This window comes from Fistularia commersonii, chromosome 3 (genome assembly GCF_037954325.1).
Source record: "Fistularia commersonii isolate RoL2024-O1a breed Wild chromosome 3, RoL_Fcom_v1.0, whole genome shotgun sequence".
Taxonomy (NCBI): domain Eukaryota; kingdom Metazoa; phylum Chordata; class Actinopteri; order Syngnathiformes; family Fistulariidae; genus Fistularia; species Fistularia commersonii.
The window spans coordinates 11,538,567-11,610,031 of NC_141286.1; the positions used below are offsets into that span (position 1 = coordinate 11,538,567).

A 71,465-nucleotide genomic window follows, 5' to 3' on the forward strand; every position below is an offset into this window, starting at 1 on the left:
TCCCAGTTGGGCCCCTAGCTACCAAGACAGGGCAACTTACTAATTGGCATGGGATGCAAGCGCAGGTTTGATCAGCATGTAGCTGGGTGCCTCTGGTGAGGGTGTATAGTGTTTAAAGGTCAAAACACCCCACGACCCAGAGGAATGCAACTGATGATGCGTCCTAAATTCAACTTAACACCCATAATTTGAATCAAACCTCCTAAATTCAATTTACCACCCATCATTCTAGTTTTCTCTTGTCAATTGTTGCTGCCCCAGCAACCAACAAACAGCAATTTTGCTGAGTGGAAGGGGGAAAAAGCCCCAGCAACCAACAAACACCAAACTCCAAAATTTAACTTACCACACATATTTTGCCAAGTTTTCTGTATGTATGTGCAAAAGGAATTTAACATCTCATCTTGTGTTATAGCAATCTACTATTTTTATTAGCACCCGAGCCGTCATGGTTTTGTGGCTTGGGGTTAGCACGTCGTCCTTGGAACACAACACTCCTGGTCGGAGTCCTGGCTCTTCCCAGCCTGTCCAAATGCTCTTGAGCAGGACACAGAAACCCTAGTTGCTCCCCTGGAGCTGCTCAGTGGCTGTACCTTCTGCTCAGGTTTATCCATGATGGTTCAATGCAGAGTAATGATTCCTGCAAGGGATTATTAAAGTATTATAAAATTACTGCTACTATTATTGTTTTTATTATTATTTCTATTATTATCATCATAGTTAATAACTATTGTTATGATGATGATAATTATTATCGTTGTTGTTATTGTGGCTGATTTTCCCACTGTGCGCCTAATGATGTCCTCCAGGAGCATCTATTGGTATCTTCAGCAGGTGCCTTCAAACTGCTCCTGTGCTTCAGACCAAAGGTCCCAGATCTTATAGACAGACACATCACTAGTTGATTCTTGATTTGCTTCACGACTGCTGTTTCCTCAGTGATCTCTGGGTGTGGAACATCAGAATCTGATCGGTGGTTCTCTCAGCAAGAACCCTTGTCCACCAAAAACTTGGACCACCAAGGAAAAGCTCAAACATCTGCCAGGTCTGCCAGGAGTTCTAAGTCCCCACATGTTTTCATCTCCGCTCTTGTCTAGTTTCTGGCCTTGCAAAGATCAGAAAAGAAGCTTCAGGTAAAAGAGATTCCAGAGTTTTTTTCCAGACTTGTAGGAATTCTATGTTTTATTTTTCACCAAAACCTGGAGACTGAGGCCTGATAGTATTGTCTCAAGAGGCCCCAAAGTAGTGGTGTTTGTCAGAACTTTAAAGAGTTCATGTCACACCTTGGGAACTGCAAAGGGACCTGAGGTCCAACAGAACCAGGTGACTCAGACCAGCTGTAGAAGCTTCCCCTTGTGAGGACCTCCGTCTGATGGACAGCTGGGAGGAGAAGGTGCTGACACCCAGACACATGATAGAGAATGTGGTGTATGCTGTCACTTGCACTGAGGATTGTGATGATGTCTATATTGGAGAGACCAAACCACATCCGGACAAATGGATGGCCCAACACAGGAGAGCCACCACTTCAGGACTCCATGGTCCACCTCCACCTGAAGGACAAAGGCCATTTGTTTGAAGACAGCAATGTCCGTATTCTGTCCAGAGAAGATAGATGGTTCGAGAGAGGGGTCAGAATTCATCTTTGTCAAAACAGAAAAACAATCTCTGAACAGAGAAGGAGGCCTCAGACACAACCTTTCACAAACATACAATGCTGTACTGGGCTCAATACCAAGATGAATTTGCACACATGGATCAAGCCCATCTACACCCACCAAACAACCAGGAAAGTCCCACCACTAGAACCCGCCAGAACCTAACCTAGACCCATCAAAAAACCTGGCAGTGGTGGGTGAAATGTCTTCAAATGAAGAAATTTAAGCCCAGTTGCAAAGACAAGAAGGTTTCAACAAATCCTTCTAATCTGCTCCTGACGCTAACCCAAACATTCGCTGGTAACATGCTAATACTAATGATCTGCGCTCCGTCATCCCCAGTAGAACCCGGGACATCCAGTCATCCTGATCTACTGATTTCTGGTCCCACCACTCCAGAGCCATCACTGTCACACTCACCTGTTGGGGAGTTCTTACACCGCTGATCCATCCATCCATCCATCCATCCATCCATCCATCCATCCATCCATCCATCCATCCATCCATCCATCCATCCATCCATCCATCCAGCCATCCATCCAGCCATCTATCCATCCAATCCTCCACCCATCAATCCATCCATCACTGATAAAACGGTAACTGTAGTTACCAGTGCCTTCCTCATTTGACCTTTACTAATCTCTGGTAATTTACAGTCACCTCTTCTACCCTTGGTTCTCTTTCATTTTCCTCATTCATCAGCTCCTCTAAGTACCCTTTCCAGCTTACCATCACTCTTCCAGCATCTTGCAATACATACCTATCTATCCTTAATCATCCAAACCTGCTGTCCTTTCCATCTCTATCAACCTGTATGTCATTCTCTCCCTCCTTACTGTCCTTTGTTTGGCCTTTACTACCTTCACATAGTACTGTATCTACCTGTACTGTCTCCTCAGTGTACCACTTCTTTGGTAACCCCTATCTCTGTATATACTCCCGCACTTCCTTATTCCACCAACAAGTCTCCTTATCTACTTTCCTTCCCCATGACACACCAAGTCCTCTCCTACATATCTCCCTGATCACATTAGTTGTAGTTGTCCAGTCATCCTGAAGCTGTCCCTGACCACCCAGAGCCTTTCTCAACCCCTCCCCGAAAACCATACAACACTCCTCCCTTTTCAGCTTTCACCACTTCGTCCTCTGCTCTGCCTTTGTCCTCATTATCTTTCTTGTCACCAGTCACTCTGCAAACCACCATCCTATGCTGTCTGGCTACACTCTCACCGACCACTACTTTGCAGTCACTGATCTTCAGATTAGGTTCCTACCCTGGATACCAAATCTGCCCATCACTTCTTTCTTCTATTACCTTTACCAACATGTTCACTGAGGTCTGCACCAATTACCACTCTCATCTAAGGGTATATTCTGCATCACTTAATCTAACTCATTCCAGAACTTCTCCTCTCACACACGTCCCACCTGAGAGACATAGCCACTAATAACACTGAGCATCACACCTTCAACTTCCAGTTTCAGACTCCTCAGTCTATCTGATTCTCTTTGCGCCTCCAGGTCCTTCCTAACTCCTCTGTCAAGTCCCATTCCATTTCTCTTCCTGTCAGTAACATGATAGTGCAACTTAAAACCTTCTTCTAGGCTTCTAGCCTTGCTACATCCTGGACACAATTAATCTCCACCTTCCTTCTCTGCATTGTGTCAACAAACTTTCTAGCTCCCAGTCCTAGACGCTGGCTTTACCTCTTCTCTCACTACTTCTGAACCTGCCTTCTTCCCCTCTCTCTTCCACCCTCAATAGTTTCCACAGGTACCCAGTAGGTTATCGGCACCAATAGTGGTTGTTATTAACTGGGACATTCACCGACCCCTTTTTAGATTTGTAGGTTTGATTGGCATATTTGGTTTTGGCCCAGGCTTTTTGCCAGGCGCCCTTCCTGACGCAACCTTGCACATCTGTCAGGGCCTGGGGCTGGCTCAGACTCTGGCTTGGCCCTGAGGCTGCATGTATGTACACACTGTTTATTATTTATAGATAGGTTCTTCTCATCGCTTAGAATCTGTATCTATTCTTCTCCACCTCATCCGTGAAATGTTTGTGCAAGTCAGCTGACCTCTGGAACTGCAGCAGGTGACCTCAGGAGGTTTCTCCATAGCCTGGAGTTTAGATTCCTCTGAGCCCAGCAGTGGACCCTGAAAGTCACATTGGCTTTATCGTCTACAGCCTGATTGCACAGATTTCATATCTCATTGTTCCCTTTATTATAGAACTAACAAACTAACACCACCTTCCAGACGGAAGTCTGAAGACACACACACACACACACACACACACACACACACACACACACACACACACACCTCAACACACTGATTGAACACATTCGTGTCTGTTGTTACATGAATACACACACATAATTGAAACTATTTGGATGAAAACATCTGGGCTTTGATGAGTTTGTGAGAACGTGTGGGTCGAATATGGAAACGTCTGGCTGAAGATGAAGATGGACATTCAGAGACAGAGTTGAGGTCCTGACAGGCTGAGGTGTTCTCCACTTTGTTTTCATGAGCTCCCATCTTAGTTCCTTGCAGGACAGGTGAGTGATGGGGCTCTCAAGGTGATGTACTGGGATCCTTGAGGGCTCTGGACTCCTGAGTCCAGACCACCGGGGTGGGGGGATGCCCTCTATCCTGTCCGCCCCTCCACATCTTCTGGAATGGATACCGTCCATGGATCCACTCCACGTTTTTCCCTCGCCCCCGGGTTCTCGCAGGTTCTGAGGAGAATCGGAGGAAATAACACGGCAAACAAACACGCTGGCGTCCGGGTAAGTGGAACACGGTTCTCCTTTCCCCCCTCCACCTCCTCCCCCTTCAACTCCTCCTCCTCACCTTTCCGGAGCATCACACTCCAGATGGTGACGGTCCTCCTGAGCCGTTAATTCACACTCCTTCGAGTGGCGGCTGGAGCGGAGTCTCCTCTGGCCAGGGAGGAGTAACGGATCTGGGGAGGATCACGTCTAAAGAAATCAGTGGAGGTTCTGTTTCCACGTCCGTTTTATTTATCTTTCCGCGCGTGGTCGTGGCCGAGGAGCGGCCGGTGACGAGACGACACACTGGGATGGTAAGAAACGTTGTACGAGCACAGCACGTGTGCGTCTATTCATGCGTGCGTTGAAGCAGCGCTGGTCTCCCCGCAGATCCCAGATCTCTCGGAGCCGTGAATCAGTGACACGGAGCCCCCCCACTGCCTACTCCATGGCTTTCGTGTGGAGGAGATGGAGGGTTCTCCTGGTCCTGAACCTGTTGGCGGTCGCGGGCTTCCTGACGTTATGGACCAGGTGCAACACACGCAGCGTCCAAGCCGCCGCTGCACCGGAGGCCCCCGCCGACGGGAGGCGTCACCGGGGCAACGGGACCGCAACGGGGCCCGGAGTAAGCCAGGAGGTGCTGCTCAAGAGGCTCAGCGCGCTGGAGGACGTGGTCTACCGGCAGCTCAACGGTAGGATCTCTATTGGACCGGTATCGGTAGATGTCAGTCTACATCACGGAGTACTTCTAATAGTACAAACAGGGATTGAGGACTCATCCATTCATGGACACAGACCCTCTCAGTGTCTCAATGGAAGGATGGATGAACAAACATTCTGATCCTGCCTGAGACACAAAGACAGGAAGCCCAGAAATCATTCCTCCAATTAAACTTGAAGGAATCAGGAGGTCAGGTTGCTGAGGGGCACTCTTTCTATTTGATCCTGAAGGTTGTAGAGAATCCTTAGAGGAACAGAGCTCTTCCTTTCCTTTGATAGAGGATCTTCAAGACTGGAGCAGAGTGTTTGCCAGCACCAAAAGCTGCAGATGTTTGACGGATTTCTGTTCGGTTCCTGAAAACAGGGGGTGACAGGAAGTTCTTTAGGAGGTCCCGGCCCTGTATGTGTTGACAGAGCCTAGACATCTGGATGAGAGGAGAGTAAGGGATGGGGTGGAGCTTCTGGGTTACTCCCAGAGAACGTGGATCCCCTTTGGAATGGAGTCTGAAGCAGGTGTTGAGGTGCTGTTTTTCCTCCACAGTCCAACATCTCACCTGGAATCCATCCTACGAGCCGTCCATTCCTGAAATGTCTCATCTCCATCTTCTGCTTTGCTTGTTGGAGGTGGACGTCTTCTTCTTCTGAGCCATTTTTATAGAAAAGAGCTGAAAATGTCAAAGACTTATGAGAAACCACCTAAAAATCAACTAACAGACTCAAACCCAGACCAGAAACCAAACCAGAATCTGGACCTGAACCCACACCAGAAGACCGACGTTTCTGATAACGAAGCAGAAGACATGTCTCCAGTCGCCGGTGCGACTGGAGACCAGTCCTGCCCACCAAGGGTGTTTCTGAAGCTTTATTTTGAAAAGTCACACTGACCCTGTTTTTTTTGTGCCTGACTTCCTGCCAACAGTCCCAGTGACAGGAAGGTCATTTGAGGTCGGACATGAAAACAGGAAGTTGTCTTCATGTTGTTGGATTAAAGGGGCTCGTTGGGGTGGGGAGATGTTCTTCCAATTATGGTACAGCTTCTGGTTGACATGTCTTTCCTGAACTGATCCAAATCCCCAACAGGAGATGTGGGTTGTGGTCAGGGTCTCTGATGCACCTTCACGTCGGCAGCTTTCAAACTTCTATTGAACTGCTGATGGAAGGCAGCCAACCAGGCGAGATGACCCTGGTGTGATGATCAGTGCTGCTCTTCCTTCAGGTCTGTCCAAGTCTCTGGGGCTGATCGAGGGCTTCGGCGGTCGGGGGACGGGTGGCCTTCCTGCCACCCTGTCTCCAGCAGAGGAGAGTGACGCCAAGTACCTGAGGGAGAAGTACGGCTACAACTCCTACCTTAGTGACAGGATCTCCCTGGATCGGACCATCCCGGACCACAGACCCAGCAAGTGAGTGCTCCTGGCACCAAGGAACATCTCCTACACTCTCCTTGAGGTCCAGGCTAGTCAGACGTCAAGGATGCACATTTTAGTCACAACACATTCAAGCTTCTCCTTCTGAAAGAACTTTTTGAGGGAGAACCAAACAAGTCACACTTGAACAAACCTTTACAACTAGGCCTTGCACTACTACAGCCTTGTACTACTAAAGCCTGTACTACTACAGCCTTGTACTACTACAATCTTGTACAACTGGATGTTGTGGTAGTCAAGGAGGTTGACCCTGACCTCTGGCCTTCTGTGTCTTTGTGTGTCGGTGCAGATGTAAAAAAGTCAGCTACCCCCGCGACCTCCCCCAGATGTCCCTCATCTTTATCTTTGTCAACGAGGCGCTGTCTGTGATCCTGCGCTCCGTCCATTCAGCTGTTAATCATACCCCAGCCCACCTCCTGAAGGAGATCATCCTGGTGGACGACAACAGCGATGACGGTCAGTTGAAACAAGGACCTCTTACCTTCTCTTATGAAGAAACAGTGACTGTGTCTGCATCAGAAGGATTATATGTCATACATATGTATGTGTGTGTATGTGTGTTTCTATATGTGTATGTATGTGTGTGTATATGTGTATAGGTGTGTGTGTGTATACTCATGTATGTGAGTGTATCCATGTATGTATGTATGTGTGTGTGTGTGTGTGTGTACACATATGTATATATGTGTATATAAGAATATAAATGTATGTATTGTCCTTCTGTTAAAGTATTTTGATTGAATGAGATTGAAGTATTTCATTATTTTCAATTATAAAACTTGAGTTGCTTTATGTTCACTTGTTCTGATCGATTGTCTTATTATTTACATAAATAGTAAAAATGTTCATATATATATATATATATAGAGAGAGAGAGAGAGAGAGAGAGAGAGAGAGAGAGAGAGAGAGAGAGAGAGAGAGAGAGAGAGAGAGAGAGAGAGAGAGATGAGTTTGTTGTAGTGGATGAAGAAAATGAGCCGTAAACACTAATTCAGTGATGGGCTGAAGAAAGAGAGATGAAGAAAGAGAACATTGAAGAAAGAGAGTGATGAAGAAAGAGAGCATTGAAGAAGATGAGGAAAGCTCAAGGAGTGAAGAGCCTGTGAAAAAAGTGGGGCTCCAGAGAATGAAAGGACAGGCTATTTGTGGAAGTGGCACTGAGAGGGAGGAGAGGAAGTCAGGAGGAGGAGAGAATGGGAGGAGAAGAAGAGGAGAACAGTCAAAAAAGGAGGAGAAGAGGAGAGGAGGAAGAAGAGAGAGGGGGAGGAGAGGAGAAGGATGCCAGTTGGAAGAGAAGGAGGGATGGTGGAGAGGAGGGGGAGGAGGAGGAGAGAAGGGGAGAAGAAGAGGAGGAGAAAGAGGAGAGAAAAGGGAGAAGAGGAGGAGAAAAGGGGGGAAGAGTAGGGTAGAGGAGGAGGAGGAGAGAAGTGAAGGGGAAGAGGAGAGGAGAGGAAGAGGAGCGAGTGCAGTGTGATGAATATTCAGGAGAGGAGACGCCATCCAGAGAAGCTCTTGAAGAGCTTCACAAAGGTGAAGCTGACTTCAGCTTCACCTTTGTGAAGCTGAAGCAAGAGACACTGTTTTCATCCCATATTTTTTCAGATGCCATGGTCAACTCTAGTTCCTCTGAGATCAGGATTCAAGGATTCAAGACTTTTATTGTCATTACACACAGTACAATGGAATTTAGAGATAGCAGCTCTCAGGTGGAATCAAAAACAGACAAAAACAACCTTAAAAAGTAGTACACAGAACAACAATACAATGATAGCAGCATCTCTAGGTTAGAGATATAAGACAGAAAAAACATAAGTAGTCGTAACAAAAAAAGTAACAAAAATATTTTAAAAAATCTAGAATATAAATAACATCTAGAACAGTGGTTCTTGACCTGGGTTCGATCGAACCCCAGGGTTCGGTGAGTCAGTCTCAGGGGTTCGACGGACGTCAACACACACACCCGACTCATATAATTCGTGATGACACACCCCGCTTGGCCGTCACTGGCTGCAGGTGATCATGCTAAATAGCTTGGCTATTGCTGTAGGGATTTTGGTGCACTCAATAGTCAACTTGTAACTGTCGTGATGGTGCATTGTGTGATTTCTTTCTAAATATTTCAACCCCTTCATACTAATTATGTCAAGCATAGAAAGTGGACGGACAAATATGATTCACATGTATAACAGAACATGATTGGACTCAGCGTTCTAAATGTTTTTGTGTGAAAATCATGTTTTGCTGGTTTTGTTCTTTGAACACATTCATTTTGTGTACCAGTAAAGCAAATACCTATGTCTTGAATTTGAAAAATCATATTTTATTTTTCCAATACAGAAGGGTTAGGTGAATGCGTTTATAAACCTGGTGGGTTCAATATCTCCAACAAGGTTAAGAACCACTGATCTAGAAGAATAAATACATAAGTATGTCAAAAGGAAAAAGTAAAATAAAAAAGTGACAAGTGGAAAAGAAGGGTTTATTGCACTGTACTGTAAAGAGGTACAAATGTTCAGGGTTGTGACGAATTTAGTGCGATGACCGCTCTGGGGTAAAAGTGCTTTTCAATCCGTTTTGTTTTTGCCTTGATTATCCTAAACTGCCTCCTAGCAACAGTTGGAACAGGTGGTGGCCAGGGTGGGATGGATCTCTGAGGATGCTGTGGGCTCTCCTGAGGCAGCATGTGTTATAGATTACCTCAAGTGATGGGACAGAATGACCAATAATTTTTTGGGTGTTGTTTAAGAATAAGAATAAGAATAAGAATAAGAATAAGAATAAGAATAAGAATAAGAATAAGAATAAGAATAAGAATAAGAATAAGAATAAGAATAAGAACAACTTTATTTATCCCGAAGGAAATTGTTGTGCCAGAGTTTCAAGTAAAACATAACAATAATAAATAATAGTAGGAAGGAGGGAGAGTAAGAAATTCAAATAAAACCATAAAGTGTCAAAGTCAAGGCTATAAAGTGTTTTAAGGTCTTAAAAAGTACAAAGATTTGAATATTCCCTTCGGCTGAAGGAAGAGGAATTAAAAAAATCTGATAGCCTCAGGTAGGAAAGACCTCCTGTGGCGTTCAGTGGAGCTCCTTGGTGGTATCAATCTACGACTGAAAGAGCTCTGACAGGATGTCAGTGTGGCATGCAGGGGGTGATGGACGTTGGCCATGATGCTGAGGAGCTTCCTCAGCATCCTCCTCTCTGACACCTGCACAACAGACTCCAGCTTCACTCCCAGGACAGATCTAGCTCTCTTGATGAGCTTATTGAGTCTGTTGTTATGGTCCTCTGCAGTGCCTTCCTTTCTGCTACTGAGCAGCTGCCAAACCAGAGATTCTCTGGGTCAGGATAGACTCCAGAGGGAGAACATCGATTGTGTTCCACATCTTCAAGTAGGTCTTTGTACAGTAGCTCCGGAACTCCAGGTCTCTGAGTCTCCGGGTCTCCAGGTTGCCGGATCAGGACCTCCAGACAATCAGTAGGTTCCTCAGACATGAATGTTCCGTCTGTCTGGGATATTTCTGGAACATTCCCTTGCAGTTCGGCATTGGCCGGTGTCTCCCCGAGCCGGCCTCGGACGGGGGGGGGAGGCATGGGCCAGTGTCTCCCTTAGCCGGTCCCAGGCCCGGATAAATTCAGAGGGTTGTGTCAGGAAGAGCATACAGCCTGAAACTTTTGCCAAAACCAAAGATGCGAATCAATCATAATAACCAGATCAAACCGGATAGGTCGAGGCCCCGGGTTAACAATAACCGCCATTGGTACTAATGACCTACAGGAATCCAATGGAAACTGGGCTACTGTAGGTAGATGAAGGAGAGGAGGAAGGCGTGTTTGGAAGCAGAGAGAGAAGAGGAAAGGCAGAGTCTGGGACTGAGAGTAGGGACTTTGAATATTGGGACTATGAAAGGAAAAGGTAGAATTAGTCGACATGATGCAGAGAAGGAAGGTGGATATACTGTGTGTCCAGGAGATCAAGTGGAAAGGTGTAAGGCTATAAACTTAGGAGCAGGCTTTAAGTTGTTCTATCATGGTGCTGACAGCAAGAGAAATGGAACACGAGCTATCTTGAAGGAGGAGTTTTTTAGGAAGGTTCTGGAGGTGAAAAGATTTTCAGATAGACTTATGAGTCTGAAATTGGAAATTGAAGGTGTGATGCTCAATATTGTTAGTTGCTATGCTCCACAGGTGGGCTGTGAATTTGAGGAGAAGTTCTGGAATGAGCAAGATGAATTGATGCAGAATATCCCCTGAGATAACGTAACATTCGACACATTCTTTTAACCAAAATTACTTACAGTGGAGTTGCTTGGGATTGAACCTAGTACCTCATACATGCGAAGCGTGTGCTCTACCACTGAGCTACAAACAGGTCCAAAGAGACGGAGTGTGTCGAAATCACGTGAAGAGAAGGGTTCAAGCATGTTTGGATGGGTAGAGAAAAATGTCAGGGGTACTATGCAATAGAAGACTATTAGCCTGAATGAAAGGAAAGGTGTACAAGACAGTGGTGAGACCATGGCCTAGAAACAGTTCCAATGACAAAAAGACAGGAGGCGGAGCTAGATGTAAAAGAGATGAAAATGCTTAGGTTCTCTTTGGGAGTGACCAGGATGGATAGGATCAGGAATGAGTCTGTCAGAGGGATGGCTCATGTTAGATGTTTTGTAGAGAAGGTCAGAGAAGCCAGACTGAGATGGTTTGGTCATGTTCAGAGGAGGGAGAGTGAATATACTGGTAGACAGATGCTGAAATTGGAGCTGCCAGGCAGGAGGTCTTGAGGAAGACCAAGGAGAAGATTTATGGACGTTGGGAGAGAGAGAGAGGATATGAAGGTAGTTGGTGTGAGAGAGGAGGATACAGAAAATAGGGTTAGATGGAGAAGCTTGATTCGCTGTGGCAACCCCTGAAGGGAAAAGCCAAAAGGGGAAAAAGAAGAGTATGATCCAGGATCTTCATGACACAAGAGGTGTGCATGTTTGGGTTCTGAGTCTAGAATCGTCCATCCAACACAGGAACTTAGATCTAGATGACAGCTGGATAAGTCCAGTTCTGGTCAGTTCACCTTCATTTCTTCTTGGTGACCCCGTTGGCCTTCTGAGGGGAAAGATGGGCTCTAGCCGCTGGATAGAATGTGTTGAGAACATGATGAGAAGCTACCTAAACACCTCCTACACTCTATATGTGAAGATCACTAACTACTGTGAAGAACTGCATTCAAGACCTTCACATCCTCTCTTCACCAGGATCTTCAGACTCTCCCCTCACCAGGACCTTCACACCTTCTCCTCAGCAGGGCCGATCAGATCAGAGTTCTATCACAGGGTTCATTTTGAAGCTGTTTGGTTCTGATGGTTCCTGTCTGATGTCCTGATGCCTGTCTTTGTCCCGACAGGGCAGGAGGGGCGGCACTTGGTGTCAGAGGGTTCTGAGGGTTCGGAGTCAGAGGCTCTGAGGGTTCTGGGACAGTTTCTAATGTGTTGTCTGTGATGGATGCAGAACAGCTGAAGGGGCCTCTGGAGGAGTACGTGAAGAAGCGCTACCCTGGCCTGGTGAAGATGGTGAGAAACCAGAGGAGAGAAGGCCTGATCCGAGCCAGAATCGAGGGCTGGAAGGTAGCCACTGCTGAAGTGACAGGCTTCTTTGATGCCCACGTGGAGTTCACGCCCTCCTGGTGAGTCAGGTTCTTGGCCCCAAGCCTTTGGCTGAGGAACGTGCTGGCAAAACGTCCATATTTAGCATACTTCAGATCCACGAGCTTCTATGCTGGTTCAGAAGGTGCAGGTCCGGGAGGAGCTGAAGAACCAGTGTCCTAAATGGCAGGAGAGCTGTAAAATAAACTGTCGTTCTGCTCCAGGTCTCTTCTCCAAAGAAGACTTCTCTCGGACCAGATGTTCAGTCTTGTAGAGGAAACTTCTTGGAAAACATCTCTGAGAACTAGTGATATGTTTTTTTCTTCAGGGCAGAACCGGTTCTGTCCAGAATCAAGGAGGACCATAAGAGGATCATCTTACCCTCCATTGACAACATCAAGCATGACAGCTTTGAGGTGGAACGTTACGAGAACTCAGGCCACGGATACAACTGGGAGCTGTGGTGTATGTACATCAACCCCCCTAAGCAGTGGTGGGACCAGGGGGACATGTCTGCCCCCATCAGGTGGGTGGGGCCTAATCACAAAACCATGGAGGGGATGGAGGGGTCAATGGATGGATGCATGGATGGATGCATGGATGAGTGAAAACCCATCTGAGAACATCTCCTTATAACCTGCTCAACTCAGGACTCCGGCCATGATCGGCTGCTCCTTCGTGGTCAACAGAGATTACTTTGGTCAGATCGGCCTCCTGGACCCTGGCATGGACGTCTACGGAGGCGAGAACATCGAGCTTGGCATCAGGGTTCGTACCCCATACACACACACACACACACACACACACACACACACACACACACACATACACACACATTGTCATCCACCACATTCTAGCATACCAAGAGGAAGAGGAACTCAGAGGAGATGATGATGTTGGCTTCCATTATTCTTCTGCAAAACTTTGTGTATTTAAAGTAGAACCGATCAGAACTCCACTTCCCTCTGGGTTCATTGCTTCAGGCTCCTAGGCTCCTGACCTCCTTGAACCAGGCCTTTGTCTGCTACACAAGAGAAAATCACAAAGACATCTTTAACAATTTTCACATCTTTGATATCCCCCCCAAAAAAAGGAAATCTGGCTGAATGTCTAAAAATGAGATGTAGGACTGAAAATCAAGGAAAAAGTCAGGGACATGCAGGTCCTTTGTGAACCCCAGAGTGAGGTCCTCTGACTCCCAAACCAGGAACCCTCGGCTGAGAATCTGCTGGAAAGTCACTCGGAACCAGCTAAGGAGCAGTCAGACGTTCTTTAAGGAGTGTTGAGAAGATCAGAAGATGAGAAATGGATACCGTCCAGCAGAACCTGGAGAAAAAAATCTCAGCAAAGCAGAGACTTTGAGTCCCAAACTTGAAAAAAATCAGGAAAATTAAGGTGAATGTTCTGGTGAAGGTGTGGCCCATGTTCCTCAGGTGTGGCTGTGCGGCGGCAGCATGGAGGTCCTCCCCTGCTCCAGGGTGGCCCACATTGCCCGGGTGAAGAAGCCGTATCACAGCAACATCGCCTTCCACACCCGCAGGAATGCCCTCCGCGTGGCCGAGGTCTGGATGGACGACTTCAAGTCCAATGTCTACCTGGCCTGGAACATCCCCATGGAAGTGAGCCCCCAGCTGGGTCCCACATCAGGCTCCTGAGAGGAGGAGTAGCAGCCGGGGAGTAGGGAGTAGGGAGTAGGGAGTAGCGAGTTGGGAGTAGGGAGTAGGAGTAGGAGTAGGAGTAGGAGTAGGAGTAGTGAGTAGTGAATAGGAGTAGGAGTCGGGAGTAGGGAGTAGGGAGTCGGGAGTCGGGAGTCGGGAGTCGGGAGTCGGGAGTCGGGAGTCGGGAGTAGTTGTACTCTGGCTGTTCTTGCAGGACCTCGGTATCGACTTTGGGTATGTTGTACTCTTGCAGTAGTAGTAGGAGTAGTTGTACTCCAGTTGTTGTTGCAGGACCACGGTATCGACTTTGGAGACGTGTCCCAACGAGTATCACTGAGGAGGAATCTGGGCTGCCAGAGCTTTGGCTGGTACCTGGACAATGTTTACCCTGAGATGAGGAGGTACAACAACACGCTGCTCTACGGAGAGGTGAGCCAACACCTTTTAGGACACACACACACACACACACACACACACACACACACACACACACACACACACACACAGATGGCAACAAGGAATTTAAAATCCTATCCAATGAAAAGCTTTTGGTTTTCTCTTCTATCCCTTCCTGGATGCTGTCAGTGAGTGTGAAGACTCTTTTTTTTCTGGTTTCAGATGCGTAACTCCAAGGCTGGTCACCTCTGTCTGGACCAGGGCGTGAAGGAGAACCACACAGCCACCCTGCACCCCTGCCATGGCTGGGGCCCCCAGGTGGGACCTCCTGCTCTGTTGTTGTTTGTTTTCTAGAAAATAAATGGACCTTCCAGAATAATGTATTCAAAAGCTCTTTAAGAGGAACATTTTTAGATTCAATACAAATATAGAACACATATGAAAATCAGAATTAAAAAAAAACAAAAATACGGACTGAGGGAGAACCCTGAAGACAGCCCTTGAAGAGAGCTCCAAAGAGAACCTTGAAGATCCCCAAGAAGAGACGTTGTTGTTCTTGTGAGCTGGAAGTCCTTCCTGTGAAGGGTGTTGAAGGTCCTTTGTCTTATATAAGGCTCTGAGAACTCGTGGGGAACCTGCTGATCTTGTGGTGTTCCCTCAGCTGGCTCGGTTCACCCGGGGGGGGCAGCTGTTCCTGGGCCCTCTGGGCAGCACCGGGGATGACACCCGCTGTGTGGTTGATGACCAGGTGGGCAACTTCCCTCAACTCCTCAACTGTGACAAGGTGTCTGATGTCCAGCAGAAGACTTGGCACTTCTCTCAGGTGGGTCCGACTGGCCGCCGCCCTGATCCATGGGTCTCATGGATCGGTGGTCATGTGAAGAGCTGTGAGTCCTCTTCTGGCCTGCAGGGGGAGGCCCTGATAAACCGAGCCACGAGACGATGTCTGGAGGTGGTTCCAGCAAATGTCTACTTCGGCCACATGCTGGTCTTGCAGCCCTGCTCCGGCCAGACCTGGACCATCAAGAATGCCATGAAGCCGTAGGCCGGTGTGTGTGTGTGTGTGTGTGCATGTGTGGGTGGCTGGTTCAGGGTGCACAGTCAGGACCAAAAGGTCGTTGGAGTGATGTGGAGTGTGGTGGGGAGGACCTGGCTCAGAGGGACGGCTGGATGACCTTAGAAACTATGCATCATTAGTCTGACAGAACTGTCTGGTGTTGCCACTCAGATTTGACAGCAGGAAACAACATGGAGTTCACCTGGAGAGCCCAGTGTCCACCCTTAGGAACTGGGTCTTTGCCTTCACTCGGGTTCTGATGGGACTCCTCAGAACCTCCTGGACTTGTGTTCTTCTTGTTTCCAGCTCCTGTAAATGTGTCTGAATTCATCCTTGGTAGAATGCTGCCGCGGCCTGTGTATTGTAATAACAGGAACATCCGGTTGTCCTGAACCGTCTTTGTCCTAAGAGATCCCAACCCACATCCAGGACGAAGGTCACCAGGTTCTCTCACGGTGAGGCCACTACCTGGACCTCAGCTCCAATGAGAGAACTGAAGAGGAGCGATGAGGATAGTCATTGCCTATGATGTCACTGTTTTCTCTGTCAGCTGGAGCTTTTTGCTTCAGTGATGGTCTTCCAATAAAATGTCTCCTGCTTTTATTTATTCTATTGTTTCAGATGTCTGTGCTTGATTTTTGGATAATCTGCCAGGTGATAATCTTTGTCTGCACAGCAAACTGCAGCAAAGACGTCTGGTCCTCTCTGCACAGGTTTGGAGGACAAGTCAGTCAGAACCTTAGGTAAAATTTGATCAAGCGCCCTCTCTGGCCCTTTTTACTTCATAGACCGCCGACCCACCAGTGAGCAGGCATGAAGCTCAGGGGCCAATCACAGTGGCTCCCGGGCTGAGAGGCAAGGTTGAACAGTGACGGCTAAGAGACATCAATAGATTCTCTCCACGTCTCAGTGCCCACCGAGGAACAACGTCTGCTACACCCCGAGTCAGCGGGGTGGGGGAGTCGGGAGAGTCGGCTGCCGCTAGACCTGCGGCTTGGAGTCCATGGCTAATGCTAAAGCTAATGCTAAAATATATGCTTCGCGCCCATTTAAAAAAGTTCATGTCCTCCAAACGGTTGAAAACGTCCCAGCGGAATAACCACAGACTCGCGGACGCCACGTCTACTTTCTCACACTCACACATTGCCGTGCTCAGACATTGATCAGACGTTTCATCTCTTAGAACTAATCTGATTCCCAGGGACCAGATTAGTGACGTTGACAGCCACATGACAATTATGTGAGCACCAGTGTCCCCGCCGAGGTTTCAGCCGATACATTTAGTTTTCTTGTTGTGTTTAAAGAAAATTACATGTTGTATTTCTGAGACGGTTGGAGGTTATTTGGTTGAAGTCTGGTGATAATGAGTCGCAGCGCCCTGTTTTGGTGCTCCTGAAGAGGATCATGGGACTTCATGTTCTATTTGAACGGCAGATGAGTGATTCCGGAAATGTAGGATATATGATGGTTTGTATTTCAGACGCAGAGCTTCTCCACTCACGTCATCGCAGCTATTAGTCTTCTTGATATGAAGTGTGGAGAAGTGTGATGGGTGATCCCTGAACTTAGCAAAAGCGAAAAGTGTCTTCCTGCTGATCAGCTGAAAATAGATGTAGTTTTAAATATGAGAAAATATCTGTGAAGCCCTGACATCATCAACACTCTAAGCTGTTAGTACAATAATGGTTGTGATAATAGTTTGGCTCTCAAAAAAGTCTCACCCAATGAAATGAATATCTTTACATAATTTTTGCAGCTTTTCTAATTTTTGAGAGAGTCAATGTTTTTCAAGGTAGCTAATAAAAACAACATTGAAAAGACATCGAAATTCTATATTAGTAACCCCCATTAGCCTCCTCTAAGTTTGAAGTCATGATTTAAACTCACTATTGTTTGCTGCTCTCTAGTGGTCTCTGTGTAGAATAGCATCACAGAGCCATTGATCGTTCGAGGAGATAAAAATGTTTTTATTTTATGAATCTTTCTGGTACATCACGCCATAGAGATCTGAAGTCCGTTTAGTGTGATGTCCTAAGGTGGAGAACTGTCTCCAGACCCTGGCAGACCCTTGACTGAGAGGAAATCAAATAAAAAGAAGTTGGTAAAACAAATGTTCGGTGACACATGTTCAGCCAATGAATTAATGAATAAACAAATACACATTTTGAATCATTTAAGAATTATTAGATGGTCACCTGAATCATACTGAAGAAAATAAACCATCATCTTTATTCTTTGATTTTAGCTCAATATCTCTCTGTCTGTAGATCCCTTCATCCGTCCATCTATCTGCTGCTCAAAAGGATGAAAGGAACACCAAGACAACACATCGCATCTCAGTGGTGAAGATCTCATGCTGGGTGTTTGCTGATGTCCACCCTGGAGATGTCTGAAAGTTCCTCCCTGGAAACGCTCTTCCCCGCTCTCCCCCTCTTCTCTGATGACTGTGTCATTGGCCGACTCATCAAAGATAGTGATGCCAGGAAGAACAGGGAGTTGATGCAGGACTTTGTGGACTGGTGCCTGCAGAGCTGCCTCCTGTTCGACACTGTAGAAACCAATGTGGTGGTGGATCTCTGCAGACGTAGACATATCCAAACACCGGTGGACATCCAGGGGATGGACATTAATAGAGTGGTCTCCTCTAAGTACCCTGGTGTTCACCTGAACATCATACTGGACTGGTCACACATACTGATGCTCTCTACAGGAAAGGTCAGAGTAGACTGTACCTGTTGAGGAGACTCAGGTCCTGTGGAGTGCAGGGCTCTCCTGAGGATCTTTTTCCACACTGTAGTGGCATCAGTCATGTTCTTTGGAGTGGTCTTCTGGAGCAGCACCCTGTCAGCGGCTGACAGGAAGAGACTGGATGATCTGCTGCAGAAGGCCAGCTCTCTCCTGGGGGCCGCTAACTCAGTGCAGGAGGTAGGAGAGAGGACGATGGTAAAAGCTAGGCCCTCTGATGGACCAGCTCTCCACCCCATGCAGAACATCACTGCCGCACTGAGCAGCTCCTTCAGCAGTACACTCCTACCCCGGATGGGCACTGATTGTCACCTCATGCTCACTGCAGGAACGCCGACGGGATCCACTGACCAAAAGTCAGGAGATGAGAAAAGAGAACGTGTCAGGGCCTCCTGTTCTGGGGCGTCTCATTGTTGCTCCTCTGGTGCGCCTTGTGTTGATGTCATGAGCACATGGCTGAAACGGATGAACAACCATCTACTCCGAGCTGAGCAGAGCAGCCCATAAAATAATCTCCTGGGATGTCCAATCTCTGTGCGAAAACGTTTCATGAAGAACGTTAAGGGTCTTCACGGAGGGTTTTATTCTCCTCACGTCCGATCCAGCGCTGAAGGGGTTGAAGCTCAACTTACCTGGCCGGGGCATGTGAGTCAGGTGTCTTTTTGCACGCCGTTTCCCATCAATTATTCACAGGGAGATTCTCCGGAGAGCCCACGGAGATCCCTTTAGAAACCGTCTCTGTTTCACCCACAGCTGCGGAGGCTGCGGGGGCTGCCGGGCGGGCAGGTAGTTGCCATAGTAACAACCCCACGTTCGCCGGACCGGACAACCGTGGTTAGTCAAGCCAACCGGAAATTTATTAACTCTAATTATTGACTGTCAGGTTTTCAAAGTAAAAGCTGACGAATTAAAGCCATCCCATGGGATGACGTTTGTAAATGGGACTCATCCTCACCGAACACCTGAGGACATTTACTGTTTGAGGAAGAACATGAGAGCATGTCCAGGAAAGAGTAACACATGGATCCATTGGAAAACTGTTAGTCAAGCCTCTGAACCACATATGTCAAAGTCAAGGCCCACGGGCCGGATTTGCCCCCGAATTATCTCTGGCCCCTGGGATGAAATTGATCATTATTAGAGCCGGGCTGCAGGCCGCAGCCACCTGCTGGTGTTTTGAACGCACTGATACTGCATTCCCCACAGTGCAACGGAAGCTCGTGAACTCGCTGAAGCACAGCAAGCGGGCTTTGGCTTCATTTTTCATCAACAGTAGGAGCAGACATCAACCTTCAGCTACCTCCTTTCCTTTCTAGACAAAAAGGTTGACTTTAAGAATAGGGGTTTTTAAGCCAGCTGGGAGGCAGAGTACATGTTCATGGAGGTAAAAGGCAAACCCGTTTGTTTTTATTTTACATTACATTACAGTCATTTAGCAGACGCTTTTATCCAAAGTGACTTACAAAATTGCAATTCAAGATTATGAATAAACACTCTATGTTTATTTGGAGAAAGTTTGGCTGCAGATGTGGATAGAAAACTTGAGCCACTTTTCTAGATGCCAGACCATGAAAGAGAAGCTCTCTACCACTGTGTTCCCAAGTGCACAGTTTGTCGATAAACTCAACATACTTTCTGCTGACTTCCGACGCCGATATGCTTACTTTGAAGACCCAAAAAAAAAAGGTTTGCACTGTGCGGCACTCGACGTGGTAAGCGGATCACCAAACCTATAAATGGAGTTGACTGAGCTCCAGTGCAATGACACACTGAGGGAAAAATATGAGAGAGTGGGTGCTGCTGAGTTTGCCCGTTTCATCCCCGACACAATGCCCAAGCTGCGCATCCAAACTGCTCAGACGCTCTCTGTGTGTTTGGCAGCATATACCTGTGTGAACAACTGTTCTCTTTGATGAAGCTAAACAAAACATCACACAGGAGCCGTCTGAGTGATAACCACCTTCACTTAATCCTGAGGATTTCCTCCGCTCAGAGCCTGACCCTGAACATTGATGGACTTGTACAAAAGATGAGATACCACAAAGTATCAGGCTCAACCTCAGACAAGTAATCATCACAGAGCATTAACATATTTTTAGTTTTTAACTCAGTTACATTTTTACATTTGTTTCCACAGGACCTGTAACTTTTCTTTGAAGAAAGTATTGTTTTGTCTGTGTGCCGAAGTATTGGTATTTTATTTTATTGTATTTTATTTATTTATGTTTATTTTTCAGGGAAAATAAACATGGACTCAGGGAAAATTGCAGAAAGGAGCTATGAGAAAGAATACAACTGATTTGATTTATTTATTTTTATTTTCTCATTTTACTATTTGAAAGCAGTAATTGATATGATCATAGAGCAGCATGATATTGCATTTTCAGTTTATAATGCATGTGATTTCATTCATGCATTTAGGTCTTGGTTCAATAGGTTATGTTCAGTCAGTTTTTGGCCCTCTGTGTATTTGACATCCGTGGTCAGAAGGATTTGTGTTTGCAGGTTTGTAGTAATATCACACACACACACACACACACACACACACACACACACACACACACACACACGCATATTGTGATTAAATCGATGAATGGATGAATTCGGTGGCAGAAAAATTAGTGAAACCAGGAGGAAATAGAAATGAAAGGATGATGTTCCAAAAGGAACGAACATTTGTGCCTCTGTTCACCCATCAATATCATCCTTTAATCAAGTTAACCTTCCATTCAAAGTAATCGATTCCATCCCAATAATCGACCTCTCACTGAACGCTGACTCTTATTTTGAAATTTTATACCGGAAAAGTAACTGGTAACATTCTCAACTTGACGCTCTGTGGGAGGCAGGTGAAAGCTGGAGGGCCGTGCTTGTGTCTGCGCATCCACGGATGAACAGGCGGTGACGGAGGAGACGACAGACCGGAAGACGACGAACAGCGATAAAAGGAGGCGCTATGTCTGAAAGCGTTGGGAGTCTTTCCGACACCAACCTGCTGTTGCAGTACTGCAACCACGGTGAGTGGCAGCGACCCCCGGATCCCCAGAACCCTCGGAGGTCCCCGGGACCCGGCGACCCGGTACAGAGTCAATTCTAAGAAACGTTTTGGAAAAACAAAAACAAAAACAAAAAACAAAAAAAAAAAGGAAATCCAAATGAATTATGGAGAAAGAACTTGTGCTACTTCCGGTGTCGCCCCCCCCCCCCCCCCCCCCCTCCAAATGACAGTCAAGCTGGGTTGCCAGGACAATCAGAAGGTTAAAGACGGCCAAGGTTCCAGCGACTGCTTTGGTGTCGAAGTTCCCTGTCCTCCTCATCAGGCAGCGTTTAAGACTTCGGTTCTGAAGGAGGGCTTCAAACGTCAGCAGGTTTGGAGGCACCTGATTGTCTCAGTGTGCATTAGCCCTTCTGCTTTGCTTTCTTTGCTTTGCTGTTTGTCCTGAAGACCTCAAGCCATCATCCCTTCTTGTCCTCTTTTGCCTGATGTCATCTCCACGTCTGTGGGACAAAGATCAGTCGGGGGCTCAAACTGCGTCTGCTCAAAGGTTACGCTCAGTACTCAATACTCAGTAGGTCTCAGTATTCAGTCTCATCACTTTTCCAGGGTGCTTTAAAGTGCTCTCTCTTACAGCCATTGAGGTTTGGGGGTTTTAAGTATTGATGAGCCGATCAATAATCCGCAACGTGAAATGTGAAGCAAACAAACCAGACAGACAGCAGGGTCACACACACGCACGCAGGCACGCACGCACGCACGCACGCACGCACGCAGGCACGCACGCACGCAGGCACGCACGCACGCAGGCACGCACGCACGCACGCTCAGACACACACACATACCCACTGTCTTTGCTGTAGTGTGTTGGTATCAGTCACATGGTTTGGGTACAGTTTCTGTTGAAGATCTTCTCAGGGTTCTGAAGGACACTTGCAGTCGAAGAACCACTGAATAATGAATGAACGACCCAGAGCTCAAAGATCATTTCCTAGTCATTAATGAACAGTTCAATGTGAATTTGAGATGTTGCTTTGGCTGTGGTATGGTGGAGAACCTGGTCAGGGGGCGCAGCAGTTGCAGAAATCAATCGGTGACATGATATCCATGACCAGCCTGCAGGTTGGTGGAACATGGGCAGTAGGGACAGAATGTCTGAGCCACTTGTTGGAGAAATGGGATGGACTGTGTGCTTTTTTTTGTGTGTGTGTGATGACTAGTTTAATTGATTTCATTCCTTCTATGAAGTTTGATGGACAACCTTTATGATCTTCTCAAATCAGAAGTCCTTCCCTGAACTTGAAGAAGAAAAGAAACCCCAGATATAGAATAAATAGAAATAAAAATCCCTCCTACCTTCTGTGAGGTTTCCTCACCTCCAGACCACACTCCAGGCCAGCACACATGTCCAACAATTTCTATAGCTCCAGGAATCTTGAAGATGAGGGATCTTCACTGAGGAAGATTTAGCACATGTAAACATGATTAATTCATTCAATCATGACACAAATAAATAAACCAAATGGTTTGGTTAAATAAACCAAAGGTGGACCAGTTTGGCAGCAAAGGCAGCATAAATTGAAATTCAGATGATGGGATGACATGTACTTTACTTTTGAAATAATTGTACATTTTTTTAAATTTTTTGAATATATTGGTAAATTTGATTTTTTATGGTCAAACTTTCAAATTGCAAACCTCAGAGTGATGTCTTTGTAGAGACCGATGAAAGACCTTCCATCCATCCATCCATCCAGTCATCTTCTCCTTATCTGGAGTCGGGTTATGGGGCCAGCAGCCGGCGCAGTGAGGCCCAGACCTCCCTCTCTCCCGCCACATGGTCCAGCTCCTCTGGCGGGATCCCAAGGTGTTCCCAGACCAGCCTGGAGACGTAGTCTCTCCAGCTTGTCCTGGGTCTTCCCCGTGGTCTCCTCCTAGATGGAGAGGCCCAGAATACCTTCCCCGGGAGGCGTCCAGGAGGCATCCTGACCAGATGCCCGAGCCACCTCATCTGACTCCTCTCTATACGGAGGAGCAGTGGGTCTGCTCTGAGCTCCTCCTGGATGACCAAACTTCTCACCCTTTCTCTGAGGGAGAGTCCGGCCACCCTTTTGAGGAAACTAGTTTCGTCCACTTGTATCTGCAGTCTCGTTCTTTTGGTCACTACCCACAGCTCATGATAATAGGTGAGGGTAGATTGACCGCTAAATTGAGAACTTCACCTTTTGGCTCAGCTTCCTCTTGACCACGACAGACCGGCACAGAGTCTGCATCGCTGCAGATGCTGCACCGATCTGCCTGTCGATCTCCTGCTCCATCCTTCCCTTACTCATGAACAAGACCCCGAGATACTTGAACTCCTCCATTTGAAGCAGAACCTATGGAGGTGCTCGTCCTCATCCCGGCCGCTTCACACTGGAGATCATGGCCTGATGAAGCCAACAGAACCACATCATCTGCAAAAAGCAGGGACCTTCGATCCTGTGGCCACCAAACCGGCTCCCCTCAATGCCCTGCCTGCGCCCAGAAATTCTGTCCATTTAAGTTATGAACAGAATCAGTGACAAAGGACAGCCCTGGCGGAGTCCAACTCTCGCCAGAAACGTGTCTGACTTATAAACAGCAATATGGACCAAGCTTCGACAGCAATCATACAGGGACTTAATGGGTTCGGTACCCCATACTCCCAGAGCAAGCCCCCTCAGGATTTCCTATGGGACGCAGTTGAATGCCTTCTCCAGAGCCACAAAACACATGCAGACTGGTTGGGCAAACTCCCAAGCCCCCTCTGGGACCCTGCTGAGGGTATAGAGCTGGTCCACTGGTCCACTGCTCCACGACCAGGACAAATACCACACTGCTCCTCCTGAATCTGAGGTTCAACGACCTGGTGGACCCTCTTCTCCAGCACTGCTAAATAGACCTTACCAGGGAGGCTGAGGAGTGTGAGCCCCCTGTAGTTGGAGGTTACCCTGTGATGCCCCTTTTTAAAAAGAGGGCTCACCACCCCGGTCTACCAGTCCAGGGGCACAGTCCCCGACATCCACGCAATGCAGCCGAGGCGTGTCAGCCAGGACAGCCTTACAGCATCCAGAGCCTTGAGGAACCCAGGGTGGACCTTATCTGCCCTCGGGGCCGTGCTACTGAAGAGCTTTTTTCCAGTCCCGGAAATAGGCATGACCAAGCAAGAGTCCTCCTCATTGGAAGGTATTTCCTCATTGTTTCCTCATTGGAAGGCCTTTCAACGGGCTTAAGGAGGTCTCGGAAGTATGCTTGCTACTGAGTTGAGGTCAGCAGCGGCCCGCTCCCACTGTACACGATGTTGACAGAGCACTGCTTTCCCCTCCTGAGCTGCTGGATGGTGGACCAGAATCTCCTCAGTGCCCACAGGAAGTCGTCTCCATAGTCTCCTTGACTCCTCCCATGCTGGAGTTTTTGCCCCTGCAAGCACCAAAGCTGCATGGTGCTTGGCCTGCTGGTACCCGTCAGCTGCCCCCAGAACCCCACAGGCCAGAAACGCCAGATGCAACTCCTTCTTCACTTTCACTTTCACAGCATCCCTCACTACTGGAGTCCGCCAATGGATTCAAGGGGTTGCTGCCCCGACAGGCGCCAACCGCCTTACGGCCCCAGCTCCAGTCTTCCGTCTCAACAATGGAAGCACGGAACAAGGCTCATTTGGACTCAATGTTCCCCGCCTCCCTCTGGACGTGGTTGTGGTTCTGCCGGAGGTGAGAGTTGAAACTCCCTCTGACAGGGGACTCTGCAAGATGTTCCCAGCAGGCTCTCATGTTATGTTTGGGTCTTCCGGGTCTGCCAGGTCTGACCGGCATCCTCCCTTGCTATTTGAGCCAGCTCATCACCAGGTGGTTATCAGTTGACAGCTCCACCCCTCTCTTCACCCGAGTGTCCAGGACATGCGGCCGCAAGTCTGATGATACAACCACAAGGTCGATCAAGGAGCTGTGGCCTAAGATTTGTTGGTGCCAAGTGCACATATGGACACCTTTAGGCCTTAACATGATGTTTATTATGGACAATCCGTGACAAGCACAGAAGTCCAATAACAGAACACCGCTTGGGTTCAGATCAGGGGGGCCGTTCCCCCCAATCACGCCCTTCCAAGTTGCAATGTCATTGCCCATGTGAGTGTTGAAGTCTCCCAGTATAACATGGGCATTCCCAGTTGGAGCACTCTAGCAGCCCCTCTAGGGACCCCAAGAAGGGTGGGTAAACTGAAGTGTTGTTGGGTGCACAGCCACAAACAACAGTCAGAACTCATCCTGACCTGAAGGCGGAGGGAGGCTACCCTCTCGTCCACTGGGTTGAACCCCAATTTGCTGGCACCGAGACGGCAGGCACACCTGTCCGGCGCCTCTTACCGGGGGCAAGCTGCAGCTGAGGATCGGATCGCTAAGGTCCCCCGCTATGGCTACCGCCCAGCTCACACTTCACCCTACCGCCTTGTTCCTGTTGAAAAGACCTGTGATCTTCAAACTGTCAGGTTTCATATTCTGTCCTGAGCTGCCTGAATGAATGAATGGATGGATGAAAGATGAATTCCCCTGTTTTTACTGCAAATGTTGAAACTCAAAACACAAACTTTGTCCGATACAGCCAATCAGAGTCTCTCTGATCAGAACTCCTGGCAGGGTGTTTTCTGATTGGGTCAGAACCAGAGACAATATGTGTGTATGTGTTTGTGTGTTCTTTAGGGTCCTGCTCTGCTGCATCACTTCCTGGTGGTGCCTGGGTATGCTGCTGCAGACTGTGCGCGCGCGTGTGGGCGTGCATGCGTGTGTGTGTGGCCAGCAGCGAGGCTCCGCCCCTCCTTCCTCCTTGCTTTACTTTTGGAAGGAGGGGGGAAAGATGGGAGTGGTCAGCAGAGAGTGGGAGAGAGAGGAGGAGGGAAGAGTCCAATTTCTGTTGGAGCAGGTGGACGGACAGGAGGAAAGAGAGACGGACAGGTGGTGGAGTGTCTGACAGCAGCCATGACAGGTAGGACATATGTGGTGCACCTTCTTTAATTCACTGACTTGAAATTTCAGCAGAAGTTGCCCCACTTTGTCCTGCTCTGTTTCTGCATACACACACAATGACTGGCCAAATCTCCGTCAGACATGAGGGTGAAGTGGAAGCAAAGTAATGGAAAGACATAGAAGGTGTGTGTGTGTGTGTGTGTGTGTGTGTGTGTGTGTGTGTGTGTGTGTGTGTGTGTGTGTGTGTGTGTGTGTGTGTGTGTGTGCGCGCGCGCATGCGTGAGTGAGGAAGGGAGAGAAATCTGCTGAATCTCAAATAGACTGGGCCTCTGGTGTATGTGATGCTGCTATGAAGGTGTATTTTCAAGGGTGAAGAGGAGACTGTAGTGAGCAGGTCCTCCGCCAGGGAATGCTCCTCTGCTGGACCTCAGCAGTCTATCCTCTGGAGGGTCTGAGCTCAAGATCTATTATGCAGGAGAAACTCTCCAACCCTCAGGAAATGAAGAGCGTTTGAAACAAATCAAATCAAGTGCTGAGAAGAGGATTGGATGGAGGCAGATTGTTGGCTGGAAGAGGGGAGATGGAATCAAACATCAGCTGGTGGTTTTGTGAAAGTCACACTCATGTTATCCCCCCTGTGATGATTCATACACTCCTCCTAAGACGGATGAAGTTCACAGTGGTGACCACCTCTGACCCTCCAACCCACCGACCGTTTTCATGCAAATGTGTCAGATATTCAAATGGTCTTCCTTGCTCATTTTCTTGGTCTTCTCTTCTTCCTGGGCTTTGGCAGCAGGGAGCGGGAGGACCAGACTGCCTGTTTGTTTGATATGTAGCCAGCCCAATGCAGCCCTGAATATCTGCTGGGGTTGGACAGCAGCCCTCTGATTGTCGTCCTCTTCCTCTTCCAAACGTGTGACAGAGATGAATATGAGGCAGATCTGACTGGCGTCATTGACCCGACCTCACTCAGGGTTTCATGAGGCACGTTGTTGAACTCCATGAGTTGTCTTCTCCTTCAGCCTTAATAGGCCTTTGCCAAAAAAGGTTAGGTTCTGGTCTCCAGACCTTTCTTGATGGAGTTGACCTTCAGCCGATGTCTGCGAATAGTCATCTTCACCCTGTCATTCAGAGAACAGAATCAGATCGATTTATTAAGTTCTAAATTTTCATTCTTGAGGGATGTTCATGTTCCCCAGAGGAAGACCTGATCTTGTTCCTTGGGTCCTCTCTTGTAGTCCACAGTAAGATGTTGAGTGAACAGTCCAAGGAATGTCCATATGGTCCTTCTGAGACTTCACGGGTTCTTATTCCTACGAGATGCTGAGGGAGGTGGACCTGAACTTTAACCTCTCCCTGACCTTTTCCTCGCTCAGATGACTTGGTGTCTGTGGCGAGTTCCATGGACGTGGAGGACCGTCTTTCCCACCTGGAGCAGAGATTGCAGCTGCAGGAGGATGAGATCCAGGTGCTGAAAGCGGCGCTGGCCGACGCCCTGCGCCGCCTGGGCTGCTGCGAGGAGCAGAGCCAGGGGCCACAGGCAGGGGGTGCCAACGCTGCCGGGAGGAGATCGCTGGCCTCCGGAGCTCCGCCCACAAAGGGTGAGTGACACCAGACGCCATTTCATCTTAGACCTACTGAGACTGAGCCATTGTGTTGTTTATGTTCTTGGTCAGCTGGCTTCTGCAGATCATTGGTATCAGGATACTTTTGAAGGCGATACCAGAGGAACATTTGCTTTCTGCAGATCAGTGACTCCTCATAGTTGATACTAGAAGAATGTTTGATGTCTGGCGATCATTGGTACCAGGTTCCTGCTGAAGGCGATAGTAGAATGTTTTTTAGACCAGTTTCCTCCCAATTCTTAAAGAAAAAAATCAGCTTCTAAACGTCTAAGTGGATCCAAACCTTGTTTTGACTAGAGTTGTCTCTGGATGTCAGATGTTTTCCCTTATCGTCTAAGGCAATTTGACAAGAAGAACTCATTAATTAATTAATTAATTAATTAATTATGACAATTCAACCATCTTCTGAGAACAGTTGAGGTTCTGGATCTCCTCAAATCTAATCCAGGTCTCAGGATCTGTGAACACATTGATCTTCTGCCTCAGAGATGAAGCGTCTCACCAAGCTGGGACCCACAAGACTGCTGGGTTCCTCAAAGTATCTCCAGGTTGTGTCGGATCCTTCAGGTGGAGTCTCTGGAGGACAGTCACCAATGTCCTTTTGGTCCTTGTTATAGTGCGGCAGCTGCTGCAGGCCCTTCCCTCAAGACCTCTGAGCAACGGCTGCTACGTCCAGCAGAAACGTCTCCTCTCATCCCCCTCGTCTCCCAAAAAGGAAGCACTGCAGTTCATTAAAAGGTAAATCTGGAGATGAGGAGCTCCTGTGAGTACCTGCATGCCTTCATGAAGGGGTTTAAAGGGTTAGTGGGATCACCTGGAGATGGAGGTTGGGAGGAACCTGCATACGTACATATATCTTCAAGTTTCCTCACACCTGGTTGACCTCAATCTTGCCGGCAAAGTGAAGCCTGTGGCTCCAGGTTTACCTTCTCTTCTCTTTGACAGGAAGAGCATGTCCACTGAACGCCTCACCCTGGCGAGAAGGGAGGTGGGGATGGAGAGCCGCAGCAGGACCACCTCGTCCAGCAGCTCCACCGGTGGAAAGAGGTAGGAACATCAACCTTTGTCAGTCTAGACTTGACAAAGTTTGACTCTGGAGACCCATGATGTTCTGCTATCTTGCCTCTGCTGCTGGGGAGGCCAGGTGTCCAGAAATAATGTAGAAGAAGAGGTTCTTGTCTGCTAGGGATCAGGGGAGCTTGTATTCTGAAGCAGAAAGGATGAGGAATTGTGGAGAATCTCGACCATGTGCTGGATTGTTACATGACCTCAGTCAAGCAATTGAACTTAGAAATTCAAAGTTCGAAGTCAGCTTTATTCTCAATTTCCCCCACATCTACCAGACATTCAGAGGAATAGAAAAGATATTTCTCACATTCCCACGGTGACATGAAATGAACAAAGATCTGTTGTGTATGACTAGGTGTTGATATTCCTCGATAAAAGCATTCCCAAGGCACCAGTGAGACCTTGTGGGGTTCAAGGGAGTGATGGCTTCCTTTGGGTTGTCAAGTGGGCACCCTTCTTCATGGATGTTTCGCTAATTGGCCCACGACATCTCCAGAGGGTTTAGCAGTGAATCCCAGCGTCCCAGGTTCACTCCCTAGATGCCATCAGCTCACTTGAAGGCCCAAGTTGGATCTTTTCTCCTCATCCACAGCCACTGGCTCCCATTCTCAGCAGCCCTGGACTTGACTGCGGGCGTGTCCTTGTACTCCCATCTCCCTGAGTAGCCGAGATGTTGAAGTGGCTATGAACCCTCTGCAGCCTACTTCAACTGGACGAACCTTCACTTTCTAGCCTTGTTGCTGAGCATCTACAACGAGTTCAGCACATCTCAGCTTCTTCTGTTCATAGGCCTCCTCCACTGCACCCTCCCTGGGCACCGTGAGTTCTATGATGTAGACGAGCCTGAGTGATGATGACCACAGAATGAGGTCTGGTTGCAGGTTGGTGGATGCGATCTCAGCTGGGAAGCAGAGTTTCTTGTCCAGGTCCGCCAGCAGCTTCCAGTCCCGTGGACTGCCCAGTTGCCCAAGGTCAGCTCTCTTGGGGGCGGGGCTGGCTTGCCCCTCCCGCACGAATGGAATTGGCTGCCAACACGATGACGGGGGAGCCAGGGCGTTAATGCCGGTCTGGCGAGTTTCCAGTACCACTGCAAGACCTTTTTGTACCTCGTTGTGTCTCCAGGTATAACGGCCTTGGGTTAGGCTGGTCTTGCATCCCACTAGGATGTGCTTCAGTGTTGCCGGGCTGTCAGGGGCTGCAAGGCCTTCTCTGCTGACCTAAAAAAATATCTGATTCACAGATGTTAATTATAATTTGTCCTTGAATAATTATTAAATAATTCCAAATGTTCTGTTTACCTCCTTTCATAGCTTTTTTCCTGGTATGGCGCTTCTAAACACGCATTTTCATATTAAAGTATTTAACCATTCACATTTCAGCCATCATCTGTTGCCAGGCAGGGTCAAAGGAAAAGAAATCTGTCCAGGGGGGCTGCACAATCAGTTCTGCTAGCCCTTTACGCATAAAAATAAGTGTTGAAGATGATGTTACTTCAACCAATCAGATTTTGAGCTGGTGAAATCAAAGCCTTCTAGCAGGCTACAGCAAAGTCAGTGTATTCATCGTACTCTGATTGGATTGTCAGAGAGTGGACAAGTGTATCAGCAAGGAGAAGCGTGCTAGCGAGCTGCGAACAGAAATATGTTGTGTTTTGGTATAATATCGGTTTGTCAACCCACAAAGGCTGCAGGAGGAGAAGAAATGGATTTAGTTGCCAACATATATTGTTAAAACCATTTTCTAAATGGAGTTTTGAATAAAAAGCTGTACATATTAAAGAAAGGTTGGGCAACTCCTAAGCTAGTGAACCTGTCACAACCAGGAAAAGGATTGTCCAACATTTTCAAGCCATGGACTATGACCGGCACCCCTGGCTCACAGGCTCTGAGGTACACTGCAAATTGTATTGCTGGGAGTGCTTGGAGCTGAAGCACATGGAAAATCAGTATGACAGAATAGTTGAACTCTTTTTGAGGAAAGAAAGGAGGATGGATTTAGTCTCCAAATGATCAGAATTTGGGACTTAAATGCTGCTATTTTCCTAAATAATACTGCAAGTTTATGAGGTTATTATTCGTGCTTTTTATGTGTCGCAGCTCCTTGCTATGAAGGCATTTATTGTGGCTATTGTCCATTTTTGTTGTCCCGGTGTGTTCAGATTTCATTCAGGGAAAGACGTCACAATGGTCAGGAACTGATCAAGCAAGAATGGTTTATTCAAAGTCAGGAAATACACTTGCGAGATATCCCAGAATAAATGTCACCCCGAGAGGATTGTTCACCCTCTCTGGACACCTGCTGAGATGCGTCCAGCGGATGTGCAGGTGAGGAGGTTCTGGCCCTGAACCAAGGGGGCGCAGTCATTTTATACCATCGCCTCAACGGTCAGGTTCACTTTCTTATAAGGACTTATTTTATACACTCTTGGAAGTTGGGCCCAAGCATTTAAAAAAAATGAAAATATAAAGTATATATTCTTGCAAATAACTATAATAGTTTTTAGACATACTTTACAGTAAAATAATAATTTTGATAGTCAATACGAGGTTGGACACATTGTGACTCGTCCGTATTTCACAGTTCCTCTCAATTTGCCTCTTCCTCCTGACTCTGCTCTGCTATAGCGTCTTTTTCTACTGAAGGCTGTGGTGCAGGAGTTTACCCATAACATAGATATGGGTAATTGTTGGCTCACTTTTTTTCTTCTGGGCAACCGAAGATTCATTTATTTTGTAATGGCGCCCTACAGCCGCGTAGCTTCTACCTTCATTCAGGATGTCAAGAAGTTGAAGGTTTTCTGCGATAGTTAACATCTTCCTCTTCCTTTTAGGCACATCATCAGGTGCTTTTGCTGGTTCAGAATGTTTCTTCAACATTGTGGCTTTTGTCATGGAGAAAATTTGCAAATGTAAATTTGGCAAGCTGTACAGAGACAAGGCGCGGAGATTGTTGACACTGGTCTACCATCCTTAAGCCAATTAGGATGCAGAACACAACATACTGTACTGTAAAAAATAAGCATTACAAAAACTGCACTTAAAAAAATCAGCGAAATAGCAAAGGGGAACCGCGTTATAGCGAGGGTTTACTATAGTGCAATATTCAGGCTAACATGCTAACATGTCTGTTATTAAAACAATCAGTCAGTTTTGGATTTCAGACCAAACCCCCTTCATACCATTTTCTGAGGAGGTCTTGGTGGTGGTGCTTTGACACCCACCTTCCCAAAGCATCTGCCCCTCAGGGTCTATGTTTCCAGGTGTTTCTACAAAGCTGGTCTTTTAGATTCTCCAATCAGTAGCTTCTCCAGAACCCAGAGAGGTCCATCGTTAATGGAGCTGCTCTGAGAGCATGATCTCCAGAACTTACATCTCATGCTCTCTGGGATCAGTCATGTGTCCTTCCCCTCCTCTTCGCTCCGTCTCTTGTCATGTCTCCTCGCCTCCTTCCTTCTCTCCTCTCATCACACTCTTTCCCTCTTGTCCCCGTTCCTGCTGAGGCATCATATTTCATGCAGTGAGCGTGTGCAGTGGGGGTGGGGCTTCTGAGTGAGGTAGTGGCCTCTGATTGGCTGCAAGTCTCTTGGGCTGACTTAAAAGTTGCCCTGGTGGGGGGGAGGGGTCAGTCCGACAGGAAGGAACGACTCGTCTGCTCATCTGAAGAGTAGCGGAACATCGGCTGCCATGAAGAGAACCTCCAGGTACAGGATGGACTCGTGTCGGGGTTCTGACTGTATGGAAAGGTTTGGTAGTTCGGTGCTTAGAATGGGTAGAGGAGCCATTGTCTTTTGTGCCCAGGCTTCACCGTGCAGCCTGAGGAACTTGTGTGTGTGTGTGTGTGTGTGTGTGCGTGTGTGCGTGTGTGCGCGTGCGTGCGTGCGTGCGTGCGTGCGGTGATTGTTTCATTGTTATGGCGTGGTGAGGGGAATTTGTCATGCAATTGAGTGGCGGGACCTGGTGGAGCTTCACTCTGACATCAGGATATCAGACAGAGCTGTGAGACAAAGCATGAGGTTTCTTCACTCCTGGTGAGTTCAGGAGGAGTTTGTGGTCATGTAGGAGGGGTCTCCGGAAGGAGCGTCTCTGCATGCAGGATCGTATATTAGAAAAATTGGCAGAAGTCCTTTAAACTTAGACAGAAATTATCTGAAAAAAGGTGAATCAGAAGAAAGATGGAGAACCAGAAGAACCTTCTACCATTTGAGAACATTTTACTGCTGTGTTCAAAGGCCTGTCTTAAGAATTGGATTAAAAACAATCCGAGACAGAAAACATGAGTCTCCTTCACCTGGAAGGTGTCCTGGTAGGACTTGACTAAAAATGGCTCTTGAAGACCTCCATGTACATTCATTGTGTTGAGGGGGGCTGCAGGACTGGACCAGGATGGATTCCTGAAAGGAACCAGACTGATGGGTTCCTTGGAGCCATGAAAGCCTTGAACTCTGTCAACAGGATTTACAGCAAAGCAAATGCAGGCAGGCAGAGGAGGAGCCCCACCCTGAAGAACAACAGACATGGAGAATGAGCGTCAGCAGGTGGACATCTTACCCAAAGCAAATAATCCGGTATCTCAAATGAAAGTTTAGCGTTTATCACATATCCTTTATTGAAAGGCTCTCTGCCCTTTAGTTCCAACAGAAAGGACTTCCGGGGCAGAAATTCTCCTCCATGAAGTTCATGTTGGCTCCTGAGGAACATTCCTAGTCTAAGGTCAAATCCTCTCAACAGATGAGACATCTGATGACAAAATGTAAGATCTTTGAAGGAGCTGCCAATGAAACAAAGCAGGAGGAGAGAATAGCTCATTCAGATCAGATCTCAGGACTTGTCTGCAGCCAGATGGAGCTCCACCCGCCCCACACAAACCATGCAGTGCGTCTGTGTGCGTCTGTGTCTGTAATGCAGTGGTGCTGCAGGATGCTGGAAGAGGAGGGGTTGCAGCTTCTTCATGTCAACAACTCCATGAAGAGCTGACTGTCCTCCAATCAATCATACTCTAGATTGATCGTCCAGGAAGTCAGTGTTTCCCATAATCTAGATGTTCCATGGACCTGAAGGAGACGGTGGGTAGGAGACTGTGGTGTCGACCCAGGAGGCTTGTAGCCAACTGAAATCAATGGTCAGATAATGATTGAGTGAGAACTGATGGAAAAGGTGGAGCATAAAATGAACTTAGTAATGTAGAAGTTCTATGCAAATTAAAGTGATTCTTTGAAAACAGATGATAGACCTGCAGATAGAGTAGGCTGGTGGAACAAATGGTGCCGTTGTTCTCCTTCCTGGATTATCGTCCCCATCTGATCTTCACATGGTCACTGACTTGATATGCCTATTAGATCCTCATGAATGGCTCTTTGTCCTTGCTCCTTTTATCTTCTCCTTTGGGCTGCTCCCCTCAGGGCCTCCACAGCCGATCATCTGCCTCCATCTAACCATCAGCCATAAATGTCTGATTGGAGTGCGTGCTAGTGTTCTTGCCCAACACACACACACCTAAAAGAACTGGACAAGCCTCACCCCTGTTAATGTGCCAAACCTTCTGGAGCAGTTGGACCTCAAAGCAGGAAGCAGTTTTGGCTCTGCCTCTTTCGTGTGGTGTTCAGAATCCAGTGGGTTATATCTTCACAACCAGTCTTAGAGCAATAAGATGAAAGACCCGACATATTAGAACCTTCAATAATGATGATGAAAGCGCCACTGCCATCATCTGGAATAATTAATTAATGCCCCCCATCACCAATAATCAATATTTGTTTCCAAAAGTTTGAAGACTTTTTATTGAAACCAGTTTGTTATCACTCAAAGACGAAATTTAGGACAAATTTAGGACGAATTTAGAATTTTGAACGGCTTCTGCCGTTGCCACCTCAGTGGTCGGCAGGCTTTTATTTTGGCGGGCTCAGCTGAGGGAGAGCTGGAAACAGAAAGTGGTGGTCAGATTGAAAGGTCCTGATTAAGAGTGGGGACATCACAATAAAACTGGTCTTTTATGTGAAGATCTTTCTCAAATGGTTTCCACTTCCCTTTGGATCCAAAATAGACAAAGACTCATCTGACCTTCTGCTGCAGTCCATGCAAAGAGGAGGAGGAGGAGGATGAGGAAGAGTCCTATCCTTTCATCTTTGGTTAGCCTGTCCTTCCTCTTAAACCTCCTCTGCTTCTCAAACCAGTTGTTCCCTCAAAATGTCCATTGTAGGATGGCTGGATTTTTTTTTTTTTTTTTAAATCCTCTGAGGTTCTTCAAGGTTCAATGTTCTTCACCTCAAAAAAAGCAAACAGTTCTTGTCCTAACTCTTGTAATTCATCTTGAGGAGCTCAGCAGAAAACGATGATTATGATTGTTACTGCATTTTATTGGCATCATATTTTAGAAATGATGTCCCGCGTCTGACAATATAAATATGACTTGATTGTAGGATGAATTTTTGATGAAAATGAAATTAATGTTTTTCTGATGCAACAAGGGCATGTTCCGGTTCTCATTGTGACGCAATGGCTGGTTAGTGACGTTTGGTTGATTGAAGGTAATATTGAAATGTCGTATTGATATTTTTTTTAAGGAATTATTTAAAATGTAAAATTGATATATGAGGGAATTTTCAGATGTCAGAATCGGAAGAAGAAGGACAGAGACCTTTATTGTCACATTCAGATGGTTGACCATCAGACCAATGTTTCAGACCAGGAGACACCTGGTTCTTTAGACCAGGACTGTCGTGGTTATGATGGTCCTGATGCTTGGCAGAGGATCTTCTAGATCAGGGATGTCAAAGTCAAATACACAGCCGATCATGCAGTGCGTCTGCATGATCGGGGGCTGGACTAGTTCAGTGTTTATTAAAACATATTGAACTGACTGAACATAGCCTATTGAACCAAGACCTAAATGAATAAATAAAATTGCATGCATTATAAACTGAAAATGCAATATCGTGCTGCTCTGTGCTGCTCTGTCATATCAATTACTGCTTTCAAATAGTAAAATGAGAAAATAAAAATAAATAAGTCAAATTAGTTGTATTCTTTCTCATGGCTTCTATCTGCAATTTTCCCTTAGTCCATTAACTGAAAAATTAATATAAATAAGTAAAATAAAATAAAATACAAAAATCTATGGCACAGAGACCAAACAACTCTTTCTTCAAAGAAAAATCACAGGTCTTGTAGAAACAAATGTAAAAAATTACTGAATAAAAAACTAAAAATACGTTCTGGCTCTGTGATGATCACTTGTCTGTGGCTGAGCCTGCTATTTGGTGCTGTCTCATCTTTTGTACAAGTTCATCAATGTTCGGGGTCAGGCTCTGAGTTGAGGAAATCCTCAGGATTGAATGAAGGTGTTTATCGCTAAGACGGCTCCTGTGTGATGTTTTGTTTAGCTTCATCAAAGAGAACAGTTGTTCACACAGGTATGTGCTGTCAAACATAGAGAGCGTCTGAGCAACTTCGATGCACAGCTGAGACATTGTGTTGGGGATGAAAGGTGCAAACTCAGCAGCACCTACTCTCATATTTTTCCTTCAGTGTGTCATTGCACTGGAGCTCAATCAACTCCATTTGTAGGTTTTGGTGGTGCGCTTTCCACGTCAACTGCAAAAGGATTGGGGAGCAGTGCAAACCTGCTCTTTTGGGCTTCAAAGTCAGCAAGTCAGCGTCGAAAGTTCGCGCCAAGTATGTTGAGTTTATCGGCAAACTCTGCTCTTGGGAACACAGCGGTTGAGAGCCGCATCCGGTCTGCGGGCCTTGACTTTGACATATGTGTTCTAGATGATCCAGTTGTCGGGTGCAATGAAGCAGATATAGATGCCAAGATGTCCAATATGTCTAAGTCCTCAAACCCTAAAGTTTGAAGGAGGAAACAGGTCTTTGGACTAAAAGTCTTGTGGTTTTCTTTCAGCAAATTCAAGGAGTGCACGTTCAACGCAGGTGAGACTCTCACATTCTTGTGATATTCAGGACCAGGCCATGTCTGGTTGGTCAAGAGAACCCTCACATCTGTGTGTGTGTGTGTGTGTGTGTCCAACCCTCTCACTCTGCCTCAGAGGACGGGTACATCAGGATGTTCCTCCGTGGGCGTCCTGTGACCATGCTTATCCCTGAGCAGCAGCGGGAGACCTTCAACCCCGACCACAAGATGGCGCTGCCCGACCGTACGCTCAAGCTGCAGTGGGTGTATCCTTGGCTGCTGCACCCCCTGGTGTGCAACTGGAGGAGGGGCACGTGTGTGTGCTTGGTTTTATATTTATTTCTAATTTATTTACCCTGTTTTTGTTCTAAAGTGTATTGTGACAGTTTCATGAAAAAACGTCAGGTCTGAAATGTCCAAATTGGTAGAGATGTCCGATCTTCTGAGGAGGTTCTCAGGCCAGGAAGGCCTGAAGGACCAGGAAGGTCTTGAAGGTATCTCACCTCCAGGCCCAGAGCTTTTTAATTCTTCTGTGGGTTGTCAGTTTGTCTGAAAGGTCAGATTTAGTCACATGGAGACACTTATTCTAGTTTCCTCTGGGTGTTGAAGTTTAAGATGATGTAATATGTTACTGTTTCTTCAGCTGAGATGAAGAGCCGGATGTGAAATATGAAACACCTTTGTGGATTGTGTTTCCTGACTGCTCTCCATCAGGTATGGTTACCGTGGACGCGACTGTCGCTCTAACCTTTTTCTGCTGCCGACCGGAGAAATAGTGTACTTCAATGCCTCGGTGGTGGTTCTCTTCAACGTTGAGGAGCAGCAGCAGAGACACTACCTTGGACACAACGACGACATCAAGAGGTGAGAAGCCCCTCCCCACAGCCCTGATCCTCCAACCCAATGGATGTTCCTCAGACCCCCTCCTCTCAAAGGTGCCAATCAGTGTCCTGACTGAAGAAGCTAATGATGGAACCCATGACATTATCTTTCTTATCAGCTTGAGTGTGCACCCAGACATGGTTACCATAGCAACCGGGCAAGTGGCAGGCAATTCCAAGGATGGAAAGGTACAGTGAGAGAAAACCGCAGACATGATGTTTTGCTCTTATTTAGAGGTTTCTATTAGTTAAATGTCCAAGAAGGTGTTTCTCCACAGGTTCACGTGATGAAACCTTCAGAGGTCCTCCTCCTGAACCATGACCGTGTCAGACTGGATGTTTCCTTCTGTATCTTTTGCCTCTGTTCTTTAGTTCTCGGCTCTCGGTTCTGTGTGAAGACATTGAGCAGACACGAAGATGTCTGTAGAAAGTCCAGAAAGTCAATGAAATGATGATGTTTTTACTTGAAGCTGTATGAGTGTGCGTGGTCTCTTGGAGACCCCCTCTCACCTCAGGTGTCTCTGCTCAGCTCCTGGCTCCTCATGTTCGGGTCTGGGACTCAGTGAGCCTCAACACGCTGCATGTGATCGGGATCGGCATCTTCGACCGTGCTGTCTCCTGCGTGGCCTTCTCTAAGTCGGTAAGAAGATGCAGGCCATGCTTCTCAATCTATACACCATCAGGGGAGAAGGTCCAGTGCCCTGCTTGAACCCCAGCATAATGACATTTGTCCAGAAGATCTGTCACTGGTTTTATGTAAATATCTTGCATGTTTCTGTGCCCCAATCATAATAGTGATAATGATAATAATGACTATGATAATAATAACAATGATGGTAATAGTAATAGTAAGTACTACAATACTGATGGTAATATTTCTAATGATGATGATGACAGTAACAGCCTTCATCTCAGCACCCATTCCTCGAAGGCAGTGTCCATCAAACTGTACTCTCTGTCTTTGCAGAATGGCGGCACCTTCCTGTGCGCTGTGGACGATGCCAACGACCATGTCCTGTCTGTCTGGAATTGGCAAAAGGAAAAGCAGCTGGCTGATGTCAAGGTAGGCTGACCTTTGACCCCCAGCCTTTCACCCTCAGGGCTATGGACTGATAAACATGTCACTGTTATACATACATACTGTACTACTGTACATACTCACACATGCTCACATGTACATACTCACTTGACAACCCGAAGGAAGCCATAGCTCACTTGAACCCCACAGAGTCTCATCTGTGCCTTAGGTATACTTTTATTAAGGGATATCAACACCTAGTCCTACACAACAGATCTGATCATCTGGTTAACCAGTGACTGCTGTGAAAGTGCAGCTGTCAACAAGGGAAAGACCTTGCGACAGCATGGAAAAACAACTGACAGGAAGGAACAGACCCCAACACAACAGGTGTATGTGTCCCACCCAAAACTTGCTATGAAAAGTGCTATGAAGAAAATACCCCCTGAGCCTGTGAGAGTGGGGGCGGAAGATGGCTCATCGGCAGATAACATGGTAACGAACACAGGAACGGAAAAGACTACGAGTTTGATGATCAGCATACTTAGGGCTCCACCAGCTACAGCAGGACACAGGCTCCAGAACTGTGTATGTGGCTTGACAAAGGTTACTTCACCCTCGGCCTGAAGATACACCAGGGCAAAAAAAGGTGCCTAAAGAAGGGTCAACAGGGATGTCGCATCAACAGCTACTTTTTGAGAAACAGGCCAAGTCAGTCGACTGAAGTCCAGCAGCAGGGCTCACACCACAGTCTGCAGGACATCAGTGCCCCGGTCTCAGAGGAGGAAGAGCTAGGCACAAGAGAGGAACCTGAATCCAACACAGTATCTCCAGCAGCAGAGAAGAAGATCCCGGGGCGAAGGCCATTAGTCAAGTGGCCAAAGTCCTGCGACAAGTTGCTGTGGTAGGAGATCAACACTGATCTCCGCAACATCCTAGAGGGAATCAAAAGCACCACCATGAAGAAGTTGGAGAGAATGGGCGGGCTGATCTATGCCTATGGAGCAGAACGGTTCGGTGTGGTCATAAGCAAATGATCAAATAGAGCAGTTCCAACAAAGTCCAGAAGGCAGACAGAAATAGACCGCCTAGTCAAGGAGAGGAGGCAGCTGAAGAAACAATGGCGGAAGGCCACAGAGGAGGAGAAGGAGGGAATAAACGTGCTGCAGGAAGAAATTCAGAGTAGGCTAACAACACTGAGGAGAGCTGAAAACCTCCGCAAGAAGCGCAGCAGGAAGGAGCAAACAAGATCACGCTTCTACAAAGATCCCTTCCACTTTGTGAAGACTCTCTTCACAAAGAAAAAGAGTGGAAGTCTCTCAGTGTCAAAGACTGACCTGGAAAAACATCTGGAAAAGACCTGCACATATGACTGTCACCATGAACAGGTTCCACTCCCATCTGAAATGCCATCAGTCAACTCATCACAACACGAGCTAGACTGGTCGCTGGTCGCTCACAGACTGGCAGAATTCCTGAAGGAAAACAACCTGAGCGACACATCAATCCATAAAGCAGGCATCTCAGGCTTCTCCGGGTGTGTGGAGCATGCTAGTGTCATCTGGTATCAGGTCCAGCTTGCCAAGGAAAGAGGAAACAGATCTTCTTATAGTGTTCCTGGATCTTGCGAACGCCTTTGGCTCAGTCCTCAAAAACCTCCTGTGGACAGCCTCCAACTACTTCAGTGTCCCACCAGCTCTTACAACCCTTGTCAAGGCCTACTTCCAGGACATTCAGCTCTGTGTGACAGCAGCAGAGTACACCACAGCATGGCAACAGCTAGAGGTGGGAATCATGGCTGGCTGCACCATCTCCCCCTTGGCCTTCACCTTGACCATGGATGTCATCATACGGGCTTTGCGGTGGGTGGTAGGCGGACAGCGAATAAGACCTGGACTGAGGCTGCCACCAATCAGAGCCTACATGGATGACCTCACAACACTCACCACAATCAAGGCTTGTACAGTACTGCAAGCTTTAAGATAACATCGAGCTGGCTCGCATGAAGATCAAGCCGAGCAAGTCCAGAAGCATTTCCATTGTCAAGGGGAAACTGCTTGACCACCGCTTCTACAGTGGCAAGGAATCCATTCCAATGGTCTCTGAGAAGCTTGTGAAGACCCTAGGTCGTTGGTATGATGCCTACTACAAGGATAAAGAGGATAAAGATATAGAGCAGCTCAGGAAGGAAGTTGCCAGGGCGTTGCTCCCATGCCTCCTGTGGCCACCAACCTTATATGAAGTTTCACTTACAAAGGTAGAAAAGCTGGAGAGACTGGTCAACTCATATGCAAGGAATTGCCTTGGCCCTCCCAGGTGCTACAGCAGCATTGGGCTCTATAGCAAAGGGCTGCTACACATGCCCATTTCCAGTCTGGCAGAGGAGTACATGTGCGCCAAAGTCAGATTGGAGATAATGCTATTGGATTTGAGCGACCCATTCGCTAGCACAACAGCCAAAGCAAAGCCTGTCCAGCCCAGAGAAGCAAGCTGGTGGTCCAGGAAGTTCATTGGGAGGAGGAAGCAGGAAGGCGTGCACAAGCTGTGTCACAGACGAAGCAAGGGCAGTGGATGACATGGGAGGGAGTCAAGAAGCGGAAGATCTCCTGGAAAGATCTGTGGGAGATGGAGGCCTTCAGGACAAGTTTTAACATCAGGGCGGTCTATGATGTCCTAACTTCTCCTGCAAATCCAAACCAGTGGTATGTCGAAGACCCTGCATGCCCTCTATGCTCAAGTCCAGCAACACTGAAGCACATCCTAGTGGGATGCAAGACCAGCCTCACCCAAGGCTGTTATACCTGGCGGCACAGCCAGGTACTAGGATGTCTTGCAGCGGTGCTGGAAACTTGATGGACGAATGGTCATGAACACCCTTCCTCCTCTGTCATCCTGTTGGCACACAACTCCATTTGTGCGGGAGGGGCAAGCCAGCCTTGCCCCTGTGAGAACTGACCTTGGGCAATGCGGCAGTGCAAGGGACTGGAAGCTGCTGGCAGACATGGACAAGAAACCCTCCTTCCCAGCTGAGATTGCATCCACCAACCTGCGACCAGACATCTTTCTGTGGTCATCGTCACTCAGGCTTGTCTACATCATAGAGCTCACAGTGCCCTGGGAGGTTGCAGTGGTGGAGGCCTATGAATGGAAGAAGCTGATATATGCTGAACTTCTTGTAGATGCTCAGCCACAAGGCTGGAAAGCGAAGGTTCGTCCAGTGGAAGTAGGCTGCAGAGGTTTCATAGCCACTTCAACATCTAGGCTACTCAGGGAGATGGGAGTACAAGGACACGCCCGCAGTCAAGTCCAGGGCTGCTGAGAACGGGAGCCAGTAGCTGTGGTTGAAGAGAAAAGATCCAACTTGGGTCTTCAAGTGAGCTGATAGCATCTCGGGAGTGAACCTGGGATGCCGGGATTCACTGCTGAACCCTCTGGAGATGTGGTGGGCCAGTCAGCAAAACATCCATGAAGGAGGGAGCTCACTTGACAACCCGAAGGAAGCCATCGCTCGCTTGAACCCCACAGAGCCCACAGAGTCTCATTGGTGCCTTAGGTATGCTTTTATCAAGGGATATCAACACCTGGTCCGACTCAACAGACCTACAGTATATACACTGCTCAAAAAATAAAGGGAACACTTAAAAAACACATCCTAGATCTAAATGAATGAAATATTCTTATGAAATACTTTGCTCTTTACACAGTTGAATGTGCTGACAACAAAATCACACAGAAAAGATCAATGGAAATCAAATGTATTAACCCATGGAGGTCTGGATTAGGAATCACACTCAAAATTAAAGTGTAAAAACACACTCCAGGCTGATCCAACTTGATGTAATGTCCTTAAAACAAGTCAAAATGAATCTGTGTTGCTTCCTGAGTGGACACCATGATTTCACAGAAGTGTGATTGACTTGGAGTTACATTGTGTTGTTCAAGTGTTCCCTTTATTTTTTTGAGCAGTATATATATACAGTAGTATGAAAAAGTTTGGGCACCCCTGATCATTTTCAAGATTTTCCTTTATAAGTCATTGGTTGTTCATCTCAGCCATTTCAGTTTAACATATCATATAGCAGACAAACATAGTGATATTTGAGAAGTGAAAGGAAGTTTATAGGATTTACAGAAAGTGAGCAATAATTATTTAAACAAAAGTAGGCAGGTGCATAAATTTGGGCACCCTTGTTGTTTTATTGATTTGAATACCTTTCGCACTAATTATTGGAACACAAAATTTGTTTGGTAAGCTCATTGACCCTTGACTTACATACACAGGTGAAGCCAATCATGAGAAAGGGTATTTAATGTGGCCAGTTGCAAGTCGCTGTCCTCTTTGCATCTTCTCTGAAGAGTGGCAACATGGGAGCCTCAAAACAGCTGTCAAATGACCTGAAAACAAAGATTGTTCAACATCATGGTTTACGGGAAGGATACAAAAAGCTAGCTCAGAGATTTCAGCTGTCAGTTTCCACTGTGAGAAACATAGTGAGGAAATGGAAGACCACAGGCACAGTTCTAGTGAAGGCCCGGTGTGGCAGGCCAAGAAAAATCTCAGATAAGCAGAGGCGAAGGATGGTGAGAACAGTCAAACTCAACCCAGCTCCAAAGACGTACAACATGATCTTGCTGCAGATGGTGTCACTGTGCATCGTTCAACTATTCAGCGCACTTTGCACAAGGACATGCTGTATGGCAGAGTAATGCTGCAGAAGCCTTTTCTGCGCACGTGCCACAAACAGAGTTGCTTGAGGTATGCTAAAGCAAATTTGGACAAGCCAGCTTCATTTTTGAATAAGGTGCTGTGGACTGATGAAACTAAAATTGAGTTATTTGGACATAACAAGAGGCGGTACGCATGGCAGAAGAAGAACACAGCATTCTAAGAAAAACACTTGCTACCGACCGTAATATTTGGTGGTGGTTCCATCATACTGTGGGGCTGTGTGGCCAGTGCAGGGACTGGCAACCTTGTTAAAGTTGAAGGTCGCATGGATTCCAGTCAGTATCAGCAGATACTTACGAACAATGTTCAAGAATCAGTGACAAAGTTGAAGTTGCGGCGGGGCTGGATACTTCAACAAGACAATGACCCTAAACACTGCTCAAATTCTACTAAGGCATTCATGCAGAGGAACAAGTACAATGTTATGGAATGGCCATCTCAGTCCCCAGACCTGAATATTATTGAAAATCTGTGGTGTGATTTAAAGCGGGCTGTCCATGCTCGGAAATCATCAAACCTGACTGAACTGGAGATGTTTTGTACAGAACAATGGTCAAAAATATCTTCAACCAGAATCCAGACACTCATTGGAAGCTATAGGAAGCGTTTAGAGGCTGTTGTTTTTGCAAAAGGAGGATCTACTAAATATTGATGTAATTTTTCTGTTGGGGTGCCCAAATTTATTCACCTACCTACTTTTTTTTATATAATTATTGCTCACTTTCTGTAAATCCTATAAACTTCATTTCACTTCTCAAATATCACTATGTTTGTCTGCTATATGATATCTTCTTCTTCTTCTTCTTCTTTCAGCTTTTCCGGTCAGGGGTCGCCACAGCGAGTCAACTTTCTCCATCTAACTCTATTCTCTGTATCCCTATTCTCTCTCTCTCACACCAACTACCTTCATATCCTCTCTCACTACGTCCTTAAATCTTCTCTTTGGTCTTCCTCGAGACCTCTTGCCTGGCAGCTCCAATTCCAGCATCCGTCTACCAATATATTCACTATCCCTTCTCTGTACATGACCGAACCATCTCAGTCTGGCTTCTCTGACCTTCTCTCCAAAACATCGAACATGTGCCGTCCCTCTGATAGACTCATTCCTGATCCTCTCCATCCTGGTCACTCCCAAAGAGAACCTCAACATCTTCATCTCTGCGACCTCTAGTTCTGCATGCTGTCTTTTGGTCATTGTAACAGTTTCTAGTCCATACATCATCGCTGGTCTCAACACTGTCTTGTACACCTTTCCTTTTATTCTGGCTGAAAGTCTTCTATCACATAGTACCCCTGACACTTTTCTCCACCCATTCCAACCTGCTTGTACCCGTCTCTTCACCTCTTTTCCATACTCTCCGTTGCTCTGGACTGTTGATCCCAAATACCTGAAATCCTCCAACTTCTTGATCTCCACTCCCTGTAGCCTCATCGTTCAACCGAGTTCCTCTCATTCACACACATATATTCTGTCTTGCTGCGACTTAACTTTCATTCCTCTCCTTTCCAGAGCATACCTCCACCTCTCTAGATTTTCCTCTACCTGTTTGCTCTCACTACAGATCACAATGTCATCCGCAAACATCATGGTCCATGGGGATTCCTGTCTAACCTCATTTGTCAGCCTATCCATCACCATTGCGAACAAGAGGGGGCTCAGAGCTGATCCCTGATGGAGTCCCACCTCCACCTTGAACTTCTCTGTTACCCCTACAGCACACCGTACCAGTGTCTCACAGCGAGCATACATGTCCTGCACCAGTCTAACATACTTCTCTTGCCACTCCAGACTTCCTCATACAATACCAGAGCTCCTCTCTTGGCACCCTGTCATATGTTTTTTGTAGGTCTACAAAAACACAATGCAGCTCCCTCTTGCCTTCCCTGAACTTTTCTATTAGCATTCTCAACGCAAATACTGCATCTGTAGTACTCTTCCTAGGCATGAAGCCATACTGCTGTTCACAAATGCTGACTTCTGCTCTCAGTCTAATTTCCACTACTCTTTCCCATAACTTCATTGTATGGCTCATCAACTTTATCCCTCTATAGTTGCCACAAGTCTGCACATCCCCTTTATTCTTAAAAATAGGCATCATCACACTTTGTCTCCATTCTTCAGGCATCTTCTCGCTCTCTAAGATCCTGTTGAATGATCTAGTCAGAAAATCTACCACTGCCTCTCCTAGACACTTCCACAGGTATATCATCAGGACCAACTGCTTTTCCACTCTTCATCCTCTTCAATGCGTTCCTTACTTCCCTTTTACTCATTTGTGCTACTTTGTGGTCTACAGTAGTCACCTCTTCTACCCTTGCCTCTCTTTCATTTTCCACATTCATCAGCTCTTCAAAGTACTCTTTCCATCTTCCCATCACTCTTCTAGCATCTGTCAATACATTTCTCTCTCTGTCCTTAATCACCCGGACCTGTTGGACATCCTTTCCATCTTTATCTCTCTGTTTCGCCAACCTGTATGGATCATTCTCACCCTCCTTACTATCCATACAAGTCATCATAAGCCCTTTGTTTTGCCTTTGCTACCTCTATCTTTACCTTTCGCCGCATCTCCCTGAACTCCTGTCAGTTCTCTTCAGTCCTCTCAGTATCCCACTTCTTCTTCGCTAACCGCTTTCTCTGTATATACTCCTGCACTTCCTCATTCCACCACCAAGTCTCCTTATCTACTTTCCTTCCAGATGACACACCAAGTACTCGTCTACCCGTCTCCCTGATAACACTATCTGTTGTTGTCCAATCATCTGGAGGCTCACCCTGACCACCCAGACCCTTTCTCAACTCCTCCCTGAAAACCATGCAACACTCCTCCCTTTTCAGCTTCCACCATTTTGTCCTCTGCTCTGCCTTTGTCCTCTTCATCTTCCTTGTCACCAGAGTCATCCTACAAACCACCATCCTATGCTGTCTGGCTACACTCTCACCTACAACTACTTTGCAGTCACTGATCTCTTTCAGGTTACCTCGTCTATACAAGATGTAGTCTACCTGCGTGCTCCTACCTCCGCTCTTATAAGTTACCCTATGTTCCTGTTTTTTCTGGAAAAAGGTATTCACTACAGCCATTTCCATCCTTTTTGCAAAATCTACCACCATCTGTCCCTCTGCATTCCTATCCTGGATACCAAATCTGCCCATCACTTCTTCATCCCCTCGATTGCCTTCACCAACATGTCCATTGAAGTCTGCACCAATTACCAGTCTCTCATTTCTGGGAATATTCTGCATCACTTCATCCAACTCATTCCAGAACTTCTCCTTCTCCAATTTCAGACTCATAAGTCTATCTGACATTCTTTTCACCTCTAGGACGTTCCTAACAAACTCCTCCTTCAAGATAACTCCTACTCCATTTCTCTTCTTGTCAGTACCATAATAGTACAACTTAAAGCCTGCTCCTAAGCTTCTAGCCTTACTACCTTTCCACCTGGTCTCCTGGACACACAGTATATCCACCTTCCTTCTCTGCATCATGTCGACCAACTCTCTACCTTTTCCTGTCATAGTCCCAATATTCAAAGTCCCTACTCTCAGTCCCAGGCTCTTTCCTTTCCTCCTCTCTCTCTGCTTCCGAACACGCACTCCTCCTCTTCTTCTTGTTCTTGTTCTTCGACCCACAGTAGCTCAATTTCCATTAGTACCCTGTAGGTCATCAGTACCAATGGCGGTCGTTGTTAACCCGGTCCGCGACCGATCCGGTATGGTATAGTTTTGGTTGACTAGCATGTTGGTGTCTGCTATATGATATATTAAACTGAAATTGCTGAGATGTACAACCAATGACTTATTAAGGAAAATCTTGAAAATGATCAGGGGTGCCCAAACTTTTTCATACCACTGCATGTATATATACATATATATATATATATATATATATATGTGTGTGTGTACGTATATATACAACATTGGTGTACGAGTTTAATTTGTTCTTTGACTAAGTTAGCATTTAACCAATTCAATGTTTCCTGTTGAATCTATATAAATCCTATTGATCCGTTCTCCAGCCCTAAAAACATACTGCACTCTTTTGAAACTTATTTTTGGCAAAAAAAAACTAAAGGAATTAAGGATGACTTCAATTATTGCTGTGTTTCTTAGGTTCTTTATATTCTTGCCAGCACTTGTACTCTGCGTTTCCTTCACTAAATTACCAAAGTAAAGCCTTCTGCTTTATCAGACCCTTGCTAATGCTAATGCTAACACTATCTCCAGCAGGCTGTCTTTCATTTATCCAAACTAACAATAAGTGTTATACACTTCCTAAGACTTGAGATCTTTGCTTTGGTAAGTTGTCACCTCTTTAGCCACATCAGTCATCTTTCGGGCATCTTTGTTCTTCAGGATTGTGCAGGTGGTTGACTTAACTCCTGCTGCTATGCTACAACATCAAAATTTGATGTTTTGAAACAGAGTAGGGTTGGATGGAGAAGGTTTATTTTTTTAATTAATTAATTTATTTTTAAATAAATATATGTATAAACATTTAAATAGATAGATAGATTTCTATAGATATATATAGACGTCACCATGTAAAAACAACCACACTCACACACACACATGCATACACATTCTCAACTTCACCTCACCATGTTCCTTCTGGGACCCTGGTTCTTTGATTTCCCTGGCTCGCCCTCCTCAGTGGTTTGTGTAGTTGATGGTTCCATGAAGATCTTCTCAGCAGAAACCCTGTTTACTTTGTCCTCAGTGCTCCAATGACTCCGTCCTGGCGGCAGCGTTTCATCCTACCAATGCCAACCTGATAGTCACTTGTGGAAAGTCTCACATCAACTTCTGGACCATGGAGGGGAACAGCTTATCCAAGAAGCAGGGGCTGTTTGAGGTGAGGGGACGCCTCACTTCCTGCTGTCTCGGGAACCTCCTGCAGACCATCTGCCTCAGAGCAGCCATTGACCTCCTCTTCCTCCCCCAGAAACACGAGAAGCCCAAGTACGTGTTGTGCGTGGCATTTGCTGAGAACGGGGACACCATCACCGGAGACTCCAGCGGGAACATCTACATCTGGGGCAAAGGCAGGGTTACCACAGATCCCGGGTTACAATACATCCGTCTGACGGTTTATGGGATGTCTTTGTCCTTCAAGGGGGCTCCTGACAAGACAAAGAGACAATCATAAAAGTCGAAGTAAAAATTTTCCTATTGGGGTTTCTTTTAGTATTTTTACTCTCAGATACCAACCCAACTCTTACCTTAGGTACTAACCCCAACCCCAGATCCTAACCCAAGAAAGTAACCCAACCCCCAACCCCCGATTCTAATCCTAACCTCAACTCTAACCCCAGATACAAACTCTAACCCCAACATCAACACTAACCCAATATACTAACCCCAACACCAACCCAGATACTAATTCTAACCCTAACCCCAGACATTAACCCTAACCCCAGATACCAATCCTAAACCTTTCCCAAGATACTTACCCTAACCCCAACTCTAATCCCCAATACTAATCCCAAATTACAAACCCTAACCCCAGATAGTAATCCTATACTCAATTCACTTGGGATCAATTAGCGCTTGTGAAGGCATTAATGATGTGATTCCTGTCTGACTGTGGTTTAAGTCCTTCATGGAGGACAGAAGGTGGTTTCAGCTCCATGGGGATCACAAACCAGCTGATGAAGACGAACAATTAATAACCAATACCCGATAATATAGAGTAGAATTTGCTGTATTTTTGACAATCAGTTGTACACAGAGCAGTGCAGCCACTTAGCAGCTCCAGGGGTTCAATGTCTTACTCAACAACACTTGGACAGGCTCGGAGGAGTGTTATGGGAATTTTCCCAGGCCGGAGATTCTAACCAGAAGAGTCAGGACACCAAGGAAATAGTGCAACCTGGCTTTTATGTTGCATGTGAGAGGGGGAAAAGCATGATACAGAATTCTTGTTGGAAGCCTGCACCCAAATTGATAGTCCTTAGAGGTCATCGGAGTCAGTTATCGGAGGGGGCGCATTCTTCTTCAGCCAGTCACATTCTTTGTCCTCTGTCTAGGGAGCTGACCTCTTCCCTAGTTGGGTCATTGTAGGTCATGGATGGGGAGGGAGCAGCCACCCCCTCTCTTCCTCCTTCGCCAAGCCTGATTCGACAGTCAGGTTGCCGTGACATTATCTTGCATGCAGCTGGGTACAGGACTTTTTCAAAACATTCTGCAGTTTTCTACTTGGTATGCACTCTGCACATCATGAGAGAAGATATGCAAGTGAGACACACAAACTATGGTAGTCCATCAGTAAACAATTACCCTTTACATACGTCATGAGACGATATCTAAATGAGAAATACAAACAATTATCCGTTACATACGTCAAGAGAAGATATCCATATGAAAACCACGAACGATTGAACAATCCATCAGTAAACAATTTTCCGTTAAATACATCATAAAGGAAGATATTCAAAGGAACGATACAAACAATTTAGCAGTAAATAATTTTCCCATCACTGGAGCCAGGAATTCAACCAGGAATGTTGGGTTCCAAGGGCAACTCCTTGGACACCTGTGCCACGCTGCCCATTTTTTGTTTTTTTCTCAAGTGTAGCTGTGCAAGATCAGCTCCTGTCCAGGGATAACAGGGGTTTTGTTTCCCCAACAGGAGGAAACCGGATCACCCAGGTGGTGTCTGCTGCGCATGAGGGTGGGATCTTCTCTGTATGTGTGCTGAAGGATGGGACCCTGGTGTCTGGAGGGGGGAAGGACCGCAGCTTGGTGCTGTGGGGCCATGACTACACCAAGCAGGCGGAGATGGAGGTCAGTGGCCTGCAGGGCAGGGTGGACTTTCTGCAGGTCTTTCTTCTCCTTGATCCTTGAGTCTTGTGGGTTTAAACTTCACCTCCTCCTGGAACTTAAGTGAGATGGAGTTTGAATGATAATTGCATCCGTATGTACGAGCATGCTTGTGTGTGTGTGTGTGCGTGTGTGCGTGTGTGCGTGTGTGCGTGTGCGCGTGTGCGCGTGTGCGTGTGTGCGCGCGGTTGTATGTGGGTGTTTTGCAGGTGGGTGAGTTGCTGGGTCCTATCCGGGCCGTGGCTGAGGGGAAACCAGGAGAACTCTTTATAGGAACCACCAGGAACGCCATCCTCAGGGCTTTTTTCCCCGACACATTGACGCCTGTGGTGCAGGTACAACCTGGCCTACCTGGTCTTATTACTGTGTAAGTACAATGTGTGTGTGTGAAGAACAGTCTGCTGTTTCAGGGACACACCGATGAACTGTGGGGGCTGGATGTCCATCCCTCCATGGAGCAGTTTGTCACCTGCTCCCAGGACAAGCAGGTCCATCTTTGGGACAGCAACTCCCATCAGCCCATCTGGAGCAAGTCCATTGAGGTGATGTTCAACATCTGCTTTTTTTTTTTTCTCCAAAGAGAGGTTTTGAGGTTGTGCTAGAATCCTGCAGTATTCTCATGGACTTCACAACAAAGAGATGAGGTGATATGTTCAATGGAAGTGGGAAATTTGGGTTTTCAGACTCATGTGAAAGCAGAGTGAAATTCACAGAAGGTCCAGAAGGTACTTCAAACTTCAAATACATGAAGTAAAAATTTGCCCACCTTGGTCTGTGTGGTCACTTGAAGTAGACATGAGATGGAGATGATTGAGATGATAGAGATGAAGATTAGGCTTGGAGCACTGTACGTGAGGTTTTGAAGCGTTTTTTTTGCCTGATCAGAAAACTCTAAAGATGAAAAAGCTGCAGCTGAGTTTCTCTGCGTGGGGATCATGGCCGCAAACCTTCTGAAGCACATCTAGGTCCACGCTGCTGAAGACAGATGGTGTCAATGCGAAAGTTTGGCTGATGGGATGGGTCACTAAATGTGTGTTAACCGGCTTGCTGATGTGCTCCTTGCAGGATCCAGGCAGGGCGGCAGGGTTCCACCCAAGCGGGGAGGTTCTGGCTGTGGGAACCACAAGTGGAAGGTAAGGTACCTGAGACATAGAGCAAACAACACCTCCAAAGACCTCAGACAGCAGCGATATCCATGGTCTCAAAGTCTGGGAGAGCTTGCATGTCTTCACATTTATTTATCAATCTAGTCTATCTATTGATCAGATATCAGAAGTAATCAGCTCAGATTGGATTTTTTGATGTCAATATGAAGAGCATCTTGAGAAGGATCATCTGAATGATCGTATACTTTGTTGGAAGTGCATGATAAAGATGAGGAGGATTTTGAAAAGTGTTAAAATATTAGATTTGTGAATACTTTTGATTGAAGAAGTTAAAACAAGAAAAGTTAAAATGTTCCTTTGAAGACCAGCAAAGAAACTGCAGACTTGAAGCTCAAGCCTAATGTTTGTCCTGGAGCTAATCAGGTCTCTGCTTCTAGGTGGCTGGTGCTGGACACTGACACCCACGATCTGGTTTCTGTGCACACTGATGGCAATGAGATCATTTCCAACGTGAAGTTTTCTCCAGGTAAGACCTCACCTGGTCTGAAGCTGATTTCCTCCAGATGGAATCCTGTCCATGGTTTGATGATCTGATGGTTGGTGTTCCCCTCTCTTATTTGAGAGGGATAATTTCTTCTCCTCTCTGATCTGAATGGGATCCGAAGTCACAGAAATCTCTTCAATCTTCTCCTGCAGATGGAAGCCTCCTGGCCGTTGCCTCTCACGACAACTTTGTTTACATTTATGCCGTCAGCGACAATGGACGCAAGTACAACCGCATGGGAAAGTGCTCGGTGAGTGTTAACCCTAACCTTAACGGAACCCTAACTGAACACCAACCTAACCTATCCCTAACCTAACACTAACCAAACCCCAAACATAGGCTTAACCTAACGCTAAGCTAACCTAACACTAAACTAACCTGACCCTAACCTAACACTAACCTATACATAACCCACCCTCACCTAACACTTACTTAACCTTAACATAAACCTAACCTATCCATATCGTAACCCACTGTAAACCCAGCTGTAACCATAAACCCAACTGTAACCCACCCCTAACTCAGCTGTAACCTAGCCGGCCTTCACCCCTGCAGCATGCCCAGGGCAGTTTGCACAAGGGCTCCAGGGCAGGGAGGTCCACTCAAGGCTGTCATTTTTCTCATTACCAGCCAGTTTGTTGGTATTCACTCATTTTCAGGGAAATTGTATTTGTCTTGAATTCTTCATTCCTGCTATGATTTTCAATGTTTTGACTTCCAAAAGGTGTTCTGTGTGTTCCCTCCTGGCTGATCATCTGAGCTGTGGTTGCTCCTCAGGGCCATTCCAGTTTTGTCACCCACCTGGACTGGTCCACTGACAGTCAGTACCTGGTCACCAACTCAGGAGACTACGAGATCCTCTTCTGTGAGTAACTGCACCTTCATCGTGCCAGGGTGTCCTGGAAACCACTGAGACAGAAAGCCAAATGTCTTCGATCAGGCCTTGGAGGTTCAAAAACATGAATTATCAAAAACATGCTTCACCTTGACTCGTGGACTTCCTGAGTTATAGAATTTAAGTGTTGACTTTGTGCCCAAACCACAGATGTCCATGTTGTTTTGCTGCATGTATCGGTACGACAGTCAGTCATCCATACGTCGCTTAAAGTTCACTTCTTTGTCTTAACACTTTCAGTGGTTGAATGAAGTTCAGCCCTGCTGTTTAACAAACCTGTGGTTTTAGTGTTGCTCTTTTATCAAATAAATGTATTTTTTGTTGTTTTTTGTTTTGTTTTTTTCCACAATTAATTTTTTGAATAACCAATTATGAAATAATCATAAATCTGCAGCCCTGATAGAAAAAAAAATCTGGATTCTGGTTTTACTTCCTGTCTGTAAAACCAGTTAAAGCCTCCTTGAAAAGTCCTGGAAGGTATTCAGTAGAAGGAAGTGGGAACTTTATCCTTGGAGTACTTTGGTGAACATCAGGATAAGCTCTGGCTGTCTTGAGCAGGGGAAGCGTCCAGCGGGAAGCATGTGACCAACATGGACACCGTAAGGAACCTGGACTGGGCCTCTTCCACCTGTACTCTGGGTTTCAGCACCCTCGGTACGTCTGCAAAGGAAACTATTCTGTTTGTCTCTTTGTGACGGACGACTTTCACTCCAAAGAGTGTCTGATTTGATATCACTTGACTATTTCTCCACCTGATTGCACTTCCCACCACCCTGCTTGTATCAGGAATCTGGCCGGACGGTGCAGACGGCACTGACATCAATGCTGCGTGCAGGTCACATGATGGCAGCCTGCTGGCTTCTGCGGACGACTTTGGCAAAGTGCACTTGTTCTCCTTCCCCTGCTCTCAGCCAAGGGTCAGTAATCAGATTACAAAGGGAAGCCTTACTTCTTGCTTGTTCCATGAAAAGACTGGTGGTGACACATCCATTCCCACTTTCATATTTCTGACATTTATTATTCTCTGTTTTATCGAATTACCTGAAACTTAACGAAGAATGATCCCAAACTAACAAGGGGTCATCTGAAACCCAGCAAACACTTAAAATGAGTCATTGCTTAAAAATATGCCTTAAATAGTGTGAAAAAGTGGCTTTAAATGGCTCAAAAGTATAAAGATCCTAAAATCAGAACTAATTGCCTTCAAGGTCGGTCGAAGGTCCTGCAATGCCTGGAGAGTGTCGGTGAAGTTACTGGTGTTTGTCACCTCTGACTCTGCCCTCACCGCTGGCTGGCAGTGGGTAGTCAAAGGAGGTTGCTCCTTAGATGTGGCACGCAGGTCCACCACTGTGGACACTCTCTGGTGCCTACAAGGTTTAAAGTGCGTCCGTGGAAGCTGCTTTGTGCTGGCTATGCCACTTTCACAGCTCACATACTGGAAGGACTTCAGCAATTCAGCGACAAGCTGCTGGTGCTTGAAGAGATCGAGTCTTACAAAAAGTCTGAAACAGACCAACATCATGGGCCAAGAGACCAGTGGAGCCCCAAACATTTAGTTTAGGTGACCACACTGTGAACATTGTAAATAACTTTACCTACCTGCACTCAGCTATTTCAGACATACACAGTGGACTGTGAGCTAACCTGCTAAACAGGAAAGGCATTCTCAGCCTTGCTAGAAGGGTGCAGGAAAACGCTAAGCTCATAGCCAAAGCCAAGATGCAGGTTTACTCTCCTCAGGAGGCCCATCTACAGCAGTGAGCCATTGATTTTTGTATGCCCACCAAGAAAAGTGGCCTAACTCTTTGCACCTCTGAGTCTCAGAAGGATCCTTGGTACCCACTGGCAGGACTGCATACCCAACAGGTGTTTTTAAGAAGAGATAGGCATGCCTCTCACATTTGCAGGACCATCACAGTGTTGCTTATGCCAGTTTGGCCACGCCGAATGGCTTCATCCCAAAAAATGCACTGTATGGACAACTAGCCACTGGCTCCAGACCTGCAGGTAGACTGTCTCTTGGCTAATAGGACATCTCCCAGCGCCCTCAGATCCAGTAACATCAACCCCAGAATGTGGTAGACCTGAGCCAATTTTGGCACCTGCTGGAAAGATCTCTCTGGGTAGGGATGGTGGTGGCTGAGAAACAGGGAGAAAGCAGGTTGGAGGAATAGCAGACACATAGACACTAACAGACTAAAGTGGTGTGCACACCCAATAACAGAAAATGTCTACAGTTCCTGCAACAACAGACCAGCTTGTTCAGACCACCTCCCACTGGGCGAGTGAACAAACTCTTATCGTCTTTTAGGAGCCAACAACAAATCCACCAGACCTTAGATTGAAATGAAAAAAACTTTCACTCCACGAGTCTTTATTTGACCTTTATTTCCTGATTTTCTTGAAATTTTCGGACAAAATAATATATTGTTTGACACTAAAGTCCGTTGTTCTGATCTTGCCAGGCTCCCAGCCACGAATATGGTGGCCACAGCAGTCACGTGACCAACGTTGCCTTTCTGTACAACGACAGTCATCTAATCAGCACAGGTGGCAAAGACACCAGCATCTTGCAGTGGGTGGTTGCATAGGTAATGTCACCCACTTATGATTGCTGTCTCCTGGCCACCAGGGGGGAGCACAGCCCCTAAGCTTGCTGCGCATGAAACACCCTGCTCAACCCGCCCATATTGGAGCAAAAAATGACATTTATTATTGTAGTGAAGAGTTTACTGAAAACCCTGCTGTCTTCCTGGAATATGGAGAAGAAAATCCTGCTGCCTGTCCTTTCAGTGTTAAATTTTCCTAAACTCACTTCGACCTTCTTTGGCGGAAATCACACGATTTACAACTCAAAACGTCTGACTGAGCTCTTTATACTTCAGGGTTCAAGGTCAGGGTGACTTTGAAGAACTTCTGTCCTCATATAGAATCATCTAGGGCACTGTCAGACACTGTCATTGATTACCAAATATTTAAAACCTGCAAAAAAAATTTAAGTTTATAGTTCATTCCAGTCAATGTGATTCTGCAACGATTCTATGAAACAGATGCAGCTCCGAACCGACATGGATCCCAATTGACTCCTTGATAGAAGAACTTTAAATTCGGGGTTGCACATGAGATAGTCACTACTTCACTTGAAAAGGAATAGCAGACGTACCTTTTCTAAATTCACCAAGTCGGTTATAAAATTGTTGCCTAAATGTCAGGCAGAAATTGATTAAAAATGAGAGAAATTTACAATAAAATAAACCCCAGGAAGACATTGAAGAAAGCTGTTAAAAATCCACCTGAATCTGCAAGAATTCCCCTAATATCAGCAAAAAGAGACCTTTCAATTTGAAGTGACTTTGTGTTTAATGAATATTTCAAAAATTACTGTCATTCCTGAAAATTTACAGGAAATCAAACATTTTAGGCTTGACATGTTTTAAATAAAAACAAAGCTTTGGGTATGAAACATTGAAGGAGAAGGCTTGAAATGAAGTCCGGAATTGTTCTAAATGGGCAGAAAATACAATAAAAGTTGGCAAGAAATCATCCACAAATTAGCAAAAACAGCAAACTAAGCTTGAACTGACCCAAAGTTATGGCGCTGAAGCTTGCAATCACTGTGTTCCAATCTCAGGCGCCTTTATTTGGAGGGTGGGATCCAATGTTTCTGCACATTTTAGATTTGACAAATAGCTGCAACCCTGTTTCTAACATTCACCTCTTTTTGTGACTTTGATTCAAACAGTGGGAAAGTTAAAAAGCTGCATTTGGAAAATTGAAATGGTCAAACTCAAAGTTGTCCTGAATGTGGACTGGGTTTCCGCTTGAAATAGTGAATGTCTAATCTTGCTGAATGTTTAGAAGCAGTAATGGAGGGACACTCGGAGATGGCTTTTCCATTTAATGTACCCTCAAGCCCATTGGCTACTGACAATTGTCCTGGATTGAGAGTATTACTCTTGTTTGTACTAAGTAGCTGTATAACTGTACTTGCATGGCTAGACGGAGCCACTGAGTCGGGGTGGGGGTGGGGCATGGGAATCCTGTTGATGCTGCTCTCTAGAGGAAAAGAAATATCCATCCATCTATATTAAATGCAGTCTGTGTTAGAGTGGCTGATAATTTAAAATTTAGCTGTGACTATGATGGTGTCATATTATTGGTGTGATGACTGACAGTTTTCTGTAGACATGAACTTGAGCTGTGCTTCGCCTTCTTTAGTTTTGCTAATAAAATTTTTACCCAATTCCTGCTGAATCTAGTTTCGTCTGACTTTTGATTTACCTTAAAAGGAATGAAGGGGAGAGGGTGGCAAGGTGGCGCAAAGGTTAGTGCTTCAGCCTCATAGCACAAAGGACCCTGGTTCGATTTTTGTTTCTGACCAGGGAAAGTTTCTGTGTGGTGTTTGCATGTTCTCCCCGTGTCTGTTCCTGTGTCAGACCAAGTCATACTTTTGTCATTTTTTTATCACTTTTATTTGTCATCTTCGTCTTGGGACATTATGGTTATAATCCCCCCTTGTCATGATGATGATTCTGCTGATTGTCATGTTCATATTATTGATTTTTCATTGCCTACATTTGTGACTGTCTCCTCTTTGTTGAGACTGTCACCGAATATGTTCAGCCATGTCCCCAAGTCCACTGCCCTGGTTCTGTCCATCCATCCATCCATCCATCCATCCATCCATCCATCCATCTATCCATCCATCCATCCATCCATCCATCCATCCATCCAAAAGTCTTGACAGCAACCCTCCCCCATTGTAACATCTCATAATGTATAAAAAAAAATACTGGTTTGACCACACTTAAAGTTCATAAATGAATGTATTTCTTTTGTGATCGGGTCCCAGCCATGTGTATTAAGGAGGTTTCGGTTTACGTCAATTCTAGTATTCAAGGTGTGACAGGGGTTGCAATTTCGTCAGTTTAAAAAAGATGATCCAAAATTTTCAATCAGTCTGTTTGGGAATGAGAAGCTTTTAGAGTCCAAGAAGGAACAGGTTTCTTCTCCAGTCTGTTTTTTTCATGAGACATGTAACTAGAGTGGGTTCAGGCTATACAAGTGTTGAGAAGTGCACACCTTATGTCGAATAGTATGGGATGTTTCAAGCAACCCACAGTATGGTTATGCCATTTCTGTCTCCCCATGTGACAAACATTTGAACTTGTGACAAACATTTGAATTTTAGCACTGTAAGCAGGACACGGGTTTGTACTCATTGTCTGCATTTCCAAGTAGTTGAGGTTTATAAAGCTGAGAAGGTACAGGTTTTTGGAACTGCCCTTTCCGGAGTAGTTCACCTGATATAAATGCTGGGGGTATGAGATTGTTAATTATACTTGAAAGGTCTTTGTGTAATTTACATATGGATTGATTTTCTGGTTGTAGTTCAGGTTGTTCAGCAGTGGCTATTTTATCATTCATTTATAGAAGTGACGCTAGTTAGTAATTTCTTTTTGTTTTGAAATTGTTGTTTACTTAGAAGAATGGGTTGCTTATAGTGCAGAAGCAGAAGCTTGAGGAGTATCTGGAGGAGGTGCACAAAGATAGCAAAAGGGTGAGAGAGACAGAACTCCTCTCTGATATTCCATCTGTTGGTGAAATACAATAGTCAGCGTGATGATTGCCCAACAAGGTGAAGTGAGCGAGTGCGTTGTCAGCCCCAGAACGTAATGAAGTGCCCTACTGGCTGTATAAGAGTGCATCAGATGTTTTGAGGTTTTTCATGCAAGTTGATGAAGGTGATTTGGAAGAAGCAGGTTATTCCCAAGGCATGGCGTCATGCAAGGGGGATTTTCATTCCTAAGTAAAGGGACTTTTCAGAGATTTGCTTTATGTTGAAGGGAAGGTTCTCTTTAGTGTGGTGGCACAGGGGCTGTCTAGGTACTTCAGAAAGAATAGACTGATGGATACACCGGTGCAAAAGGCTGGAAAGAGAAAGATGGCAGTTGAGGACGTACATAGGCAATAGGAGGGTTTCGTTTCAAAGTGTGAGTGGATTTTGCCTTTCCTCTTAGAGCAGGGGTGGGCTAACTATGGCCCACAGGCCACATCTGACATAATTAATAAGGATTGGACACCTCAATACTTTTTTCACTGAAGTTCGATCAAAGGCTGTATGTCTTACTTTGCAAGAAACCCTTGTGCTGTTAAAGGAATACATCAGCCGTCACTTTTCCATCAAGCATGCTAAGTACGCCAACAATCTGTCAATGCAAAAATGGACAGCTACTGCTCATAAGTTTGTAGCTAGCTTGCAGGATCATCAAAACATCTTCCATCTTTGAATCAAGCATGAAGACAAGTTATTTACTAGCATTTAAATAAGCAACAGCCAGCGAGCCTTTCTCCAAAGGGGAGTTACTCAAAGAGCGCATAGTAGAGACTGAAGTATTTTATGTCCTGAGAGCAAGAACAAATTTGAAAAAATTGGCTTTACCACACAGGATAGTGACACACCATGTTGAAGTAATTGACAAACGCTTAACGAGCAAGATAAACAAAAAAGCTGAGTCATGTACATTATATTCTTTGGTACTGGAGAAAAGCAATAACAAAAATGACACCCCTCAGCTTTTAATTTATTATCAGAGGGATTAATGAAAATTTCAAGACAATGGTGGAGTTTTTGGCTATGGAATTACTAAAAGGAAAAACACGGGGAGAGGATGTATACAACAGCGTATCAGAGGTCACAAAGAAGCACAAGCTACCTTGGAGAATGCTCACCAATGTTACCACAGATGGATCACCAAATGTGATGGGAAAAAGCATTGGGCTGCTCAAAAGAATCCAGGACAGGTTGAAAGAGGACAACCCTAAGCAGGAGGTAATTTTCCTACACTGCACAATTCATTAGGAAGGACTGTGTAAATCCCTGTTGCAGCTTGGCCATGTAGTGAAGCCAGTTGTTAAACTCATTAATTTTATACAAGTGATGGGACTTCACCATTGTCAGTTGGTTAATTTTCTTGAAGAAACGCGCTGATCACAGGCACTTCCTTTGCCATTCTAATGTCCACTGGCTAAAGTTCGGCAAAGTATATCAATGAGTGTGGGAGCTCAAACAGGGGCTTATTTCATTTTTGGAGCTACATGAGAACACTTACAATTTTCCTGAGCTGAGTGACACAAACTGGCTTTGTGATTTAGCCTTTACTTTACTGTGGATATACTGACACACATGAATGCTTTTTTTTATGCCTTTTTCTGTCGTATCTTGTGCTAACCTGACCAGTCTTTCAAATTTTAAAAGTCAATGTGCCAAAAAGTTTGCTCAACCCTGTCTTAAAGCAGAGAACAATTGACTTGACTTAAATACTTAACAATTGATCCTTGGTTGAATATTGGTCGCACCATCAGACAATATTATATAACTAATTATTTAGTGCTGGAATGCAGCATTGTCACAACCTCCCACTAACTTCAGGTGTCTGCAGTCCCTGATAGAGCTGGTATGTGGTATGAATTATGTTGACTAGAATGTGATTCTACACAATATATGTCAAAATCACTAAAATCCAGCAATCGCTTTTAAAGGTACAGTGATGTCGGTCAAAAAGTGTTTAATTCGCCAAGATGAAGTGTTTTGGACCAATTTGTGAATAACTTACGGATTCTTAAGAGCTAGTGTGTGGTGTTGAAATAAGTTGAAAAGAATGTGAATCTACACAATGTATGTTAAAATAATTGAAATCCAGCTGTAGCTTTAAAGGTTAGCGCGATGTGGCCAACCGTGTTTAAATTGCTAAATTGCAGTGTTCTGGACAATCATGTAAATAAATTAAAAAAAAGGCCATACTGCATCGCTGGTCTCACAACTATTTTGTACACCTTTCCTTTCATTCTGGCTGATAGTCTTCTATCGCATAGTAACCCTGACATTTTTCTCTACCCATCCGAACCTGCTTGAACCCATCTCTTCACCTCTTTTCCACACTGTCCGTTGCTCTGGACTGTTGACCCCAAATACCTGAAATCCTCCAACTTCTTGATCTCCACTCCCTGTACCCTCATCGTTCAACCGGAGTTCCTCTCATTCACACACATTTATTCTGTCTTGCTGCGACGACCTTTCATTCCTCTCCTTTCTAGGGCATACCTCCACCTCTAGATTTTCCTCAACCTGTTCTCTGCTCTCACTGCAAATCACAATGTCATCTGCAAACATCATGGTCCATGGAGATTCCTCTCTAGCCTCATCTGTCAGCCTGTCCAACACTACTGCAAACAAGACGGGGCTCAGAGCTGTCCCTGATGGAGTCCCACCTCCACCTTGAACTTCTCTGTTGCCCATACAGCACGCTGCACCACTGTCTCAATGCTAGCATACATGTTTTGCACCAGTCTAACATACTTCTCTGCCATTTCCTCATACAATACCAGAGCTCCTCTCTTGTCACCCTGTCATATGCTTTTTCTAGGTCTACAAAAACACAATGCAGCTCCCTCTGGCCTTCTCTGTAAGCAAACTCTGCATCTCTTAGTACTAGGCTTTTCACAAATGATGACTTCTGCTCTCAGTGTAGTTTCCACTACTCTTTCCTATAACTTCATTGTATGTCTCATCAATTTTATCCCTCTATAATTCTGCACATCCCCCTTATTCTGAGGAATTGGAACCATCACACTTCATCTCCATTCTTCAGGCATCTTTTTACTCTCTTAAGATCCTGTTGAATAAACTAGTCAGAGACTCTACCGCTGCCTCTCTTAGACATAACCACACCTCCACAGGTATATTATCAGGACCAACTACCTTTCTACTCTTCATCCTCTTCAATGCCTTCCTCTCTTCACTTTTACTAATTTGTGCTACTTTGTGGTCTACAATAGCCACCTCTTCTACCTTTGCTTCTCTTTCATTTTCCACATTCATCAGCTCTTCAAAGTACTCTTTCCATCTTCCCATCACTCTTCTAGCATCTGTCAGTACATTTCCCTCTCTGTCCTTAATCATCCTTTCCATCAGAATCTCTGTGTTTGACCAACTAATATAGATAATTCTCTCCCTCCTTACTGTCCAAACAGGCATACAAGTCATTGTATGCTCTTTTTTTGCCTTTGCTACCTCTATCTTTACAGTACCTGACGTTGTATCTCCCTGTGCTCCTGTCTGTTCACTTCAGTCCTCTCAGTGTCCCACTTCTTCTTTTCTAACCACTTTCTCTGTATATACTCCTGCACTTCCTCATTCCACTACCACGTCTCATATCTGCTCTCCTTCCAGGAGACATGCCAAGTACTCTCTTACTTGTCTTCCTGATAACACTAGCTGTTGTTGTCCAATCATCTGGAAGCTCTCCCTGCACACCCAGAGCCTTCTCAATCCTACCTGAAAACCATACAACACTCCTCCCTTTTCAGCTTCCACCCCTTTGGTGACAAGTAAGATCAAGAGGACAAAGGCAGAGCAGAGGACAGACAAACCAGCATGCTGTGCTGTCTGGCTACACTCTTACCTCCAAGTACTTTGCAGTCACTGATCTCTTTCAGGTTACCTCATCTGTACAAGATGCAGTCTACCTGGATTCTCCGACCTCTGCTCTTATAAGTTACCCTATGTTCTTGTCTTTTCTGGAAAGAAGTGTTCACTACAGCCATTTCCATCCTTTTTGCAAAATCTACCACCATCTGTCCCTCTGCGTTCCTATCCTGTATGTTGCACACGTGAATGATGATGATTCAGTGTGTAGGTTTTGCGGGTTTTATTGTCGGCTGTAACACAGACATTGGCCACATTACTGGCGTCCAACCTCTCTGCCGCCGACACAGCACTGAACTAATGCTGTGACCGCGTCTCGGCAAACTAATCACAGTTGGTTTCACGCCATCCTGTGGTGGAATGTGGTACTACATACTTACGAACAGTGAGTGAGAGGAAAGGAGCAAGTTGCTAACTCAGGAAATAAAATAAATTAAATATCAAAAAAAGGGGAGAGGGATGTCTGGTCTTTACGCTCTCACATGTATACCAAATCTGCCAAACACTTCTTCATGCCCTCTATTGCCTGCACCAACGTGCCCATCGAAGTCTGCACCAATTACCAGTCTATCATCTCTGGGGATGTTCTGCATCACTTCATCTAGCTCATTCCAGAGCTTCTCCTCAAACTCACATCCCACCTGTGGGGCATAGCCACAAACAACACTGAGCGTCACACCTTAAATTTCCAATTTCAACTCAGAAGTCTATCTGACAGTCTTTTCACCTCCAGAACCTTCCTAACAAACTCCTCCTTCTCGATAACTCCTACTCCATTTCTCTTCTTGTCAGTACCATGATAGTAGAATTTAAAGCCTGCTCCTAAGCTTCCAGCTTTACTACCTTTCCACCAGGTCTCCTGGATACACAGTATATCCACCTTCCTTCTCTGCATCATGTCAACCAACTCTTCCTTTTCCTGTCATAGTCCCAATATTCAAAGTCCCCACTCTTAGTCCCAGACTCTTGCCTTTCTTCTTCTCTCTTTGCTTCGGAACACGGCTTCCTCCTCTCCCTCTTTGAGTAGCCCAGTTTCCATTGGTTTCCAGTAGGTCATCAGTACAGATGGTGGTCGTTGTTCACCCGGGCATCAACCGATGTGGTTTGATCTGGTTATTAGTGCCTGATTCCACAAAATAAATTTCCAAATCACTTAACTCCAGCCACAGGCATAGAGGATAGATCTATGGTAGTCAAAACATGTTTATTTCACCGAGTTGAAGATATCTCTGGAATTCTTAAAAAAACGGTGTCTGGTGCTGAAATATGTTGAATAGGACTTGATTCTACACAATTAAATGCAAAAATCGCTGAAATCGAGGCGCAGATTAAAAAAAATGATACAGCCATGGTAGTCAAAACAGTTTATCTCAACATGTTGATGCATTTTGGCAACATTGTAGGTAACTTTAAAATTCTTTAAAGCTTGTGTCTGGTGCTGAAATATGTTGAATAGGACATTAGTCTGCACAATATATGTCAAATTCACTCAAATCCAGCTGCAGGTTTAAAAGGAATAGGCATTTAGTCAATCGGAGAGCTGCCCCCATTGCCAAGGATCAGGCCCACCCCAAACATGGATTGTTCAATCTCAGGAGTGTGATATGTAGAACTATAAGATTAAAAGATTCGTTCTACCCAACTACCCCTAAAACACTTAATCAGCTGACACCCATTCTTCACCTGCAATTTGTGAGTTGCACACCAAGCTGCACTCAAAAATCTTATTGCACGGTACTTTACTCACTTTTCTTTTGCAATGTTTACATTCATATCTATAATCATATTTATAACAATGTTAACTCTCTTCAACTAGCACATATCCCAATGCACAGCAGATAGCAATGTAGGAATTTCACTGTACAGGGTCACTCATTTTGACACTGTACATAGGAATAAAAACGCTTTGAATCTTAAAGATTGAAGTGTTTATCTCACAAAGTTGAAGTGTTTTGGCTGGAAGAAATCAATATACTTGCTTTATTCATGAAGTAGACATTACATTTGCTTTGCTCACCATATAATCCAATCAAACCATAGCCCGGACAAACAATGCGAGATGTTGGTGCCCACGAGGAGTGAGGCATACGTAGTTTGACGTTAACAGATTGAAATTGTAGTGGAGAATGCCTCATTCTCCCAGGTCACAGCTGTTACGGAGGGCAAGATGTCTTCTTCTCTTTACAGATATCAATGTGAGTTGGACGGGATTTGCAGACCCAGGGATAGTGGAGAAAGATGGAGAAAAACTCGGGGACAGTGGAAAGAAGAAGTACGGGTGGAAAACAATGCACACTTGGAAGACCCTGTCACACCTCCTCTTAATATTCATGTAACAACTGTATGTAACAGCCGGGCAGGGAAAAAAGGGTGCTTTTTGCTAGGTGTTCCAAGCTTAAGACCTAATTACTGCAGGCGCTAGGGAAACAGCATAAGTCCAGGCTCCTGTATTAGATGATTTTGTATAAGGGAATTTTAAAGAAGCTTAATAAACCATATATCTGAACTGATCCATCTCGTCGCGAATCATCTTACTCCAGCCCGATTCCCGCGACTTCAGGCCCAAATTGTAAATAACTTTGCAATTCTTTAAAGCTTGTGTCTTGTGCTGAAATATGTGTAATAGGACGGGATTCTACACAATATATGCCAAATGCACTCAAATCCAGCCGCAGGTTTAAAAGACATAGCCATATGGTCAATATGTGTTTATCTCACCAAGTGGAAGCTGTTTGGCACAAGTTGTGAATCATTTTAGAATTCTTTAAAGGCGGTTTCTGGTGCTGAATATGTTGAATAGGACACGATTCTGAACTATACTTGTCAAAATCACTCAATTCCAGCCACAGATTTAACAGACATAGCCATTTGGCCAAATAGTGCAAATCTCATAGAGTTGAAGCTTTAAATGGTACAAATTGTAAATAACGTATGAATTCTCTAAAAGCTTGGGTCTGCTGCTGAAATACTTTGAAAGGACATGATTTAGCACATATATGTCAAAATCACTAAAATCCAGCTGCAGGTTTAAAAGATATAGCCGTGTGGTCCAAAAGTGCTTATCTCACCGAGTTGAAGCGGTTATGGTACACATTGTAAATAACCTACGGAACCTTTCAGGCTTTTGCGGGTGCTGAAATATGTTGAATAGGACATGATTTTGCACAATACATGTCAAATTCAATCACATCCAGCCGCAGGTTCAAAACATATAGCCAAGTGGTGAAAAAGTGCATAACTCACCGATTTGAAGCGGGAATGGTACAAATTGTAAATAACTAATGAACCCTTTCAAGCTTGGTTCTGGTGCTGAAATATGTTGAATTGGGCGTGATTTTGCATAATATGTCAAATTCAGTCAAATCCAGACACACATTTAAAACATACAGCCCTGTTGTCAAAAGTGTTTATCTCACCGAGTTGAAGTGGTTATGGTACAAATTGCAAACAACCTATGAATTATTTCAAGCATGTGTCTGGTGCTGAAATACGTTGAATAGGACATGATTCTGCACAATACAGTATATGTCAAATTCACTCAAATCCATCCTTAGGTTTAAATGATATAGCCCTGTGGTCCAAAAGTGCTTATCTCACAAAGCTGAAGCGGTTATGGTATACATTGTAAATGATTTACGGAATCTTTCAAGCTTGTGTCTGGTGCGGAAATATGTTGAATAGGACATGATTTTGCACAATACATGTCAAATTCACTCAAATGCAGCCGCAGGTTTAGAAGATCTTGCCATATGGTCAAAAAGTGCTTATCTCACCGAGTTGAAGCGGTTATGGTACATATTGTAAATAACTTATGAATTCTTTCAAGCAAGTGTCTGGTGTTGAAATATGTTGAATAGGACATGATTATGCACAATATATGACAAAATCATAAAAATCCAGCAACAGGTTTTAAAACTATAGGAATGTGGTCGAAAGTGCTTATCTCACCGCATTGAAGAGGTTATGGTACAGATTGTATATAGCTTATGAATCCTTTCAAACTTATATCTGGTGCTGAAATATGTTGAATAGGACATGATTCTGCACAATATATGTCAAATTCAGTCAAATCCAGACACAGGTTTAAAACACATACGCATTTGGTCAAAAAATGCTTATCTCACTGAGTTGAAGCGGTTACGTTACAAATTGCAAATGACCTATGAAATTTTTTAAGCTCGTGTCTGCTGCTGAAATATGTTATATAGGACATGATTGTGCATAATCCTCTTCTTCTACTTTTGGCTTTTCCCGTCAAGGGTCGCCACAGCGAGTCAACTTTCTCCACTTACCCTATTCTCTGTATCCCCCTCTCTCACACCAACTACCTTCATATCCTCTCTCACTACGTCCATAAATCTTCTCTGTGGTCTTCCTCGAGACCTCTTGCCTGGCAGCTCCAATTCCAGCATCCGTCTACCAATATATTCTCTATCCCTCCTCTGTACATGACCGAACCATCTCAGTCTGGCTTCTCTGACCTTCCCTCCAAAACATCTAACATGTGCTGTTCCTCTGATAGACTCATTCCTGATCCTCTCCATCCTGCTCACTCCCAAAGAGAACCTCAACGTCTTCATCTCTGCAACCTCTAGTTCTGCCTGCTGTCTTTTGGTTATTGTAACAGTTTCTAGTCCATACATCATCGCTGGTCTCACCATTGTCTTGTACACCTTTCCTTTTATTCTGGCTGAAAGTCTTCTATCACATAGTACCGCTGACACTTTTCTCCACCCATTCCAACCTGCTTGGACCCGTCTCTTCACCTCTTTTCCACACTCTCCGTTGCTCTGGACTGTTGACCCTAAGCACCTGAAATCCTCCAGCTTCTTGATCTCCACTCCCTGTCGCCTCACCGTTCCACCCGAGTTCCCCTCATTCACACACACATATATTGTGTCTTGCTGCGACTAACTCTCATTCCTCTCCTTTCCAGAGTATACCTCCACCTCTCTAGATTTTCTTCTACCTGTTGTCTGCTCTCACTTCAGATCACAATGTCATCTGCAAATATGGTCCATGGGGATTCCTGTCTAACCTCATCTGTCAGCCTATCCATCACCATTGCGAACAAGAGGGGGCTCAGAGCTGATCCCTGATGGAGTCCCACCTCCACCTTGAACTTCTCTGTTACCCCTACAGCACACCGTACCAGTGTCTCACAGCGAGCATACATGTCCTGCACCAGTCTAACATACTTCTCTTGCCACTCCAGACTTCCTCATACAATACCAGAGCTCCTCTCTTGGCACCCTGTCATATGCTTTTTCTAAGTCCACAAAAACACAATGCAGCTCTCTCTGACCTTCTCTGTACTTTTCTATCAGCATTCTCAACAAAAATACTGCATCTGTAGTACTCTTCCTAGGCATGAAGCCATACTGCTGTTTACAAATGCTGACTTCTGCTCTCAGTCTAGTTTCCACTACTCTGTCCCATAACTTCATTGTATGGCTCATCAACTTTATCCCTCTATAGTTGCCACAAGTCTGCACATCCCCTTTATTCTTAAAAATAGGCACCTTCAAACTTTGTCTCCATTCTTCAGGCATCTTCTCACTCTCTAAGATCCTGTTGAATAATGTAGTCAGAAAATCTACTGCTGCCTCTCCTAGACACTTCCACAGGTATATCATCAGGGCCAACTGCTTTTCCACTCTTCATCCTCTTCATTGCCTTCCTCACTTCACTTTTACTAATTTGTGCTACTTTGTGGTCTACAATAGTCACCTCTTCCACCCTTGCCTCTCTTTCATTTTCCACATTCATCAGCTCTTCAAAGTACTCTTTCCATCTTCCCATCACTCTTCTAGCATCTGTCAATACATTTCCCTCTCTGTCCATAATCACCAGGACCTGTTGTACATCCTTTCCATCTTTATCTCTCTGTTTTGCAAACCTGTATAGATCATTCTCACCCGCCTTACTATCCAACCGAGCATACAAGTCATCGTACGCCCTTTGTTTTGCCTTTGCTACCTCTACCTTTCGCCGCATCTCCCTGAACTCCTGTCAGTTCTCTTCAGTCCTCTGTGTCCCACAGCTTCTTAGCTAACTGCTTTCTCTGTATATACTCCTGCACTTCCTCATTCCACCACCAAGTCTCCTTATCTACTTTCCTTCCAGATGACACACCAAGTACTCTTCTACCAGTCTCCCTGATAACACTAGCTGTTGTTCAATCATCTGGAAGCTCACCTTGACCACCCAGACCCTTTCTCAACTCCTCCCTGAAAACCATGCAACACTCCTCCCTTTTCAGCTTCCACCACTTTGGCCTCTGCTCTGCCTTTGTCCTCTTGATCTTCCTTGTCACCAGAGTCAACCTACACACCCCCATCCTATGCTGTCTGGCTGCACTCTCACCTAAAACTACTTTGCAGTCACGGATCCCTTTCAGGTTACCTCGTCTATACAAGATGTAGTCTACCTGCGTGCTCCTACCTCCGCTCTTATAAGTTACCCTATGTGTCACGTGACGCTGGGGCGGACTCGAGCAGGGAACCACAGTTCAGAGCAGGGATGGGTTGAAAGCGCTTTTAATGCGTTGAAATGGCAGGACGGGTTGCAAACGGGACTGTGGACGGGACGGGTTGCAGGCAGGACGGGTTGCAGGCGGGACTGCAGAGGCTGGGTCTCACCAGGACGGGTTGCAGACGGGACTGCGGACGGTACGGGTTGCAGGCGGGACTGCAGAGGGTGGGTCTCACCAGGACAGGTTGCAGACGGGACGGGTTGCAGACTGGACGGGCCCCAGGCAGGGTGGCAGACTGGACAGGTTGCAGACGGGGTCAGAGGTTACACCGGCCGACTGGGTCCAGTCGTAATGAGGGAGGGGACAGAGGTTACACCTGGGGTCCGGTCATGGCAAGGATGGGGTCCGGTCGTGGCAGGGATGGGGTCCGGTCGTGGCAGGGATGGGGTCCGGTCGTGGCAGGGATGGGGTCCGGTCGTGGCAGGGATGGGGTCCGGTCGTGGCAGGGCTCTGCAGTGATATGAGAGCCACAATGGCAGGGATGTGGTCCGGTCGGGGTCATGGCAGGGCTCTGCAAGCCACAATCCCCCAGCGTGCCGCTGCCCTTTATAGGGATCTTCATTAGCGGCATCTGCTGTAGCTGGCGCCAATTGCAAATTGGGATCAGGTGTGAACCCTGACACTATGTTCCTGTTTTTTCTGGAAAAAGGTATTCACTACAGCCATTTCCATCCTTTTTGCAAAATCTACCACCATCTGTCCCTCTGCATTCCTATCCTGGATACCAAATCTGCCCATCACTTCTTCATGCCCTCTATTGCCTGCACCAACGTGCCCATCGAAGTCTGCACCAATTACCACTCTCTCATTTCTGGGAATATTCTGCATCACATCATCCAACTCATTCCAGAACCTCTCCTTCTCTTCAGATTAACATCCCACCTGCGGGGTATAGCCACTAACAACATTGAGCATCACACCTTCAATTTCCAATTTCAGACTCATAAGTCTATCTGATATTCTTTTCACCTCTAAGACGTTCCTAACAAACTCCTCCTTCAAGATAACTTCTACTCCAGTTCTCTTCTTGTCGGTATCATAATAGTTCAACTTAAAGCCTGGTGTTGAAATATGTTGAATAGGACATGATTCTGCACAATATGTGTCAAAATAACTATAATCCAGCAAAGAGTTCGAAAGATATAGCCATAGGTCAAAAAATGCTCATATCACCGATTTGAAGCGTTTTTTGTACTTAGTGTTTATATATAATGAATTCTTTCAAGCTGGTGTCTGGTACTGAAATATGTTGAATAAGTCATGATTCTGCAGAATATATTTCAATCTCAGTCAAATGCATCCGTAGTTTTAAAAGATATAGCCATGTGGTCAAACAGTGCTTAACTCACCGAAATTGAAGCGTTTTTGGTAAAGAGTGTAAATAAGTAATCAATTTTCAAAGCAGGTTACTAGTGCTGAAATACGTTGAATAGGACATGATTTTGCACAATCAATGTCAAAATCATTCAAATCCAGCCACAGGTTCAAAAGAGACAGCCATGAGTGTAACTGTTTTTGGTACAAAGTGTTAATAACTAATGAATTCTTTCAAGCTGGTTCCTGGTGCTGTAATATGTTGAATAACACATGATTCGGCACCATATATGTAAAAATCACTTTTATCCAACCGCTTGTTCAAAAGATAGAGCCATGCTGTCAAAAAATGCTTATACAAACGAGTTGAAGTGTTTTTGTTCAAATTGTAAATAACTAATGAATTCTATCAAGCTGGTGTCTGGTACTAAAATATGTTGAATAGGACATGATTCCCCTGTGCCCTCACCCCTCACTTTAAGGAGCTTTCCCCCTCCCCCACGCACCTCTTCTGCTTCCTTGGACGACGTCTCGTTTACACCTCAGCCCTCCTGCCCCCAATGGGACTCTCTCCACCCCTTCCTGTCGCCTTCACCGCTGAGGAGGTGAGAAGAGAGTTCAGCGGCCTCCGTCCCAGGAAAGCTGCTGGCCCTGACGGCCTTAGCCCCAGAGTACTGAAAGGATGTGCCTCTCAGCTGTGTGGGATCTTCTCGCATCTCTTCAACCTGAGCCTGACCCAGATGGTTGTCCCCGACCGGTGGAAAACCTCATGCCTGGTTCCAGTGCCCAAGGTGAAGCATCCCAGCACACACAGCGACTACAGACCAGTGGCCCTGACATCACACGTCATGAAGTCGCTGGAGAGGCTCGTCCTGGGGCACCTTCGCACAGTTGTTGGACCTTCGCTGGACCCCCTGCAGTTCGCATACCAGCCACGGATAGGAGTGGAAGACGCCATCATCTTCCTGCTGCACAGAATCTACACACACCTGGAGGAGGCAGGAAGCACTGTGAGAGTCATGTTCTTTGTCTTCTCCAGTGCTTTTAACACCATTCGACCTGCCCTGCTGAACAGGAAGCTTCTGGACATGCAGGTAGATGCTCCACTCACGGCCTGGATCAACAACTACCTCACAGGTTGGCCGCAGTATGTGAGGCTGGGAAACATCGCATCGGACACCATTGTGAGCAGCACGGGGGCTCCACAGGGGACGGTCCTGTCTCCCTTCCTGTTCACGCTCTACACCTCAGACTTCAGGTTCACCTCGCAGTCCTGCCACCTGCAGAAATTCTCAGATGACTCTGCCATCGTGGGCTGCATCAACAGAGGCCAGGAGGAGGAGTACAGAAGGGCGGTGGACAGGTTTGTGGAGTGGTGTGGACTGAACCACCTACAGCTCAATGTCACAAAGACAAAGGAGCTGGTGGTGGATTTCAGGAAACAGAGGACCCATCCAACCCCAGTCACCATCAGGGGTACAGAA

General features: G+C 45.8%; 2 protein-coding genes across 5 annotated transcripts; both read left to right on the forward strand.

The window, feature by feature from the left end:
- Positions 1-4,096: 4,096 nt before the first annotated feature.
- On the forward strand, positions 4,097-15,926 carry galnt17 (polypeptide N-acetylgalactosaminyltransferase 17). Of its 2 annotated transcripts, none has more exons than XM_086143649.1 (12): positions 4,097-4,749; positions 4,826-5,127; positions 6,372-6,555; positions 6,869-7,035; positions 12,082-12,256; positions 12,544-12,741; positions 12,866-12,983; positions 13,649-13,834; positions 14,153-14,302; positions 14,492-14,587; positions 14,931-15,092; positions 15,180-15,926. In XM_086143649.1, exons 2-12 carry the CDS (start codon positions 4,884-4,886, stop codon positions 15,312-15,314), a joined length of 1,815 nt encoding a protein of 604 aa, XP_085999775.1. In that variant the 5' UTR covers positions 4,097-4,749; positions 4,826-4,883; the 3' UTR covers positions 15,315-15,926. The 2 variants fall into 2 exon arrangements, with proteins under 2 accessions (XP_085999775.1, XP_085999776.1); XM_086143650.1 differs by having other exon boundaries at positions 4,098-4,749; positions 14,165-14,302.
- Positions 15,927-20,966: 5,040 nt separating this feature from the next.
- eml2 (EMAP like 2) lies at positions 20,967-56,899 on the forward strand. Of its 3 annotated transcripts, none has more exons than XR_015105909.1 (22): positions 20,967-21,088; positions 27,425-27,649; positions 28,291-28,411; positions 28,619-28,720; positions 36,638-36,666; positions 36,783-36,912; positions 37,361-37,510; positions 37,647-37,716; positions 38,057-38,167; positions 38,495-38,590; positions 47,999-48,133; positions 48,224-48,323; positions 49,910-50,064; positions 50,310-50,435; positions 50,511-50,642; positions 51,166-51,233; positions 51,644-51,732; positions 51,903-52,000; positions 52,475-52,615; positions 53,204-53,299; positions 53,432-53,562; positions 55,111-56,899. XR_015105909.1 is itself a non-coding variant. In XM_086143651.1 (22 exons), exons 1-22 carry the CDS (start codon positions 21,028-21,030, stop codon positions 55,234-55,236), a joined length of 2,439 nt encoding a protein of 812 aa, XP_085999777.1. In that variant the 5' UTR covers positions 20,967-21,027; the 3' UTR covers positions 55,237-56,899. The 3 variants fall into 3 exon arrangements, 2 of the variants coding, with proteins under 2 accessions (XP_085999777.1, XP_085999778.1); XM_086143651.1 differs by having other exon boundaries at positions 52,528-52,615; XM_086143652.1 differs by lacking the exon at positions 20,967-21,088 and adding an exon at positions 26,043-26,064 and having other exon boundaries at positions 52,528-52,615.
- Positions 56,900-71,465: the final 14,566 nt, after the last annotated feature.

Coding starts and splice junctions, on each gene's coding strand:
- galnt17 (XM_086143649.1), top strand. CDS start 4,884: ATGGCTTTCGTGTGGAGGAGATGGAGGGTTCTCCTGGTCCTGAACCTG. Junction 12,742..12,865: donor GACATGTCTGCCCCCATCAG/GTGGGTGGGGCC, acceptor TGCTCAACTCAG/GACTCCGGCCATGATCGGCT. Junction 12,984..13,648: donor ACATCGAGCTTGGCATCAGG/GTTCGTACCCCA, acceptor CATGTTCCTCAG/GTGTGGCTGTGCGGCGGCAG.
- eml2 (XM_086143651.1), top strand. CDS start 21,028: ATGTCTGAAAGCGTTGGGAGTCTTTCCGACACCAACCTGCTGTTGCAG. Junction 50,643..51,165: donor TCTGGAGCAAGTCCATTGAG/GTGATGTTCAAC, acceptor TGCTCCTTGCAG/GATCCAGGCAGGGCGGCAGG. Junction 51,733..51,902: donor CAACGTGAAGTTTTCTCCAG/GTAAGACCTCAC, acceptor CTTCTCCTGCAG/ATGGAAGCCTCCTGGCCGTT.